This window comes from Cajanus cajan, chromosome 2 (genome assembly GCF_000230855.2).
Source record: "Cajanus cajan strain Asha chromosome 2, NIPB_CcT2T_4, whole genome shotgun sequence".
In the NCBI taxonomy this organism is placed as follows: Eukaryota; Viridiplantae; Streptophyta; class Magnoliopsida; order Fabales; family Fabaceae; genus Cajanus; species Cajanus cajan.
Genome location: NC_138518.1, coordinates 66720658 through 66782651, shown reverse-complemented (window position 1 = coordinate 66782651; position 61994 = coordinate 66720658). Strand labels below are relative to the sequence as shown.

The 61994-nt window shown below is 32.9% G+C and overlaps 4 protein-coding genes across 5 annotated transcripts; 2 read left to right on the top strand and 2 right to left on the bottom strand.

The window, feature by feature from the left end:
• Positions 1-5111: 5111 nt before the first annotated feature.
• On the bottom strand, positions 5112-7972 carry LOC145955327 (peptidyl-tRNA hydrolase, mitochondrial-like). The gene is made up of 3 exons (XM_083069989.1): positions 7670-7972; positions 7507-7583; positions 5112-6934 (listed from the first exon to the last, which is right to left on the bottom strand). Exons 1-3 carry the CDS (start codon positions 7677-7679, stop codon positions 6761-6763), a joined length of 261 nt encoding a protein of 86 aa, XP_082926115.1. The 5' UTR covers positions 7680-7972; the 3' UTR covers positions 5112-6760.
• Positions 7973-27049: 19077 nt separating this feature from the next.
• On the top strand, positions 27050-35757 carry EMB2734 (ARM repeat superfamily protein). Its single transcript, XM_020359920.3, has 20 exons — positions 27050-28468; positions 28678-28881; positions 29194-29298; positions 29411-29476; positions 29561-29725; positions 29984-30058; positions 30149-30303; positions 30623-30758; positions 30855-30924; positions 31045-31172; positions 31484-31540; positions 32401-32586; positions 32715-32807; positions 33304-33389; positions 33485-33551; positions 33648-33714; positions 33792-33928; positions 34080-34171; positions 34261-34327; positions 35084-35757. Exons 1-20 carry the CDS (start codon positions 27245-27247, stop codon positions 35246-35248), a joined length of 3345 nt encoding a protein of 1114 aa, XP_020215509.2. The 5' UTR covers positions 27050-27244; the 3' UTR covers positions 35249-35757.
• A 147-nt stretch (positions 35758-35904) lies between these two features.
• On the top strand, positions 35905-44970 carry LOC109799396 (ethylene-responsive transcription factor ERN3). The gene has a single exon (XM_083068761.1). It carries the CDS (start codon positions 41844-41846, stop codon positions 42579-42581), a length of 738 nt encoding a protein of 245 aa, XP_082924887.1. The 5' UTR covers positions 35905-41843; the 3' UTR covers positions 42582-44970.
• Positions 44971-46120: 1150 nt separating this feature from the next.
• LOC109799618 (tubulin alpha-5 chain) lies at positions 46121-48227 on the bottom strand. Of its 2 annotated transcripts, XM_083068760.1 has the most exons (4): positions 47741-48227; positions 46957-47665; positions 46574-46694; positions 46121-46488 (listed from the first exon to the last, which is right to left on the bottom strand). In XM_083068760.1, the coding sequence occupies exons 1-4, from the start codon at positions 48066-48068 to the stop codon at positions 46264-46266; spliced, it is 1383 nt and encodes a 460-aa protein (XP_082924886.1). In that variant the 5' UTR covers positions 48069-48227; the 3' UTR covers positions 46121-46263. The 2 variants fall into 2 exon arrangements, with proteins under 2 accessions (XP_082924886.1, XP_020215803.1); XM_020360214.3 differs by having other exon boundaries at positions 46121-46694; positions 47741-48218.
• Positions 48228-61994: the final 13767 nt, after the last annotated feature.

Genomic DNA, 61994 nt, shown 5'->3' with positions numbered 1-61994 from the left:
ATAATAATAATAATATTAATTTTGTAAAATTATTATTACTTATTTATTTATTTATTACTAAAAGGATTGCGATATTTTATGATTTTAATAATTACACATAAATAAATATTAAAAAATTAAGATAGTTATTTAAAGAAAATATAAAAAGATTTTTTTTATATTTAAGGATATAATGATTTACTAAAAAAGTGAATTCTAAAAGTGGTTATATATTCTAATATTTTTTTTATAATAGGTATAAATTATTATTTGTGTTAAAAAATCTATCACAATACATGGGAAGAATAATTATTACATGATTTAAATTTATGTTAGATAATTATTAAATAATCATAAAAAAAATTATTTTATTTTATTTTTAAAATACAATCATTCAAATTTGAAGAAAAAATTAATTGTATTTATTGAAACTGTAAATTTATTTATTATTTTCAACTACAAGTATATAAAAAGTGATCGTGATAAATTATATAGTACTCCCCAACCTTAAAAATTAACAACAACAAAAATCTTATATATTTTGAGCACAAATGCAAATTAATTTTAAGTCCTTTTATCTTATTTGATACTTTTATCTCTAAAATACTTTTTATTTAATTGATATTAATATTTTACTTTTAATGTTTTCTAAGTATTAAAATTAAATTTTAATAAAGGATAATATAATTTTTTTAAAATAAATTAATATTAGCTTATTTTCTTAATGAAAATACAAGTTAATTAAATTTATTTATAATTGAGTTTGAAAAAAAAAGTAATAGATATAAATTTGAATTCTATTATTGTCGTATTAATTTCTCATTAAAAAAAAAAGTAACTGATAATAGATAGACATAGTTGTTTGTCTAAAAATGTGTGACGCCTTTTTCTTTTATTCAATGATGTGGTCAGAGAAGCAAAACGTCACTCACTCGAATTTTAAAATGGTTGAAGATTTGATGTAATCTACGACAAAATATTGATGTTGAATAGAATGCGATCCGTTTCATAAAGTAAAACTAAACCCAAAGCCCAAAACAATTCTAACGGCGGCAGCTGAAGGAGGAACAAAAACTTATTTCCATACATTTTATCTCACTATTATAATTAAAAAATAATTTCTGCTTCCTTTTCACTTAAATAATTTTTAAACTATTAAAATTATATGCTACTTTTTTTTTTTATTTTATGAAAAGCAAGCTCCTGGTGGCAAATAAAAGTCCCAGGGAAAAAGATACAATATGTTATTGTTTAGTATATTATTTCTTAAATATTATTTTAAAAATTAATCCGTAAATGCTAATGTTTTCAAGATTACTTATATAATTTTATAAGTTTGTGTATTATTAATAATAGAGTTGAAATAGGATACACAAAGTATTAAATTTAAAATTTTATTGTCGTTATTAATTTTATATTTATTAAAAAAAATTTAAAACTATTTAAGAGATTAAATTAATGATTTATTTAAAAAAAAATGGATAGTACCTAATATTACAATATAACGCACGTTACATCTTTGCCAGTTGGAGATATAAATTATGAGTTTTTTTTAGGACAAAAAGTCAAAAACTACGAGTTAAAGTATATTTTTCATTATTTTTTATTGATTTTAATTATTTTTGTTGTTATGATCATTTTTTGTTGCCACAATTTCTGATAATAAAATATTAATTAATAACTTAAATGATCAAATTAAGGACGAAAATAATTTGTCTTGAAAAAAATCATTTACTTTATCATGTTTTATAAGATTTTTTTTTAAATAAGGAAGTATTTTTTAATTCAATTTATATCAAATATATTATAAAATTAAAATACAAAATAGTAAATATATGTAAATTTAATCAAGTAAAGATAAAAGGTAAAATATAATTTAGAGAAATATATCCGTTAATCATAATCATTTTCATGTAGTAACAGTGTAATATAACATTGATCTATATTAATTAAATTGTCCAAAATTTCAACTTTAGATTTAATTTTTATGTGTTGTGAGTATAATTTTCTTGAATTTGATATCTCTAAACATGGTAGATGTTTCATGTTATGCAAAATTTCTAGTAAAGTGTAAAGAATAACGATTTGTAGTTAAAACAAAACCTATTAAAACATGTACCGACACTCTATATCCAAATCAATGAATATAATAAATAAGTATATTTAATTACATATTTATAAGCATGAAATACCTTATATAACAATAATTAAACATTTATAATAAGTTATACTTATAGGTCAATGGGCATGTGACCCAACTTTTTTTTTTTTAACGAAAAGTTTATAATAGGACAAGATACAACTTCATATAAGATTAAAATTAACTACTAATCTCTTGAAAAAAATTTATTGAGATCATAGATCACTTACTACATTTTCAGCACAAATTTACATAGAGAAATATTTATAAAAAAAAATCAAATTCGATTTCAAATCTTAATTAGTTGATATGAAAAAAAAATGTCCAACTATGATAACTCAAAAAAGATTCAAAATATTAATCAATAAAAAATTATAATAGAAATATTTTTAAGATGATCATCGTTAAAAGTAAATAAACTTATTTGTGATTAATTAATTCAAGAGGAGGCTTGGTTTTAGAAGGGAAAAGAAGTAGTAGAGAATTAAAAGTAGTTATTAATTACATGTAGATCGATATATTATATCCCTCTTACTCTTGATTTGCTCCAAGCCTCCAACCTGTGTTTTAACCCAATGATAATTGTCAACTAGAAACTGCATATCTGAAGTTGTAACTTTGCAAAGTAGCAGGTTGTTATTAATTTATTTTACCAAACAACAGTTTAATAGTCATAAACACAACACTACAAGTGACATACAATTTGCTAAATTAAGTATTCTTTTTTCAGGGGGCTACATAAACCACTTTTATGAATACACTTTAGTACTTTAATCACAAATAGTAGAGACTATAGAAAAGAGTAAATGACCCACCATATCCTCTTGTTGGCACCACCATTTTTCAACTTTCATTTTGGTGCCACTTGCTATTAGTAAACCAACTTTTCAAACACTGATCCATGCCCTGCCCCCTATCGTGTATACTTGTGAAGCAAGAATTTTTGGGTCAATTGTGAATACAGTTGAACAAAAAGTATATCGTACCAATTAACAAGCAACAACATCACTGTAATCTCTCTAGGTCCACCATCTTTTTTCTCTTGACCAAACACTTTTTGAACATCATAAATTTTGACCAACCTCACAACCTGGCTTGGTATATATATATATATTTTGAACCCGTCAAATATTCAGAAAACTAACTTTTCAAAATTATGTATGTGTTTTTTGGGATTAAGTTTCCATGTTGTCTGAAAATTTCCACACGTATTCTGCAAACTTTTAATTTGTTCATTCATCTTAATACATTGTCTTGTTTTATACCTTGAAAATTATATTTTTCTCTCGTTTTTTTCAAGGTACATCTTAGTCCTGCCAGTCACCAAACCATATCTGTGCATATTAGTCGGTCCATGATACTTGTGAAACAAGTCGGTGACTTGGTCTTTTATGTTTTGGCACTTTTACGAAAAACTGAATCATATTTTAAATGAATGAGGAAGTATCCACGAAGTTGCATGAGATGTGTGTATGCATGTTTGACTTGTTTGGCAGGATCTGTGCCACAGCTAGAAATAAGGATCTAGATCACTGATGGTGATGCTGTTGCATAGTGAGATATACACGCATATAACTTCTTGTATTTTTCCCCCATTTGTTTGAGAGTGGAGTTGACAAGTGTTCAGTGCAAAACTGTAAGGTCAACCACTAATTAAACAAACTACTTACTGAACAAGTATTTTTCACATATAACGCGTGCCTCCGGGGGAATAATAGGGTGTTTTCAATGGTTGACATGTAAGTCAATTATGTAAAAAAAAATAATTAAATAAGTGATTTCATACTTATATTCTTTAATTAAGATTTTATGTAATGTTTGAGCGTATAATTGCAATTTAAAGTACTAATTTATTTTTATATGAACAAAATTATATATCCTATTCATTAAGACAAATATGTACAAGTCAACTAGTGATGCTATTGCTACTTGGCTAAATGCAAATTGCAACAGGGCTACCAGTTTATTTGTACTTAATTCTATATGTATGGAATTTGTGTGTGGGAGAGGAACAGAACATATGCATGTGATGATACAAAGGAAATTAAGGGCAAAAAGAGTTATATATTGTTTAAGCAAATTATCTACATAGATGCTTAAGATTTAATTTATTATACTTAACGTCACAAAGTGATACGATCAAGGAGAAAATAAGACATTAATTTAATTCAATAGCACGCCATGCATGCTTGCTTGATGATCATGTAAGTCATGCGTGGAGGCACATATAGCAAATTAAGGAGCAGGTTATATGATTTCGCAAACACCTACAGCTAAAAGAAGCAGAAACATGTCACACTGTCAGTGGTTGAATTAAATACATGTTGATCCAATTATATGTCCAATAATTCTCCACTGATATTTTTTGATCAGTATTCTCCAATGATATTTGTAACCATAATTAACGAATGGCCAAATCAAATCCCGAGTTACATATATAACCTGTTTGAGATCTTCACCGAATTAAAATCAAAGAAAAAAAAATGCCAATTCTAATGATGTTTCTAATAATTCAAGATAAAGCCATGTTTATAAACTGTTCATGTATTAACAAATTAAAGGTTTACAAAAAGTGTAGGGTGATCAACATAATTTCCTCGGTAGATTAATATCGCAGGCAGCATGTGATTCCATGGGTTTGCTTCTAGTAATGTGTTATTTGACCATAGTATAACATTAGTTTAATCCTATATTACAAAACGAGTTTATCATTGTTTGACATTAGTTTTATCTCGAAAAGGTTGTTAGAAAATGAGAAGGGGCTAGGATTTAGGAAGTGATTTCCATGAGAAGATAGGGTCAACTATGAATAAGGCAGAGACACCAAAAGAACAAGCTGGCATGCATGATTCATGCACAATTAAACCACCTACCAATTGTACCATCCATCCCCAATTTGGTATCGGATAACACTAGCCATTAATTAAACTTTCATGATTGCATGGGCTGGATCAACACACACACACACCTTCATAATACAATGACACGAGTTAGTACTTGTTTCAATCAACATTAATATTTTTCGTACTCCCATCGTCCCATAATGGATCCCATGTGACCATTTTCACACAAAACACCCCCTTTCGTTTCATTTGTTAGTTTAGTTTTACTACTTTTATAGTATTTTTGAAATAAAAATAGTGATATTTTTATATTTGTTAGTGAATACAAAAAACATTTTTTTTAAAATGAAACAGATCTGCGTAGTGTCTGGTTTGTGTGTGTGTCTAAAATGCCACATTATTTTTTTGATTTTGTAAGGAAAATGATGAACATAAAATTTCATAAAATCTTATGATGCATGTTATTGTTATGGCGTGTATTTTTTTTTTTCAAATACAAAATAAATGATAATGGGCATTGGGCACTCATTCATTTTTTTCTGTGACCGTAGACTCGTATTTCATCATAAATGAACGATTACTGCTGAGGAATCCCAAACATAAATGCATTAAATATGAAGTATGAATACTAGCAAAGCAACCTGCAAAAAGTACGAGGCATGCATATGGTACTACGGAAAATCAAATCTGTCAATTATTTTTTTTATTAGGTCCCTTTGGGACGTGGAGCACATGGAAATTTTCAACTCAACACATTGTGGAAAACCTGCTTCTGAATTTTCCAGCATGATGGTTGGATCTCAGAACAGCTGGCTGCTGTAAATCCTTTACTATCTGATAGGCCCATAACCTTGTGCTGCGTGCTAAACTGGAATGTGTGAAACCGGTTGCAACAATTCCAGGGACGCAAAGTTCAATTTCTTTGAGATTAAGCATGAGCTTATGGATATTCAGCTCGTGAAAACTTAACGTGAATAAACTCTATTTGTTATTTCATAAGGTAGTAAATTGAATTAGTTTAAACATGATATTTGCTATTTTAAATTATGAATTAGTTACGTACGGCATGACATCAAATCAAAACTAAAAACTACAAAATAAACTCAAGTTCAAGACAAAATATTCAGGCCTGAAATGGCCCCCAAAAAGTCAATAGAATCAGAAGATGTTAGTTACAGACAATTAAAAAATCGAGTAATATGAATGATGGTTTACCAACTAAATTATTTAACACCGGCCCAAGGCTTTAAAACTGACGTATGATGATGATAGAGGTTCAATCCTATAATTTATTTATTTATATTGTCCATTGTCCTTATCCAAGTACTTGTACTCCTAGCTAACCTCCATATCAAGCCACATAGCTAGAGAACATTAAGTATAATTTAAGTTCCTAATCTGTATTTTCTAGTCACTTCCAAGTCGAATATCTTGGCTTGAAATTTGAGGAATTATCCCCCTTTAGTCCAACTTTATATCACATTTCCCTATCTACTTCATGATTCATGCCATCTAGCGCATCTCCAATTACAATAAGCAATAACAATTTTCCCATGGGGAAAAGGTGTATATGCTACTTTGAAAGATGCCCCTTTCACCAAGTCTACATAATACACAATTTACCAATACTTAATATCCAAACTAAAACAAATCAAGATGGAAAAAAGTTGGTCAACAATCATTTAGAAGTCTTTATATATCTTTTGAATGTTTACAAAATTCAGCCAATTTCCTATGGCTAAGTTTTACACATGCATAACATGCTCGGGCAATAAATTGCAACCTAAAAAGCGAAGAACTAATCGTACTTGTAATGCAACTTGCCAGCATGGAATCCTAACAAACTGGTAAATTCTGCACTCTTTAAGTGCTTATACTTTTGTTCTTTGTTGAATCTTTTTGCACTCTCTGCCAAACCTTTAGATAGAAGGAACTTCAAGACATCAACCCCCTCTTGCAAAGCCTCATCAATCTGTCCAACAAGAAAACAAGAAGCAACACTGAGATGATGATCTTTATAACATCCCCATTTTCAATATAGTGCATTAGCACGATGTTAACACATGCTATAGCAATTGCCTATGGAGCCTGCTACACTATAGAAGTAGGGTAGTGTGCCTCATGGTAGTGTTGTACTGCCTCTACTCATATCTCATGGCATTAATAACTATGGTGCCATTGTAAAAATTTTGCCCTCAAAATTTCTGGATCAGTATATTCATATTTAGTCGTTGGAAAGCCACCCAAATAGAGAATATTAGCATGGTTTTATGACATTGAACTAACTTGGCGAGTAACTGCTACCATATTTGGCAATTGGCATTTGTCAGACATTGTGGCCACACATCATTCCCTCTTGGCATCACATCACCACAATAGCAACTCATTACTTTCCCATTATTTAAACTTCCAATAATAATTGGATTGAAGTTGCACTCAGTAGATAACATGAGGAGTGTCATTGTAATTTGAAGTTTTGAACCATGGAAACCAAATTGAAACTACACGAGGAACCAAAAGTGCATTAGTAAACCAAGAACTTACTCGTTGTCTAGCAATTACATTAAACTTTTGAAGCAAAAATGCTTTAGGATCCATTTGCCCAGGAGGACTCCCAATCCCTAACAATAAAGCAAATTGAAAATAAATATGACAGTAATACTAAAAACTAGGAGAAAAGTAAAAGATTTGCAACAAAAGTACCAACCAATTCTCATCCTAGGAAATTTTCTATTTCCTCTAAAGTGATAGATTACACTCTTTGGCCTGAAAAGTAAGGACAAAGTACAAGATGAGTAGCAATACTCGAGAAGCACTTGACAAGAAAAATCAGAGCTGAAAAGATTTCATAAACTCATTTTCCATCCCCGTTCATCCCTTAAACAATATTATTGAATTATAAACACCGGCTTCTTTACTTCAGCCTCTTCATAAAATTGATTTTCTTTTTTACCTAAAATAGTGAAGCATTGCAGATATGACAACAGATGCCAAATGAAAATGTAATGGATAATGGTGAAGCTATATATATCCACTATGAATAGATAAATAAAAACTATGAAGAAAGACTAGATGATTAGGTTTCTATACAAAGTACTAATGGAGTGTTCATTTACTGAAACATACCCATCCACTATTTAGAGCAGATACAAATCTCTAAGTAACAGGGTTCTTGATGTAAAATACTCTCTCGATGTATGCATTTTCCTATCATTGAGATTCCAAGTAACCACATTTGTTGTCAAGGGTAACTACTCATTGGTCCATGCATTAAAGCTTTCTTATTAAAACTCAAAATCATTTAAATTAGGAATAGAATTGAAACAATATAACATTGCAATAATTAGTTTTTTCAATAATTTCAATGGACAAAAAAAACATTTTCCAGAGTTTTAATAGGCAATTGGATAACAACAATAAATGTCGGGAGTTAAGACATACTGTTTCCAGATAAACTGGAACATGCCTTAAGAGAATATTAGATTATAATGTACTATAGTTAGTTAATTTTAGCTTTATTAGTTAGCCAGTTAATCAGTTTGTTACTCCTTTCATGTATAAATACCAATTTCTGACTTCTTAATACACAGATTGAGAATCATTCTTCTTAAGTTGATTTTTTCTTTCTTCTCCATACTTTCTCAAGTCTAATAGAGAATTTAGTTATGGGCATAAAACTTGCAGGAGGCTGGTGTGAAGAATGGAAGGTGAGAGACCAAAATACCTAGCAGTAAGATCCACTAACACCCCTATCTGTTAGAACCAGAACCAAAACTTTTCAGGATCAATTGTTATCCCTACATGCGTTAAATAACTAACTTTCATGATTAACTCAAAAGATGAGAATCCAAAAGGCTTTTTGACCATACTAGGGTTATTTTAAAAGTTTATTATGTAAATGGGGCTGTTTTGTAAGTATTTACGCCTTTGGGGTTATTTACAACAGTGTCGCTATAGGCCATAGCGACACCGTTGACACGTGGCATTTTTTTTTTTTTGGTTTTGGTTGGGCTGGAGTGAGCCACATAAGTGTCGCTATAGGCTTAACCAGCACAGATAATGGACTAACAAAAATGATATAGCCCATAGCGACACTCCGTAAAAAAAATTAAAAAAAAATGAAAATAATAGAAATGTAAAATAAAAATAATAAACTAAATTATTTATTATATATTTATAATAAAAAAAATTAAGTATTCTAAAAATGTAATTTATAAATTAAATTATATGTATTTTTTAAAGGAGGCGCTATGGGCCATAGCGACATAGTGTCGCTGGCCATAGCGACATAGTGTCGCTATGGCCCATAGCGCCATAGTGTCGCTATGGCCCATAGCGCCACACATTTTGTATTTTTTTTTTTACAATAATGACGTTTTATTTTTAATTTTGTGTTTTTTAATTTTTAATTAAAACTACAGAAACTAAATAATTTAAATAAAATTATATTATAATATGTTAAATTTTATAAAAATTGTGGAAAAAATAAGTAAATAAAATATAAAAACGAAAAAAAGAAAATATGTTTAACATTTCATTTTAAAAACTTAATTTTTATATTTTTAATTAAATAAATACAGAAATAAACAAATTTAATTAAATTTATATTTTAATTATTTTGTTTAATATAATTGAAAACATATTTTCAGTAATTTGCTAATAAATTTAATTAAAAATAATTAATTGTGTAGTTTAAAGAAAATTTATTATTTAAGTGTATTAATAATTTTTTTATATGTAAATTTTTAAAAAAAAAACTGGGCAAAAAATAAGTGAAGGGAAAAAATGTAGAAAAACACAAAAAAAAAATGAATTACAAAAAAAATAAAAAAAAACTGGTAGAATAAATCTGGAGAAAAAAATAACCCAATAACAAAAAAAAATAAAAATTTTGAAAAAAAAAACTGAAGTAGAAAAAAAACGAAAAACTAAAAAAAAAAAAAAAGCCTGATGTCGCTATGGGCTATAGCGACGACTTTAGGTAGAAAAAAAAAACGAAAATTTTGAAAAGAAAAAAAAAACTGGTGTCGCTATGGGCCATAGCGACTTTTTTTCGCTATGGCCCATAGCGACTTTGTGTACCAGCCATTTTTTTTTTCCAAAATTTTCGTTTTTTTTTGGGTTATTGGGTCTTTTTTTTCTTTAGATTTATTGTACTAGTTTTTTTTTCTAAAAATTATTTTGTAATTCATTTTTTTTGTGTTTTTTATTATTTCTATTTATATAAATAAATTCTGTCCATAGAAAAAAATTATTTTTTTCATTTTTTATTATACACTATACACAATTTTTAAATAAAATATATCTGTTAAAAATTATTATATACTCAACATTTCAGTAAATTATTTTACAAAAATTTATTTAATTCCAGTAAATTATTTTTTTTTAATTTTAACTTAATTTATTTTTTTAAAATTTTAATTTATATTATCAATTTCATATAAATTTATATTTAGGGTTTATGTAATTTCTTTATTTTATACATTTTTTTATCTATTTAAATATTTATAAAAGTGGCGCTATGGCCTATAGCGACACAGTGTCGCTATAGGTCATAGTGCCACTATTTTTGACGTTTTTTTTTAATTATTAAAGAAATTAATTTTTCCCACATTTTAATTTATTTTATGAATATCATAAAAATATATATTTATATATTTATCTTTTCTGTTTTTTCTTTATTTTATATATTTTTTTTCTATTTCTGTTTTTTATTTTTTAAACGGGTGCCTTTAAGTTTGACGTTTTAATTTTTTTAAATTATGAACTATATTATTTTTTTTATTCTTTTTTTTTACATTATCATATAAATTTTAATTACTATTTATAAACTTATTTTTTTATTAATTTCTTTATTTAATATATTTTTTCCTTTTTATGTTTTTTTAATTTAAAATATGGGGCGCTATGGGCTATAGCGACTTCAATCAAGTTGTTTAGTGTCGATATAGGCTGCAACGACTTTGTCAATATGGCTTTCATGGCTTCTCTGGAGTTACAAAAATGCCACGTGTCACTGGTGTCGCTATGGGTCATAGCGACACCGTTATAAACAACCCCAAAGGCGTAAATACTTTCAAAACAACCCCATTTACGTAATAAACTTTTCAAACAACCTCACTTTGGTCAAAAAGCCGAATCTAAAAAACAAAAAAACACAAGTTAAAATGTACTTCAGGAAAAAAAAAACCTTAATCTGAAGTGCAGGACAAAAAAAATGAAAAGATTTGGATAAGTTGCTAATGTTACTGAAAAACAAGTAGGTTTAAAAGAAAACAGGGATTGCAAAATGCTTGATTAGGCAACAACTAAATGGGTCAACCAAATATATAATTAACATGTTACAACAGTACAACCACAAGATACATTTCATTGTGAGAAAGAGAAACTAAACAAAATTGCATGATAGAATAAATGAAAAAGATGAACTATTCAGACTAAGATGTGAAACACAATCTGGAATATGTATGATAAGCCCATTATGCAAGTATATAGAAGGAGGGGTAAGAAGGTGAAGGAAAGGAAATTGGCTTGGGAATCAAGGCCTGATGGTATATGATAGAAGGAAAACCATGACACAAGAATAGAGATTGGAGAATAAGAGAGAGGGGGATAACAAAATGGACAAGTGGCAAGGAGAGAATGGAGGATGGGATGCCAGAAATTGGGAAGGAGAGAAAGTATGATTATTTAATGTAAGGGCGTGAGGTGAGAGAACTGTCTCCGACTTGATGGCGCTAGGCTCTGAGTTGTGTGGTGCCCAACATGATCAAGATAGAACTTTTTGCCAGAATTGGGGTCGAACATGGGTTTAGCCACACCAAGTGTGATTTTCCCAGGGGATATTTGATCTCATCAATGTTGGGCATGGATTGAAACGCATCGAGCATGGAGGAGACAAAAAGCTCCATGTCTTAATGGCTTGGGTGCAAAGTGGATTGCACCAGGCATGAGTTATTTGTGAAAACTTGTTGATTGATTTAGAAAATCTTGAACATGAACAGTTAAAGTGAACCTATTGCATGTTGTATGTTGACTAATGTTGTTAGTTTTATATTCATTAATTTATGATAATGCATATAGATGAATAATTATTGAACTATTGAGGGGTTAATGTTGAGAATGCTTTAGGCATTTAGGCATACTATGTTGATTAACTATGGAATGGTGAGGTGATGATGTTAAGAATGATTTAGGCATTTAGGTATACTATGTTGATTAACTATGGAATGGTGAGGTGATGATGTTAAGAATGCTCAAGGCATCTAAGCATCAGGGTGTGTTGTGTTGATCAACCTAGGATTAAAGGAGATGATATTTTTGAAAGTTGGATATCTTAGTATGAGGATATTGGTGTAGTGCTCTATGAGCTCAATTGTTGAAAACTCTTTTTGAATTGTTGACTCTACAAGTGGATAATTAAGTCTCCTATAGGACCTTAGTTGATTGTTGAGATTTCCGTTGAAGTGTTTTTGTTATAATTGTAATTTAGTTAGATTCAATCAACGGTCTCAAACACGGCAAGTATACCAGCCGTTCAAGTAGTAAAAAATATCGTATCCACAGGGATTAGAAGATAATATAAGCATTTATTGACTATTCGTGACTAAAGAATAATTCTAATTTGTAGTTTGTTATGTGAATGTGAATTAAAGATCATGACTACTGGAATAAAAATTATAAAAACATTTGGTTGTGAGTGGAAAAGGTTAGAAATGATATTGTGATATTGTGAGGTTGTGGGGTTAGATTTCACCAAACGTTAAACAAATGAATCCTTAATCTCTTGTTAAATTCATTGCTTAGTCAACCCATAAGTTTACTCAAACCTAATCCCTTAGAGAAAGAGCCTAGGTGCGGATATTGAATATCAATCCCTTGAGTACCCAATACCTACACCCGCATTACGGGCTAGGGTTTAAGACTACTAATGGGTCAAGCTCTATCCCTAGATACAATCTCCACTAGGCATATGTTCCAGAACTAATTTCAAAGGTATTTCCCAATACTCAATGGAACCTTAAATCATGCAAAGGGTGATCAATCCAAAGCAAGCATTAAGCAAAGAAACAAACACAACAATGAATGAAACAACATGTATATATATCATTGAAAACGTTAGGATTACACTAGAATTCGTTGGTTACATCTAACCCCACAAAAAATGGGTGGAACCACTCAAAATTGAGGGCAAAACAAAATAGAGATGAAGGGAGAAATGAAGAAACCGAAGGAAAGACCCACACACGAACAGCTCCAAGCTCCGGGAATCCCTTCCACAACTCCTAAAACTCGTCCAATGTGTGAATGGAGAGAAAGATCCCCGAAAATGGCTTCAAATACGAGCCTGGGAGATCAGATTAGGGTTCCGCGCCCGGCGCACAATTCTTCGAGCCCGGCGCAAGTTCTTCCAGAGAAGTCAAGCACTCTCTGTCTCAACACAAGCCCGGTGCAATTCCTTTTGCGCCCGGCTTAATTCCTTTTGCGCCCGGCGCAATATAACTGGCAGAGATGAAATACTCTGTTTTTGTCACGCCCAGCGCGGGTTATATTGAGCCCGGCTTAGAACCTTTTCTCTGCTCCTTAGCTTCTTAGGTTTCCAATCCTAAGAGTCTTCAACTTTCCACTCTTCCTCAATACCTGCACAAAAAATGAGGTGGATTAAGGTATTGTTAGATGAATTTGGGTTAGTTATATTTGCACATAAAATGAACCAAAAAGAGAACAATTATATTGCAATGGTTCAAAGGATGAGTGGAATTTGTTCAATAAGTCTCATCCAAGAAGAGGTAAAATTGAGACTTAACAACTCCCCCAAACTTATAACCTTGCTTGTCCTCAAGCAAAAGGTAATTAATCTAGTAGATAACAAGCAATGCAAGTGAGTCAAATTCTACATCCTAGTTCACTTATATTTTCTTTTCTCAAGCATGAACCTCAGATGGATTTCCAGGCACAATTATTGCAATAGAACATGACAAGGGGCAAACAAAGGTTTCAAAAGAGATCAAAGAGCTGAGAAGAGTAATGACTATCTGTGTATACATCCTCACTAAAAAAGTGTTTCTCTCTATGCACATTAGTGTATTAGGGTGAGTGTTTCTCTCATATCTACTACTCACGCCACATGATTCAACTTTGCTCTTCGTTTCCAAATGAAACCAGTGGTAAAACAAATGCAGACACTTATCACAAGGTCTTTATTAGGGAAATTCTGGGTCAAGCAGGGTCAAGCAGTAGCAGTTTTATGGTTTTTCAAGGATTGAAGGTGTTATAGCTTAAGAGAGCAAATAAGATTTTACAATGATGTCCCTCTCCATACCCCATTACAACAATTTGGCACATGCCCTTTACTTGATCCAAGCCATTAGCCTTTATGAGATGCATATCTACATTTTTGCATCTTAATATTTTTGTTTTTGTTTTGCTTTTTTTTTCTCTTTTTTTTTTTTTTTTTTGTAATGGCTGACCACATACTTTCTTCTTCCCAAAATTCCCCATTCTTCAACTCCCCCAAACTTATTTGATGTCATCAGTTTGCTCTCTTAACCAAAGCAAGGGTTATGGTTAATTTTTCATGGTTTGGGACTGTCGTAACCGGGATCACGACGGGATGACGCTAACATTTTTATATTCAATGGAGCCGCCACCAATATTTTATTTTAAGGGAAAAACATTGGAAAACCCTTTAAAGGATAATCTTTAAAATTAAAGTTGGGTTCGGGAGTCGATTACGTGTAGGGAAGGTATTAGCACCCTACAACGCCTGTAAAACAGTACCTTTAATTAATTGCGCAACATTATATAAATTTATAAATATTTAATTTATTCCTCAAAAAAAACGTATGTGAGATATATTTTCTTTAATCTGAGATGCCTCCTTTTTTATTTTTATTAGAAAATTATAGGGATTTGGGTTAGCAAATGGCTAATTAATAAACCCTTCCAATAACATGAAAGATAGAATTGCTATTCAATCCATGTTATTGACTTTTATTTGTTGATACTAAATTATGCTTAAAGTGTAGGACAATGAATAAGTATTATATTAACTTTTATGATTTACATGATATTAAAGGGTAGAAGTTCTACTCAATTAATATCATTAACCATAAAAATAAATGTACATAAGAAAAATTATGTTTATATTTTTATTTAAAGAAATAAATTTTGCACAAGGATCCAAGTTAGCAAATGGCTAATCAATAAATCCCTTCAATAACGATAAAAATAGAAATGCTATTTAATTAACGTTATTGGTTGCAACAGATCTTTACTCTTTAGAAAGAAATTTCATATATGAGAGTTTAAGCTAGCAAATGACTAGTCATTAAACCCCAGGACCTAATAATGTAAAAGATAAAAATGTTATTCAATTAACATTATTATTGGTCGTATATTAAATATTTTTTTTTAAATAATAATCTTAAAGGCAACAAATCGTATTCACTATATACAAACAATAAGCAAAAATAAATAAACAAACAAACAAAAATAAAATAATAATAATAATAAATAAATAAATAAAAGAAAAAAAAGAAGTTAAGAAAAGAACGATACCAAATGAATTGAATCTTCGAATATGATGATCAAGAAGGTGCTTTTTGGCTACCTTTCACACTACAGAGGTGTCTCACAGATCTTAAGAAATACAAAAGAGAGGGGGAAGAGAGAGAGAAAAAATTTCGAGCTCTGAAGAGTACTGGACGAAATTTTTCGGGTCGAAATGAGCCTCAGCTGTCTATTTATAGACTTCGGGAAGGGGTCCAGAACGGCCCGTTCCAAAATCGGAACGGCCGTTCTGGACATGGCCGTTGTGTGAAAAATTCGTATACTGGAACGGCCCGTTCTGAAATCAGAACGGCCCGTTCCAGTATTGAGAATAACACCCAATTTTTTTAGACCGGAACAGCCTTGGAACGCCCCGTTCCAGATGCAGGAACGGCCCGTTCCGTTTTAGGAACGGCCGTTCCAATATTGGAACGACCCGTTCCAATTTCGGAACAGCCCGTTCCAAGTTAGGGTTTTTGGCCTTTTTGGAGCCTTAGAACGGCCCGTTCTAGACCTTAGAACGGCCCGTTCTGGACCTTGGAACGGCCCGTTCCGATTCTGGAACGGCCCGTTCCGGGCCCAAAAAATACTTAATTTGTGCTTTTGGGCCCTCTAAAGTCCTGTCTTCTTGTCGGCATGTTTCGGGAGCTCCTTCCCTTCATAGTAGATGTCTATTTCATCACTTTTGTGAGTCCGGATAAAATTGATTATTCACAGGGACAAGTGGAAGGTGTGGTGTTTAGGCTTAGAAAGGTATGGGTCAAGTGAAGAGTGGAGATGGCTTTTTGGCTTAGATGGTTACAAAATAGAGGAGTATGAATGCCTTGATCATATAAGTGCACAACATAAGCAAACCACCAGGGAAACTCAAGCAAAGTCTATCATGCAACTTAAGCGTAGTTCACTCATAAGTGTTTTAGGCTCAAACCTCACCCGGCTATGCATCCACAAATTATCAAACTCAGCTCAGTTCTATGATCAACATTGAAACCCGTATGCAACTAGTCATGAACTAAAGATCTAATGTGACTTGAAAATGTCTAAGGTACACACACCATAAACATCAAGCAAACTATAATCCAGAATCGATCACAAGCAGAACAAGTATCAACAAGATTAAAAACCATGCGAAGGCAAACTATTCACAAAAGAACCAACAAAGTAATCACCAAAAAAGAACTAAATATAAAAACAGTTAAAATACTGAAATTAAAAGACAAAAAATAATTTGCAATAGACAAAGGTAAACTAAGGTAGGCTCCCTATACTTCCCTCTATGGGGTCTGGTCATCATCATCTTTAGGGGCTGCTCCACCATCAACGGCTTCGTCTGCATCAGCAGCTCCACTCCCCCAAACTTAGCCTGGTCCCCATGCCAACCAGTATATGCCTGAAAGTCCTAAAAACCAAGAGTGGTCGCGGAGTATAAGCATGAAAAAGAATGGTGAGCACAAAAATGTATACATAGTGATGACCAAGCAACTATAACACAATGGAGAATATCCTTAGACCAAAATTAAGCACAAAATGCATGTACACGGAAATGGACTAAGACAATGCAACACAAACAGAACACAAAGAAACATGAATGAAAAATAGTTAAATACAAGGTATCAGGAATGTTTTGCACCGGGCGCAGAACAGATGCGCCGGGCTTCATATCAGTAAAACTCAACGAGGTCCAAAATCTGATATCGCGCCGGGCATGCGTTAAACGCGCCCGGCGTGGTGGTTCCAGAGACCAAAAATTGAGTACTAGGCCGGGCGCAAAAGAGTCACGCCGGGCGCGTAGTCACTTTAAAAGGTCAATTTGCCCAGGTTTTAAATTAGGATCAGGCCTTATTTCCACCTAGACACAGAATTGCCTCATTCCTCACATTCCAAAAAAAATGTACCCTATATTTACCCATTCAAACATGATTCTAACAACTAACACATAACACAAACAACATATACCACAAAACATATAACACAGACACAACACATAATACAAAACAACACTTATAACACAGAACAACATGCAACAAAAATCTAAAACACAGTTCAGATCTCTGGGTTGCCTCCCAGGAAGCGCTTGTTTACTGTCCCGAGCCTGACGATGACCAACTTGAAGTGCTCTACTCTCCTTCTCCTCCTGTTGCTCTTGTTCCTCCTTGCTTTGTGCTCAATCTGAGGATTGCTCAGCAACTGCTCAGAGGAATTGGTCAATCTAGTTCACAGTACCTTGCATACAAGAGAAAGCAGAGGACTATAGCGCACAGGTTAGTTTCAGCAATTCATTGCCAGCACACAAATAAAAATAACAATAAAAACAAAGAATAAGTCAAAAATAGCTACAAATATTAAATCGCCATTCTAATCCCCCGCAACGGCGCCAAAAACTTGTTGAGATTTCCGTTGAAGTGCTTTTGTTATAATTGTAATTTAGTTTGATTCAATCAACGGTCTCAAACACGGCAAGTATAACGGTCGTTCAAGTAGTAAAAAATATCGTATCCACAGGGATTAGAAGATAATATAAGCATTTATTGACTATTCGTGACTAAAGAATAATTCCAATTTGTAGTTTGTCATGTGAATGTGAATTAAAGATCATGACTACTGGAATAAAAATTATAAAAACATTTGGTTGTGAGTGGAAAAGGTTAGAAATGATATTGTGATATTGTGAGGTTGTGGGGTTAGATTTCACCAAACGTTAAACTAATGAATCCTTAATCTCTTGTTAAATTCATTGCTTAGTCAACCCATAAGTTTACTCAAACCTAATCCCTTAGAGAAAGAGCCTAGGTGCGGATATTGAATATCAATCCCTTGAGTACCCAATACCTACACCCGCATTACGGGCTAGGGTTTAAGACTACTAATGGGTCAAGCTCTATCCCTAAATACAATCTCCACTAGGCATATGTTCCAGAACTAATTTCAAAGGTATTTCCCAATACTCAATGGAACCTTAAATCATGCAAAGGGTGATCAATCCAAAGCAAGCATTAAGCAAAGAAACAAACACAACAATGAATGAAACAACATGTATATATATCATTGAAAACGTTAGGATTACACTAGAATTCGTTGGTTACATCTAACCCCACAAAAAATGGGTGGAACCACTCAAAATTGAGGGCAAAACAAAATAGAGATGAAGGGAGAAATGAAGAAACCGAAGGAAAGACCCACACACGAACAGCTCCAAGCTCCGGGAATCCCTTCAACAGCTCCTAAAACTTGTCCAATGTGTGAATGGAGAGAAAGATCCCCGAAAATGGCTTCAAATACGAGCCTGGGAGATCAGATTAGGGTTCCGCGCCCGGCGCACAATTCTTCGAGCCCGGCGCAAGTTCTTACAGAGAAGTCAAGCACTCTCTGTCTCAACACAAGCCCGGCGCAATTCCTTTTGCGCCCGGCTTAATTCCTTTTGCGCCTGGCTCAATTCCTTTTGCGCCCGGCGCAATATAACTGGCAGAGATGAAATACTCTATTTTTGTCACGCCCAGCGCGGGTTATATTGAGCCCGGCTTAGAACCTCTTATCTGCTCCTTAGCTTCTTAAGTTTCCAATCCTAAGAGTCTTCAACTTTCCACTCTTCCTCAATACCTGCACAAAAAATGAGGTGGATTAAGGTATTGTTAGATGAATTTGGGTTAGTTATATCTGCACACAAAATGAACCAAAAAGAGAACAATTATATTGCAATGGTTCAAAGGATGAGTGGAATTTGTTCAATAAGTCTCATCCAAGAAGAGGTAAAATTGAGACTTAACATTGATGCAATAAATGGGTCAGGTTAAGGCATATCGACTATAAGTGACTATAATATAAGGATCAAATCGAGCTATACTAATTACAAGTGACCAGTGTTGATTCGTATGTGAGCAAGGTTGAGACATACATGTATAAAGTGACTAACCGAGTAAAGTATAAGTTCAGGGGCTTAATCCCTAACTAAGTACTGAAAGGACATAGTATTTGAAGGGTAGTCGATAAACTAGTTACATAGGAGGACTTAGTTATGCAAGCTAATATCGTGGTAGGCTCACATCCAATTAAATTTTATACCCTGATAGGAATATTAGACTTCCTAGTTTAAGTGGTGACATCTAAGAAATAATGTTGTTAGAGATTGATATCTCAATTGATTCTTGATCTAGCATGTGTAAAAAGATTATGTTGGTTTGATAGGATAAAGTCACTTAAACTGCTCATCTTTGTTATAGGAGATTTCCATAGGTTGCATGATGAGGCATATAGTTGAGGTGTTATACGTATGATGTGGTAATTGAGGTGTTATTCATATGTTGGGTTTCTTATTGTTGAAATGGCATGGTTGCTAGTGCATGTTGTTAAATTATTTACCTTTGTAAGATTGCTGAATGTCATGTTGAGGTGTTATATGTATCACTGTGTAGGCCATGAGGTGATATGTTACATGTCCGTGATTAGTATAGTTGTCTTTATTCCTATACTTGTTATATGGTCATTCTTTTGAATACTAGCTTACCCTTGCATGTTTTCTTGTAGTTGGAATATGATGATCATGTTTACATGGAAGCAGGACAAGATTAGGTTGGATGCATTTGGAGAGTGAGAGTCATGCAAATGACAGTGTAGCTTAATACTTTTGCATGTGTTGTAGTGTTACTTGACTTGCAACATAGGTTAATACATTTTAGTTTTTGGATTACTATATATACATAAACTTGTATGGTATTTCAATATTTGGTGAAAATAGTAGTACATGTATCTATGTATTATTACCTGTACATCTAAAAATTGCATGCATGTTAACCTTAGGTAAAAACTTGTATGTTTTTCGTTGTTAGTAGTTGATTCGTTAAATATAAAAACCATGGGGTTCGTTACACCCCCTCTTAATAAAAAAAAGATAAAAAAAGACCAATGCATTATTTACTAATTGATAATAGGCTTGTTAAAAAAAATAGCACATATCATGCTTGTGCTAAAAAGTTGAACATGCATAAGTTTACAATCCAATAGACCTATACCTAATGTTTATGCATCAAAAAATATTTGACTATATACCTGAAAAAATTATAGTGTGTTCGGACAAGAGATTTCAAGTGAGGAAAGTAATTTAAGTAAGGATTTTAAAATTTTCATGAGAAAATATTATAGCTTAGTAATACTTTAGTGATGAATATATTTGCTAGTTATCAAATTAGAAGAAACTTTTAGTAGAGATTGTATTTTTAGTAGACTTTTGATTTTGATTTCTTTTTATGTATGTGTGATACTTTGGAATTCAATAAACAAGATGTCATAAAACACTCTTGCAATTATTGATATTTAAAATACTTATTTTATTTTGTGAGCCTCAAAATTGATATTAATAGTTATTGTAATAAATTTCAATAAATTTCAAGAGGTTTGTTCATATTAGTAAAAATTAGTTAACAATAATGTTAAAATTATTTTTCACGTTAAGTTAAAAAAAATATTTTATTTAAATAATATAACTTATAAATGAATTTTTATTTATTTTAAAATGAAATATTTTATAAATAAAAATGATTTAAATGTTTTATTCAAATATAAATTTTATAAATAAAGAATTTATTTATTTAATTAAAATAGAAAATTTAAGAGATGAAAAACTCTAATTACCTTATTCAAACATGAAAATTTTGAAAATGAAGAATTTTAATGTTATTACCCAAACACAATAATATAAAAATGACAAAATTTCAATTAAAACAATTAAAATTCTTGAAATTTTAAATTTCCTAAAATTCTAAAATCTTTTATCCAAACACACCCTAATGAAATTTTCTTTCAAAAAACAACCATTGAATTGTTGAATAATAGTTTATAAGACATAGACTTTCTTTTTAGCTATGTTCTTTTTGCTCCGATTCTTTGCGAGTATTTTAATGTTCACTCCTTCCATGAAAGATTTAACTGACACTTGAAAAATTGGTTGTTTCCTAATGTTAAAATAGTTTTTAAAAACTAAAAAACAAAATTAAAACAAACAGGCCTTAATTCCCTGTTTCCAAAAGTCATTAAAAACAACATTTTTATATTACAAAATAAATAATTAAATTAAAAACGGATCTTTTAACTTTAGTTTGGGAAAGTAAGATACCCATAACAACATTTTTTACACTATTAATCAATAAAAAATCATCTTATATATAACTTGAAAATAATTATTGTAAAAATTAATAAATTTATCATTTATAATTAAATGATAATACAAACAGTATCGATATTATTAGTTCATCTAAATTATATTCTAAATCAATTATGAATTGTTATTTTCTAAAATGAAATGTTGGAATTTTATAACTAGAACATATTTTTTAAAATTTGGGTTAGTTCTAGTTTGATTTCGTTGTGATGGGCCTTGTTTGAAAAGACAAACAAATTGAGCCTTGTTTGAAAAGCCCATGTCCACCTTTATTGTAATGGGCCTTATTTCTTTTACCCTTGAAACTGACAAATTGGGCTATACATTTTTGCGGGTCTATCTATTCTTTTTTAGAGTTAATTACCTATATACTATTAGTATAAAATTTTTTTACACTAACAATCAATTATATCTTTTAATTATGTCATGTCACTATAATGACATGACACAATTAAAAAATATGATTAGTTGTCAGTATAAAAAAACTTTACACGTGTATAAGTGATTAACTTTTCTTTTTATACGCCTTGACAACAGTTAGGCAAAGGATAACAGAAATCGTATTAGTTTATGAGTTAATCACCTATACACTGTCAGTGTAAATTTTTTTTACACCGGTAACCAATCATATTTTCTAATAGTGTCATGTCAGTTGCTTATTTAATAAAATAAAAATAAAATAAAATAATTTAAAAGATTTGATTGATTTGCTTATTTATTTATTATTATTCATTTTTTCCTTCTTTTGATTATTCTTTCATTTTAGAAAAGAAAAATACAAAAAATCATATTGGCCTGAAAAGGATAACATAAATGGACGGCAAAACAATTAACAAGTCAATAATTCGACTTTAAGCTGTACCAGTTTGGACCCAAAAATAATTAAAATTAATTGATTCTTAAGCATACTTTAATTTCGTATGTGCGTGCGTTCGTAGTTTGGTTTGAGAACACCTTGTCTTATAAAATAAATAAATAAAAGACCATGCGACCCGAAATAAAAGGGGGAAAAAGAAGGCGAGGAGAAAAGACTTGTGACCCAAAACCTCAATTATTACACACAATAATTATTGTGATTCACAATCTCTTGGAACAAATTATGCTGATGAAAAGGTTGCAACTTGCAAGTTGTAGCATGTATTGAACTACAACTCTCATGCTTGTTTGTATAGATACGTCTTCCAGTTTGTTATTTTTTACTGTCAATTCTCTTAAAAGTTAACAATAAGATGATAATCATTCAAATTGTTTAAGGAAAAAATATTCGTTTGATATTCTAAAATTTATAGTATCTAGAAATTTCTTACAGTAATTATAGTATCCAGAAAAACACAATCTCAATATTTTCCGATAATTTTTTAAGTGTTGCTTTATAAATCTTAAGTGGAGGTGGAGGGAAATGGGGGTGAGGGTGGGCTCCCCCTTTCCTTTTGTTTTTTCTTTAAGTATGTAAATTATATTTTATAATTTATAATTAAAAAATTAAATTCTAATTTCGATAAAAGTGATTGATAAAACAATTAAGTAAATCAAGTATACACATGTAAAAATATAAAAAAATAAAAAAATTTATTTTGACTGAAATATTCTCATAAAATATCATATATCATAAGTTATAACACTTTAGTATAAATGCTATTATCATTACTAATTTATTAGTAAGGAAAGAGAAAGTATTTTTTTTAAATATAAAAATAAATAATAAAGTTGGTGATTATTACAAGATTGAGAAATTTTTTTTATTATAACATGAAAGATTTTCTTAAAAAAGATAAAACTATTATATTTTATTCATAATTTATTTGCATGCACAATATAGAATGTAATAAAACTCATGGAAACTAGCATAAGATTCAATTTTTTTGGCATTGCGATCATTGAATTTATTTGTCTAGGTGTAAAATTAACATTATAGTTGGGTAATTCATTAAGCTTTTGAATGTAATTTTGCAAAAGCATTCTGAATTCAGATAATTTTTTGCTCTTATTTTGAAGGTTTGTGCCAACTCTTTGACAGTTTGATTCAAAAACATCTTAGTATAACCTAACTCATGCACCCAAGATATGCCTTCTAAGAGTGCTTATGCTTCACATTTGTGTGGCTTGAGTAAAAACAAATAAGATCATGTCATAACTTGTATAAAAACTTTCGTGTGGTCTCTCTTACACAAGTGAGAAATTTTTTACTATAACATGAATTTTTTTTTTTGTTGAAAGAGATAAAACTATTGTATTTTATTCATAATTTGTTTAAATGTACAATATGAGATGTAATAAAATTCATGGAGACCAACATAAGATTCAATTATCCTGGCTAGATTGTGAATTACTGAATTTGTTTGGCTAAATGTAAAACTAACATTACAGTTGCATAATTCATTGAGCTTCTGAATGTAATTTTGCAAAAGTATTGTGAACTCGAGTAAATTTTTGCTCATATTTTGAAGGCTTGTGACAACTCTTTGGTAGCACGATTCAAAAACACCTCAGTATAACCCAACTCACGCACCAAAGATATGCCTTCCAATAATGCATATGCTTCACATTTGTGTGGCTCGAGTAAAAACAAATATGACCATGTCCTAACTTGTATAAAAGCTCTCGTGTGGTCTCATAGACAAGGACATATACCAAAGGTACTAGAAGTTTTGAAAAATGTCATGTCGACATTGCATTTTAGGAAGCTTTAGTTTAGTAATTTATAATGAGTGATAGAACGAGTTTGTATGTTGTTTTGCATGGAGATTTTAGTAGCTTTGGCCTATATCCAACCGGCCAACTAGTCCTTCGCTCTAAATATGATATTATTTTCTTCCCATTTGTTGTTTTCCCATAGTAGCATGTTTTTGCTACATCAAAGGCTTCATAATATCTTAGCGAAGAAAGTTGCATGTTTTTCATTTAGGGATTCCAATGCTAAACGCAAGCTCCTTTAAGATGTATGTGTTAGATATTAGAAAAGCAAAGGTATAAAGCAATCCACTATTCTACTCATGATTATGTGTGGTTACAACCAAGGAAAACATGTAAAGCATTCTCCAATTGATTTTCTCGTACAACATAAGTTGCAGGGCACTGTGCCCCTTGGTTTTAGAGCTTGCTCCTTGTAAGCAGGTAGTCCCGATAGAGTCACCACAAAATTAACTTGACTTTTGGAGGGATGTGCATGGTCCAAATGAGTTTTTAGTTTCCTTTTCTTTTAAGTGGTTTAACTGTATAATTTAGTTAATATACCTAAGGTATGTCGATCTTACAAAATAATGGCCATCTTTGCTCCACTTTTAGATTTTATAATCATCCTCCCTAGGTTAATAAGTGGAGTACGTAGTATGGTGTCTATAACATTTGGGTCATAGATAATGTTTATTGTAGGGGTATTCCAACATTTGTTTAATTGTTCCATGCCCATAGAAAGCCTCATGTAGGGATATTTTTACCATTCTCTATTCGCCATTTTCTTCCTTTTTTCATAAGGTGTTGTGTGTTGCAAATGCTCTGTTAGGTGTAATTCTAATTATGGTCTAAGAGTGCATCCAAAAAATTAATGTTAAAGTAATATTTGGCTCTTATAAGTTGATTCACTATGGTGTGTGGTTTTTATATCATACACCAGACTTGTTGCCAATAAGAGAGCCAGGTTGAAGGTGTTTATACTTTGAAGAGCCAACCCCTATTCTATTTTTTAATGGTAAGTTTATCCCAACGTTCCTATTTGATACCACGTCCATTACCATTGGTTGATCCCCACCAAAAAGAATTCAACATTGACTTTTGTTCTTCCCTTAGTGTCAACAAAACTAGAAACACTCTCATTACATTATCAATTATGAATTTGTTTTCGACAAAGGCTGCTTGCACCTAAGAAATGCACTTCTCCATAAAATGTTTGAGGTAGTTTGCCAAGACTTTTGAGAATAATTTGTAGGCCACATTGCATATGCAATGGGTCAGAGATCTCTCTCTAAAATATCACATTTTAGAATAAGAGCAATGTTGGTGGTGTTCAAGGAGTATGGAATCCTCCCAAATTCCTTTCATGTTAAGCACACATTATAAATGTCTTTCCCAAAATCCTCTCAAAAGTGTTTGAAGAATCTTAGGTTGGAACCATCAAGCCCCAAAGATTTGTAACTATGCATTTGTGATATGGTGACTTGGAATTCTTCTTGAAAAAGGAGTAGTAATTTTTTATTGTCTTCATCAGATATGTGCACTTCCAAGGCATTGGTTATCGATATTGAATTAATAAGAGTATTCAAGAATATTTGGTTGAAATAGTTTGTGGCTATATTCCCAAACTTGTTGGATAGGATATTATATTATTATACATGTTATCTCGTAATTGTTTAATAAGATAATGTTTACAATGAGTTGATGTCAATACATGAAAAAATCGTTTGTTAGCATCTTTGTTGCATAACTAGTTTTGTTTGGCTCTTTATTGCCAATCGAGATCTTCTAGTAAAAGCTTTGTGTTTAGTTATTGTTGCAATGCTAAGTACCTATTTCTTTCCCATCATCCCTTGCAGTTTCATGCATTAGCCATTTTATCGTTAATGTCATTAATATATTGTCGTGCTTGTAATTGCCTTTTTCGACCACAACCTTTAAGTTTGTGCCCGCATTGTTGTGACACATCCTCTAATCTCATGTTTCGTGAACTCTATCCACTTTTGACTACTTCATTTATACTTGACTCATCAAACATGTGCTTTCAAATTGAGATTGGCGCATACATACATGAAAGAAGTTAGTTATTAAAATTTCTTATTTCTTCTTAAGAAATTGAAAAGTGTAATAATCCAATAAAATATGGAGACTAACACAATTAAAAAGAAGAGTACTTCTTTATACAACTTTATAGATTATAGTCATTTGAGTAATAAAGACACATATCATAATTTGATTAGATAAGTAAAAAACTATAAAATCCTGTAAAACTAAGAAGCACCACATAAATTACCTAAAAAGAAAATATTTGAAGACAATGAGGATTATTTAATTTGGCTAATTGTGTAAATATTATGTGAAATTAGAAATGTATTGGTGAGAATAAATAAGAATATTGTGTATATTTAATCAAAAGAATAATGAACATGAATCACATTCTAAATTATATATTTCCATTGTTTAGTAACTAAAAAGAAAGAAGAATAGACGCATTTAAAATTGATCCCCCATATGACACACATAAATTTAGTAAATATAAGCAAGAATGGGAGAAAAAGAAGAAAAGGAGAGGAAGACTAATGATGAGTGATGACCTAAAAAACAAAACACAGCTAATAAAAATCATGTGGTTGCCCTAATTAGCCCCACTGCTGTGCACGGTAACCTAACCCTTTTCACACTTATAATACGAGCAATAAACCACAACGCTCACGAACAACACTACACTCGCTCGCTCCCTCGCTCCAAAACCCAAACCCGCAACGCAACCATATAAAACGACGCACACACACACACCCCGAGAGAGAGAGAGAGAAGAGTGGCGACCTCATAATCCAATCATCAATCAAAACCAAAACCAAAACCAAAAACCCTAACCGCGCGTCGCTCATCTCCTCCTCGCCGCCATCGATGGATCCCGCGGTGCAGCAATCGCAGGTGGCGGCCGTTCTCGGCGCCGATCTCTCGCAGTTCGAGACGCTGATCTCGCACCTGATGTCCTCCTCCAACGAGCAGCGCTCCCACGCCGAGGCGCTCTTCAACCTCTGCAAGCAGACCGATCCCGATAACCTCTCCCTCAAGCTCGCGCACATCCTCCACTCCTCGCCGCAGCAGGAGGCGCGCGCCATGTCCGCCATCCTCCTCCGCAAGCAGCTCACTCGCGACGACTCCTACCTCTGGCCGCGCCTCTCCCCTCACACGCAGTCCTCCCTCAAATCGCTCCTCCTCTCCTCGATTCAAACCGAAAACACCAAATCCATCTCCAAGAAGCTCTGCGACACCATCTCCGAACTCGCCTCCGGTATCCTCCCGGACAACGCCTGGCCTGAACTCCTCCCTTTCATGTTCCAGTGCGTCTCCTCCGATTCCCCTAAGCTTCAGGAATCTGCCTTCTTAATCTTCGCGCAGTTATCTCAGTACATCGGCGATTCCCTCACTCCTCATATCAAGCACCTCCACGACATCTTCCTCCAGTGCCTCACCAATCCCTCCGTTAACCCCGACGTCCGAATTGCCGCTCTCAACGCCGTTATCAATTTCATCCAGTGCCTCTCCGGCTCTGCCGATCGCGACCGCTTCCAGGATTTACTCCCTGCGATGATGCGGACTCTCACCGAGGCGCTCAATTCCGGCCAGGAGGCCACCGCTCAGGAGGCTCTGGAGCTTCTCATCGAGCTCGCCGGCACCGAGCCGCGGTTTCTGCGGCGGCAGCTCGTGGATGTCGTTGGCGCCATGCTGCAGATTGCAGAGGCGGAGTCTCTTGAGGAAGGGACTCGGCATTTGGCGATTGAGTTTGTTATTACCCTCGCCGAGGCGAGGGAGCGCGCCCCTGGGATGATGAGGAAGTTGCCGCAGTTTATTAGTAGGTTGTTTGCCATTCTCATGAAGATGCTTCTTGATGTTGAGGATGATCCTGCGTGGCACAGCGCGGAGACTGAGGATGAGGATGCTGGTGAAACCAGTAATTACAGCGTGGGACAAGAGTGTTTGGATAGGTTATCTATTTCTTTGGGTGGAAACACTATTGTTCCTGTTGCTTCTGAACAGTTGCCTGCATACTTGGCTGCTCCGGAGTGGCAGAAGCGCCATGCTGCCCTAATTGCACTTGCGCAAATAGCCGAGGGCTGCTCCAAGGTATTGATTGGAGATTTCTACTTAGTGTTTTGCTTTTATGAGTAAATGAGAATTAGAATGTCTGTGTTAGTTTGTTATACTTTTAGTGATTGTGAATTGTGATGGATTGGTCCCTGTTGTGCAATGACTTGTGTGTCCATGTTGTGAGGGTTTCTTTTTCTTGCATGCTGCTTGTGGTTTTGATTTGTACCAACTTTTAATTGCTGCAGGTCATGATTAAAAATTTGGAGCAAGTGGTGGCTATGGTACTGAACTCCTTCCCCGACCAACATCCACGGGTAAGGTGGGCAGCCATTAATGCAATTGGGCAACTGTCTACTGATTTGGGTCCGGACTTGCAAGTTAAATATCATCAAGGAGTGTTGCCAGCACTAGCCAGTGCCATGGATGATTTTCAGAACCCTCGTGTACAGGTTAGATGCCCTTTTATTGAAGTGACTTTATTCTGTGTTTGCGTAACCATTGAATACAAGTTTGTAATGAAAGTTTTGTAATTCTTTTAATTATCTCATTAATAACTATGATTATTTAAAATTATATATGCAGATGGTTACTGCAATGTTACTTTTACAAATAAGAAGCATCGGGATATAAGATAGTATTAAGTGTGTGACTATCATTTGTTTTTTTATTCTTTATAGTCGTTATGATTTATCTGTGAAGTCATGCTATTTTCATTAAATTAGCTTTCTGGTGTAATTATTCTCAAAATATTGTCTACACAGGCACATGCTGCTTCAGCAGTTCTCAACTTCAGTGAGAACTGCACACCTGATATCTTAACGCCGTACTTGGATGGAATAGTTAGCAAACTACTTGTTCTTCTTCAGGTATATTTATAGAGTATTGTTATCAAGAACTGTTGTTAAGGTCTTTTTGTTGAATTATCTTATGATTCAATTTTTCCTGCACTTAATTTTGGATATTATGCACATGTTTCAGAATGGTAAGCAGATGGTGCAAGAAGGTGCCTTAACTGCTTTGGCATCAGTTGCTGATTCTTCTCAGGTATTTTGTGAACTTCTTTCATCAACCAACATTTATAATTTATTTTATTTTGATCACTCATTTCATTACTATGGTCTTTCTTAGGAGCACTTCCAAAAATATTATGATGCTGTAATGCCATATCTGAAGGCTATATTGGTTAATGCAACCGACAAATCTAACCGTATGCTTCGCGCTAAGTCCATGGAGTGTATAAGTTTAGTTGGAATGGCTGTTGGGAAGGAGAAGTTTAGGGCTGATGCTAAGCAGGTAGGTTTTTCTTGTTATTTTGTTTTCATACTTCTTCAAAATCTTTGTTGAAATTTTGTTTTACATGAATGTATGGTTGGTTTTACGTATTTACTTTTTATACCATTTTATCATCATTCGGAACAATAGTTGTTCTAGAATGGGGAAATAGAAAGTTAACTGCCTCTGCATCTCAGTTGAGCATTCTCTCTCTCTCTCTCTCTGGTCAGCTAGATATCTTAAGATTTTAATATTCTATTTATGCTGGTTCTTTAAAAGGTTATGGAGGTTCTGATGTCCCTTCAAGTATCTCAAATGGAGACCGATGATCCAACTACAAGTTACATGCTACAGGTGTGTCTTTTTTTTCAATATATTATTTATAGCATATGAATAAAGTGTCAATTGGTCTATGTTTAGTCTGATGAATTTAATTTGTTACAGGCATGGGCTAGACTATGCAAATGTCTGGGACAAGATTTTCTTCCTTACATGGAGTTTGTCATGCCTCCACTGCTTCAATCTGCTGCACTTAAGCCTGATGTAACCATTACATCAGCAGATTCAGACAATGATATTGACGATTCTGATGATGAAAGGTCTCAGTTTTATTCCTCTAAGCAAAATTTTAAACAAATTTCAAATTATCATCTTGATCTCGAGGGTTCACTTATGGTTTAAGTCATAGGAGTTAAGGCATCTTTATTATTTTACTAATCTTTATATTATGACACACCATCCTAAAAAAAAAAACTAATGTTCACACTCTTCCTCCATGTGCTCTTGCACACACAAAATCCTAATGCACACTCTTATTTACTGAGTAAGATTTTATTCTTCTGGCAAATCAGAAGCACACATCAATACCATTACTCTTAGGCTGGAAAAATTCAACGAAGTTTTATTTTTCCATTGTAGTATGGAGACTATTACTCTTGGGGACAAGCGAATTGGAATCAAGACTAGTGTTCTTGAGGAAAAAGCTACAGCATGTAACATGCTTTGTTGCTATGCTGATGAGCTGAAGGAAGGATTCTTTCCATGGATTGATCAGGTTGGACTTACGTCTTCATCCCTCTACACAACAATGGTTCTTTACGTGTTTCTTTACATATTTTTCCATGTTAATAATAATTTGAATGTAATGCAGGTTGCTGCAACTTTAGTTCCGCTCCTTAAATTTTATTTCCATGAAGAGGTTAGAAAAGCAGCAGTTTCAGGTATAAAAAGTTATTGTGCCTGTGCATCTTTTTGGTCAATGATTTTTCATTGCACAGTTAATGTGCATTATATCATTACCCTAATTGTTTTAATGTGTATCATTTCCAATATTGCTACAGCAATGCCGGAGCTATTACGATCTGCAAAATTAGCTATAGAGAAGGGTCTATCTCTAGGTCGGGATGTATCTTATTTAAAATTTTTGACTGACACTATCATCCCAGCACTGGTGGAAGCATTGCACAAGGTAAATTGTTATTCCAGTTCGTACATCCTTAGTTGTGTTATTGTGGAAGTTTTATGTCTGGTTCTTACAAGTGAATATTTGTCTTTTGATTTGAAACTGTCGTAAAAATATTTTAAGCTCTATATATTCAGAAAAACAAAAGCAATCCTTTGCAAGTGCAGCACATAAATTTTTGTTAGCTCAGGGGACTCAGTCCTGGCATGAGTTTGAGGACCAAGATTAGTCTAGGTGATATCTATTATTGTTGTCTGACTCAATGGTGCCCCTTGGCAGTTCTTTGCTAAGAATTTTCTGTTTCTGTATGCTTGCAGGAGCCTGACACAGAGATTTGTGCAAGCATGTTGGATTCATTAAATGAATGCTTACAGGTATGGATCATGAATTTATTTTTGTCGTATTTGCCTTTTTATTGAATGAATTTCTATTCTGTATTATTCAGAGCCGTGACTGTTGAATATACGTTGACATAGTTGATGTTGTAACTTATAATTGTAAATTGATGCTTCTCATTATTAATTGAATCCTGAAATTAGAATTCTATGAAGACCCTCACTGGCACATCCATTATTTATTTTTCTTACTGATGCCATGCCTGAAAATGTTTGTTGTCAATTGGCAAATAAAAACAAAATTTTACAGATTGGTTACCTCCTTTTTCATGTTTGTTTGGTTGAAGGATTTAAATTTTATTAAGTTGGCTTAGTTATGGAATTTTGTCTTTTGCACTGAACAGAGCTGTCTACCTCATTAATGTTCATGTTAGGTGCATTTCACTTTTTACTTAATGTGGATGTAGATTTTGTAATATTTGTTTCATAAAAAATGAGATATCATGCAAAATTTGCCTTTCTTTTCTTCAATCTCACTAGGAGTCCTTGGTAAGGAGAGCTGATTAGATGTAGGTTAGTCTTATTACTAGAGATAAAGTGAGAGAAAGAAAAAATATATTTATCTATAAGCATGATTCACAATAGAATATTATGGTGCCATTCGATCCATGTACCCAATCCCAGCTGGTGAGAGAAAGCTTGTTTGTTTATTTTCTTCAATTTCATGTGCGTTGCATGCTTTTGTTTATTGTGCACGAGTGTTGAGTTGTTTCCTGAGATGCTTGGATAATGATCGACACTTTTGTTGTGTCTGTTTTTTTTAATCTTTCATTATCTTGCCTATAGTGCATTGTTAATATGTTTTGGATGTGTTCTGAACTTATTGTTTCTTCTTTTAGATCTCTGGGATGCTTTTGGATGAGAGCCAGGTCAGATCCATTGTTGACGAGATAAAACAGGTGATCACAGCTAGTTCAAGTAGAAAACGAGAGAGGGCAGAGAGAACCCAAGCTGAAGATTTTGATGCTGAAGAGGGGGAACTGATTAAAGAGGAAAATGAACAAGAGGAAGAAGTTTTTGACCAAGTTAGTTTTTTAATCTAATCTAAAATAATATAAAAAATCATAAGTACTTGACTACTATATTTGTGTTTTTGAGTTTATGCTGATCAGTTTCCTAGTCTTCCTTCTAATGTATTTATACATTGTCTCAGGTGGGTGAGATATTGGGAACTTTAATCAAAACTTTCAAAGCCAACTTCTTGCCTTTCTTTGATGAACTGTCATCATATCTGACACCTATGTGGGTATGTTCTTTGAGAAATCTAGCAACTCTATTGTCAATTAGATTTTCTATTTTCATTTATTCATTCAGCTGGCCTTCAAGCCTTATATTTTTTTTAATTAGGTTATCATGTTAAAGTTGTCTGTGAAGGTTCTAGTTCAATTCAAAAATGAATCTTTAATTTTTCTGAGATTGAGAATTGAGCAGTAGTTGCAATACAACATCAGGCATAGATGAAGAGTTGAACATGGACACAACATATTCATTTTCATTCTCCAGTTTACATTAGCTTGAAATAGCCCCCTCCCCCCATGAAATGATACATTTTACCATGATTAGCTTGTCAGATAGACATTAACCATTTTTGGTTCCTCAATTTGAATGGTCTATTTTGTTATGTTAAGCAGATATCTTACAGGTTTTGTGCCTGCCCTGCTGATTAAGTTTAATTCCAGTTTTCAAAGAACAAAAACATAAATGTCATTGTTTTGACTTTTTGCTTAATGTTTTGGATATAGGGGAGGGACAAGACTCCCGAAGAGAGAAGGATTGCAATTTGTATTTTTGATGATGTTGCAGAGCAGTGTCGTGAAGCTGCTATTAAGTAAGCACTGTTTGCTAGGTTACCATTTTAGTTTGCAGTGATAATTATGAAGACATATGTCATCAACTTCATTCTTTCATATGCCAATTGAGCAGGTATTATGATACCTTTCTCCCATTCCTGTTGGAGGCTTGTAATGACGAGACTCCTGATGTCAGACAGGTCAGCACTAAACACTGTTGGTTAACATTTTGAATACCATTTTATTGTTTTAGCTGTTTGTTTGTTGATGTTGGTATTTCTTTTTTATTTCTTCAGGCAGCTGTGTATGGCCTTGGTGTTTGTGCAGAGTTTGGTGGATCTGTGTTCAAACCTCTGGTTGGAGGTACTGCTTGACACATTACTTAATAAACTTGGAAAATGCTGTATTATATTGAGTAACAAGTTGTTCACTTACTGCAGAGGCTCTTTCGAGATTAAATGCTGTGATCCAGCATCCTAATGCTCTTCAACCAGATAACGTAATGGCATATGACAATGCTGTTTCCGCTCTGGGAAAAATTTGCCAATTTCATCGTGACAGTATTGATTCTGCCCAGGTCATTACATATTTCCCTGTTTGTAACCTGCTTTTAGGCCTTTGGTTCTTGATTATGTCTGTCATTATTATGATCAATTCTTTCTGAGGCCGACCTTTTTTTTTTGGTTGAGATGATAATTAATAAGTTTGTTATTCTTTTATGTTTTCAGGTAGTTCCTGCGTGGCTAAACTGTTTGCCAATAAAAGGTGATTTGATCGAGGCCAAAGTTGTTCATGATCAACTATGTTCAATGGCGGAAAGGTTAGGGGCCTAACTCTGCTTTTTTCAATCTTTGTATCTGCTCATGCATATCTTTTTCACTATTATAATTTTCCTTTATTTATTTGCAGGTCTGACAGGGAGCTGTTGGGCCCAAATAATCAATACCTTCCAAAAATAGTTTCAGTGTTTGCTGAGGTTAATTTTTTGTTGCGACTTTGCCAATTTGCAATCTGTGTTTGGTTTTCCTAAAATTAATGGTTTTTTACTAAATATATTTTGGTCCATCAGAAACATGAGTAGACTTTTTGTTTTTGATTAAAGGATTTAAATAGAAAGCAAAGCTATATACAAGAGTAGGGACAATAAAATTACTTCCCTAATAGTGGGATGTCAATCTAGCAAATTCCCTTCAATGAAGTGCGTGCTTCACATAGGCCATTAAACTTTTTGTTCCGTAGCATGTCCAAGGTTCAAAATTTTCTAATGAAAATTTTGTAATACGCTGTCATGGGATGAAACATAAATGTTTGGGAAATGTCAAGGAACTAGTGGAAATGTGTAAAGATTTATAAATTATTTTCATGAAGAATAAATACTGGAAAGCTTTTGTGAAAGAATTATTTATCTGTAATTGTATTTGTCAACTCACATGTCGGATTCTTTGATTATCCCCTTCCATAATTTAGTGGATATCATACAATCATTTCAATAGTTCATTTGAGGAGCTACTGTTTGTTGTGTTTATACTGACTATGTCCATGTATACATAGTTAATTGACAATTTTTTGCCTCATGCATTAGTCCCATTAATACTTTAGCGTGTATAAAATAAACAGAGTCTTCTATTCCAGCAAACAAAGGATGCGAATATATATTTTTTGGTAATATATATCATTATGTTGGATTTTGTTGATATTGTTTCTCTTTAATGGGACCCATTTTATGTGACAGGTTTTATGTGCTGGTAAAGACCTTGCGACTGAGCAAACAGCTGGCCGTATGATTAATTTACTGAGACAGCTCCAGCAAACTTTACCACCTTCTACACTTGCTTCTACATGGTCATCTTTGCAGCCGCAGCAACAGCTTGCACTGCAATCTATCCTTTCTTCGTAGTTTTCATTACTTTGCTGCATTACAATCCGTCATTTCTTCATAGCATCTGGGTTGGCAGTCGGTGTCTTGCTCTTTTTGGGAACAAGGTTTTTCCAGTTTGGTGATCTCTATATTTGTTACCCATTCTTTTTGCCATAAGATGGTTTCCATCATTCATTCATGCATGGTTTTATAGCAACATGGCTTCAGTTTTGAGAATGCAGAGTCAATTGTGATTGGAAAGGGAACTTTTTGTAGAATGTGTAAATTATGAGTGTTAATAGTGCGATTGAGTCCAAAAAGGAGGTTAGGCTATTGTGGCGTGGGAGCTTCTCGTGCTATTCCTCTTATTGTTTTTTTCTTACCATATTGCGTGAGAATATAGGGTTGTCTATGGGGCAATTCTTGCAGTTTTGGCCTATTGTATTGTTTTTTTTTTTTTTGCTTTCTTCCACCAGACAGTATGAAGTGTACCATATGAAATTCTAATGCTATTTATTCATTAAGGTTGCAGACAATTGTTTTTTTTATCCATAATTTGTTCTCATTTTAGGGGAGGGAAAATATGATTTGTATGTATGGGATGCCCTTAATCTCGGTCTTCCAACATTTTTGTATAGCCGCGTTTGTAAGATTTGGATCCTCGTGTAAAGAAATTGATGAAGCAAAAGGTGTGGGTCTATCCACCCGTGATTTCAAACTAATTTTTTAGTTGCTTTAATTCAGCATCAAGGGTTTCTTTATCGCATGAAAGTATCCAAACCCGTGATAGTGGGCTTTGATTGATGCTATCAGAACGGGGAAAGTTAAGCCAAGATGGTCGGGGACATTAGCATTGATAATTCAGTTGGGCATTTAAAAGGGAGCATTATCGCTTGGAAGTAAAGTAACATGTTTGTATACATTGGAAGTTACGTTGATGAGTCATGGGAAGAAAAGTTAATTACGTATTTGATTTGTGTAGTCTTAGTTTGGTCGCTATTGTTTATCGGCCATAGGACATAAATACAAGATAGACTACATTTATACAGCTGGGTTAAATATTTGGAGGGAGTCTCATCTAGCTATTTGTGACAGGAATCCTAATGGGGCATTAGTAAGAAGGTTTATTTTATTTCAACACTTTCTAGTATATTAACTGTTATTGTTTTTACTTCTCTTTTTTTTTTCTTCTTATATTAAGAAATTATACAAATACAACCCTGTTTCGGTCAGTACAGAAGTTAAACATCTTTATAAAGTGTAATGAGACTACGGACCAATGAGAGAGAGAAAGCTCGCTTATTACGTTGCTCATACATGAAACATGTAATAATCGTGTCAGCTTATATATATAAATTTTTCTTCATATATAATATTTTCTACTGTTTCATCCTCACATTTCGTAGCATAATAAGGAAGACTAATAGGTAATGTCAAATGTGTACGCACTCTTCCAACCTTCATTCTTTTGCAAATTTACTCCTAGGGCTTACGATTTATTCAATCACACTTGTTATGGTTGATTATTAGATGAAAACAGATGTCAAGATGTACCTAACTTTTTGCGCTGTATATTACTTTTTAAATAATTTTTGTATACACATATAGGTAGGGATGCTCATAGTTATGGATAATTTGTGCACTCAAACCAACTCAACCATTTCTGATTAAATTTCTTTATGTTCGGGTAGAACCTTTTCATGTATAAGTTACGTAATAAATTTTGTTTTTTTTTTAATTCGTGAACCCAAAGCACTAATGTAACTTATTTTAAATTTATTATTTATATATATCTTTTAAAATAACAGTACATATGACAAAACACTCTTGAGTAGTAAATACGAGGAAAATAATTTAGAAAACTGATTGAGTTAACGACTTTTTTAAAAAAGAAAAAGAGCATAATATGTAAATAAAATATAGAAACTTGATTAACTTCGAATTCCACGAAAATCAAAATCTCATCTACAAAAAAAAATGGATTATATAAAGATCGAGATTAATAAACATCTCACTTCTTACAAATACATGTCCTTTTTTTTTACAAAAGAGAGAATTGATAGTTAATGATCAATCTTTAAACTGTTTATTGATATACACTATACAGTAACTTCAGAGTCATTACTTGTTGGCTTATTATTACTCATTGAATGCATAGAAGCATCAACATCATTCTAGAGACAAGAAGAAGTGATATCAGATACTGATAATCATCATAGGTTAATTACAAACACTGGTATGTGAAATTCTGTGTAGTGGGATAAACATAAGCATAATTAGTGGCAAGAGCAGTGGTATGAGAAACAACTTGAAGAGTTGATCTATATTGAAAATGTGTTTTTATATGTTGTCAAAGTAGTTTTGATTTTTAGTTTGAATAAGTTAATTAATTATTTGATAAAAATATGTTATTGTGTTGTTTAGAGTTACATTATTTCCTTGTTTTGTTGCTTTTCTTTATCTTAACACTAAAACCAACAATTGGTATCAAGAGTCTTTCTTCTTAAGGGATGACTTAGATTGTGAACCTATCATATAAACTCCAAAAAAACTAGAATGAATATGCAAACTAAAAACTTAGTTGTTGCACCTCCGGTTTTCAATGGAGAAAATTACCAAATTTGAGAACTTAAGATGCAATCCTGTTTAGAAGTTATAGATCTTTAGGAAGTTGTGTCAAACAACCCTACAATTTGTCAAATTAAAATTCATAAAGAATAAAAGCAAAGGAAAGCAAAGATCAAAGCGTGTTCATTCAATGTTGTATCACAAAGGTTTTTCACTAAAATCATGGTGATGAAGTCAACTAAAAAGATATGGGATTTTCTCAAAAAGGAATATGAAGAAGATGAGAGGGTCAAAGGGATGAAAGCTCTCAACTTGATCAAGGAGTTTGAAATGCAAATCGAGTTAGATTGTTTGGCCCAAAGTTTGAATACTCTATAATTATCCAAAAAATTCTATTTACAGTTCCTGAAAGATTTGAGTCCACAATCTTTTCTTTAGAGACTTCTAAAGATTTGACAATTATTTTCTTGGTAGAAGTGTTGAGTGCTTTACAAGTTCAAGAGCAAAGAAGACTCATGAGACAAGAAAGCACAATTGAAGGATCTTTGTAGGCAAAATTGTAGATCAATCAAAGAACAAAATAAAAGAAGAAAAGGAGTGAAGATCATGAAGAAAGTTCAGAAGATAGATCAAGATATCTACCATGTCGACACTAGGGAAAGAAAGGTTATCCTCCATTTAGATGTTGGAGAAGACTTGATGCTAAGTGTAGTGAGTGTAATCAAATTGGGCATGAAATTTTTATATGCAAAAACAAGAATCAACCACATGGTGAAAAGGCAAAGGCTGCCAAATCAAGAGGAGGAGGATGACTTGTTTGTTGCCACATGTTTTTCTAGCATGGAATCAAATTAGAAATTGGCTTATTGACAGTACTTGCACTAATCACATGACAAACAATAAAAATCTATCCAAGGAACTAAGCAATGCAAGCACATCAAAGGTTCGGGTTGGAAATCACAAGTACATTATTGTGAATGGAAAAGGAACAGTAGCAATCTCAACCTACTCAAATACAAAATTCATTTTTGATGCATTGTATGTTCCTGAAAATAATCAAAATTTGTTGAGTGCTGGACATCTAGTTGAGAAAGGTTATAAAGTGTTTTTTGAAAACAAAAGTTACTTGATTAAAGATGAAACTGACAAAGATATTTTCAAAGCAAAAATGAGAGGTAAAAGTTTTGCTTTAAATGTATTGGAGGAGGAGCTACTGCAAATTGTTTTTCCAGTAAAAGAGAATACCATTGGATTATGGAACAACAAGCAAGGTGCTAAAGAAGAATAAGTTAGTTTTGAAATACCAGTTCCCAAGTCCTAGAGTGGTAACGTTGAAGAAAAATTGGTAACAACAAAGGAATAAATTCAGTTGGCTAAAGAGGAAGCAAGTAACTAAAGGCAAAAGTATGATATCACCATCAAAGAATGCTTTAGAGAAAGTAACAATTATGCAGGAGTGCACAAACAAGCAGGTGTAGTTAAGGGAAAATGCTTTAAGAAATTTTTTTTCTAAAACTTTAGCTAGAAAAGAAGATGAAATAAAGGAGAAAATTGCAAAAATTGAGCATGGTGAGAGATGTTTAAAAATTCTTAATTTAGATTTGAAGGCTGCTAAATCAAAGATATGAGATGATACAAAAATATTGTCAACAAGGTTTGAAATTAAAAAGTTGACTAAAAAATTGAAAGTTGAAAGTTCTAAGGCTCAATCATATGAGAAGGAAGCAATATTATTTCGATATAACTCTTCAACAACGAAAAATTGGAGTGCTAATGACTTCACAAAGTCATTCTAAATCAATGAGTTAAATTTTGAAGGATAAAGATAGGAGGTTGCAGCCTCCAAGGCAAAGAGGAATGTTGAAAATGTGTTTTTAAATGTTGTCAAAGTAGTTTTGATTTTTAGTTTGAACAAGTCAATTAGTTATATGATAAAAATATTTTATTTGTGTTGTTAGTAGATCAATTAGTTTAAGTTATTATCAAAAACTCACAAAATCATGAAGTATGATTTTTTATTCGGTTATTTCAATATATTTAAATATAAGTCATATTCAATAAAATAAGGTACGTTTTACATTAAAAAATTTAGTTACATTATTTCGTTACTCTATTTTTTTTTCCCTATCCTAAGAATAAAACCAACAAGAGAAGTCATGCTTGAAATAACATGACTCAATAGTATAACTTGTGCGATGACAATGAGTGGGTCACATTTATGTGTCTTGAATTAAATTTGTCTTTACTCTTTTGATATGGGTAACCTCTACTTATTATCAACTAAACAAAATTAACATATTCCATTTTACTAGCTAATATTCCCTCTCACTCTCTCCCCACATATTGTCAATAGTAATGATTTTTCTTCGACTAAAGATAATGCACTTTCATACACAAATTGTATAATTTATTTATAAAGAGAAATTACAATGACAATAATAAAGTTTGAACTTAAAACATTATACATATTATATAACCTTTCAACATGATCCTAGTGGTTCAACAAATTTCATAACTATATTGTTAATTAAAAAATAAAAATTGTAACTACTCTTTAAAAATAGCAATTAAGATTTTAATAATTACATTATCTATTATACTTGTATATATTTTTCTTATATTATAACTAATTATTTTTTAATCAATGAATGCAATTGCACTTTATTCTTTATATTGCATTTCTTATTTTAAAGGAATTAAATAAAGCCTTGATTTTCTGCACATGATTGCCAAATTTGAAGAATTTTTTTTTTTGGCTTTGTATTCATTATTTAAAAATGTGATTATTTATTAAATACTTATTATTTATTTGTTTTTCCTATGAGGAAATGGCTCATTGGCTTTGTATGAATTATTTTTTCTTAACTTTTTCATTCAACTTAAATTTTAATGCGTTGTGGGTTTGAGCAGCTTAAGCTACAAAAATGCTATTTCCAAATTTATGTCTTATCCGGTTGTACACCCATTAACCAAAATCAAAATTTTGACAGCACCTTTCTAATAATCATTACGACAGCTTTTGATGCTCCAACTCCAACCAGTAATGAGACATCATATGTGACCACCAATTGGCTTGCGCGGGACAGGATCATATACACAAAATCCCACTATTCAAGATTCAATTAAACACAGCTTCGTGGAGGTTCCACTTCAAATACTCGTTACTGTTCAGTGTTCACTCTGTTTTTTATCACAAAAAAAAAAAAAAAAAAAAAACTCTGCTGGATGAAAACTCATGATTAAGGAGAACTCACAAAATGGATAGCATTTCATTCATTCATAAAAATTATGATGACGGAAAAGGAAGACAAAATGTAATATTTGAGTTTTATATTTTAAGTCCCAAAAAACATCGATTTTTTTAGTCTGATCAAATTATGTCTTAAATACAGGTTTAATCCAATAAACCAAGTAAATGCTCGAAAAAACTGAACTTATTTAGGTTTGGGCATTATTTATGTAGCCCAAAAGTTGAATTTTTCTTTTGGCCTATTTTAATATAGCTCAACAACCAGCATAGGATTCGCATAACTCGTTTTGTCAAACCCTCTAAATTAAGGAAAATGTTTTGTAAGAAGTGAAGAAACGGAAAAACATTGAGACAAAACAAAAATTGAAAACTTGTGAGAGGCTCTGCAATAGAGTGTGACATGTCACATTCCACGACTGTGAAATGTAAGTGGTGTGATTTTAAAGGTTTACAAAACGTACAATTACCTTTTCTGTTGTTTCTATAAAATAAGCCCACATGTACAAAAATCTATAGGATCAACTCTCAAGAGAGAGCATATTAAAATTGAGGCCTGAAAGACAACATTTTATGTAAGTGGTGATCACGAATTAGGCTTTGTCCAATTTGGTTGACCAAGGTACGAGGATTTGAGTGATTTGCACGAGGGCATGACGTGAGAACAACCACTACAACTACAAGCCAAATACATTTTGAGCCAAGATTTCAGATATTAGAAAAAAGAAACAAGAACCAAAATACGAGCTTTCCACTAACTGAAATTTAACCTATGATATTTTTCTAAGCCTCACATCACATCTATCTATATATATCTTTATGTTATGCCTAAACTTGCAAATTGCACTTGTATCAATGGTTATGGAATATCAAGACCAAAAGGCCAAGGAAGGAAGATTCTATGAGAAACTCAAGATCAAGAACAAGCCAAAGTTTGTTGGAGTGAGACAAAGGGCTTCAGGGAAATGGGCAGCAGAAATCAAAGACACATCAAAGAAGATTAGGATGTGGCTTGGAACTTATCAAACTGCTGAAGAAGCTGCTCGAGCCTATGATGAAGCTGCATGCCTCCTTCGAGGTTCAAACACTCGCACCAACTTTTCTACTCATGAATATGCCAATGCTACAAACTCTCCTATATATCTCAAACTCAGAAACCTCCTTGATCGAAAAGCCATGCCAAATCAAGTTCAAATTCAAAACAATTCCCCTATGATAAGTGCCACTTTCCAAGGTGCACCTAGTGGTAGTACTAGTACCATGAATAACATCATGGTCATGGAAGATAACTTTGCTAGTAGTAGTGAAGGTAAGTCTTTGCTTTTGCTTCAGAATCAAGTCTCTGATGATAACATGTGTGGATTTGATATGAATATGTTCAACTGTTCAATGGGAATCACATCAAATATGTCGCACTTTGATTATTCATGGCCATTAGCCCAACAAAGGAGTAACGAATTACCAATAGCAAAAGATGGTTTGAATGAGTGGCATGTGGAGGATACATATGAATATGATGTCAATTATCCTCTGTCACACTTTTTTTGCTTCACTTGATAATTGATATCTGTGTTTTTCTCTCTTCTTTATACACGTGAGAATGAGGGTTCTGAAAAATTAATCATGCTTTCTAGTTGCACAGACTTGGCTGTACTCAGTATATTCTTTAGTTTGTATAATATTTATTTATTACCTTGTTTTCATGTCATTTTCCCTGAGAGGGTAAATCAAGACAAGAGTAATGAATTTTTACACTCACCAGTCACCACTCTTTCACCAATAAGTATGAAGATTTTTGGTATCATGGTACAAGTTGTAGCTCTGCCCCGAATGGAACAATTATGTTCATCTACTCAAAGTAAACTCATTGGACATACTGCAAGCAAGAATGTATGGTGATCACACACAGAGCCAGGCTTAAAGAAGGGGAAAACTTCTTTTCCATTTCTTTCCCACTCCTTTTCTTTAGTTACTATGATTTTGGAAAAATAAATGATATGAAAATGATACACATGTATTTAATAAATATTAAATTTTATATAAATTATTCATAATTATAACGGAGTACATATTTAGAAAATTTATTTACTTAAAAAATAAACATTTTATAATTCAAGTTGATATATGCATTAACCATACATTTTTAATGTTACTCAATTATCATATATGATAACGGTGCTAACAATCATTGGAAAAGAATTTATTTTTGTTAAAAAAAATAGATGAAGAATGTTATATTGTTTGATTAAGACAAAAAAAATAATAAAATAAATAAAAATAAATGTGTCTATCTATGAGTGTGCCTGTTTATGTTTGTGTGTGATAGAATGAAAAAATATTTATTAATTTCTCATAATTCAATATATCAATTCTTTATAATTAAGTTTGCACTATTAGTAACTGTTAATAAATAAGTTTAGATCAATTTACAATATAAGGATATCAATTCCTTTTGTGTTAAATTCTTAAATCAATTTATAATCGACTAAATATAAAAAGAACAAAATGTAAACCGTATATAGCCTTTAAGATTAAACAATATATTATAAATATAAAAAAAAACATTAAAAGGAAAAACCAATGATACTCAAATATTTTATCTGAAAAAAAAATTATCTGTGATAAAAAAAATGAAAGAAAATTATTTTTTGTCTTAAAATAGAAAATTTTCATTAATTATATTTACAAGACTAAAGAAAGAATAGAATATTTATTTTAAAAAAAGATAAATAATACTAAGATATTATCATTTTCACAATAAAATTGCCTTAATAAAATTAATAATTCTAGTACAAATACTAAAGAAAATACTAAAAAAATAATAATACTAAGATATTTTTTCACATATTTTCATCCTCACAAGTCAACCCGTCTCAACTGTACATAAGAAAATGCGCACGCATTCGTTTAACCTTCATTTTTTTTCACAACTGTACCTCTAGGCTTTATCATTTATCGTATCAAATCCCTCTCCAAAATCATTATGGTTGTGCATAATTAGATGAACATGGATGTTAAGCTGTAACAATTTTTTTGTGTGTTATGTAACACCTTTAAAATAATTTCTGTACACAGGTGCATCATTTCCATGGTTCACTAAGTGCAATATCTGTATTGGTTGGTGTTCAATCATGTATAAAATAATGTTTAATTATTAGCGCTTCACTTATAGAGGATAAGTATTGGACCTCCTCGAGAGTCTTCGAAAGTAGTTATTTTAGAACAGGTGATTGTACCCACTAAAAATGCTTCGATATTTAAGTTATTGAGTGTTCAGAACTATATGTAATTTCTCAGATTGATCTGTCTTCTGAAGATGAAAAGTAAAAATATAAATAGAAGAAGATATGTTGTTAAAGAAAACAAATTTTTTTTCTTATTTTATCCTCAGAAGATATGTTAATGAAAAAATAAAATAAAATAAAATAAAATAGAAAGTATATTTATTTTTAAGAAAGTGGACACTAAAAAGTAATATGCGAACATAATAGATGAATAAATAAACAAATGCTTTGTTTAGAAACCAAGGCTTGACTAGGGTCCCTAATCGCAACTAATTAAAATCCAGCGGCTTATGATCAAGATGAACAAAGACTACATCCATGTCGATGAGGTGTCTGGAATGGTTCCAGTTACTCAGTGAAAAAGAAGTTTGAAATTCGAGTCTTTGGTGGAGCTAAACATAACCCCACTTCCCTCGGGGATAGGACCCACGATTACTAAGCATGATTGAGCATGGTCCCACGGCTTTTTTTTTTTTTGAATAATTCATCATACCATAATAATTTTGTTCAAGGATCAAATAACCGTTCCAAATGCATATTGACTTGCAGAACATCTGCAGTAATTCTCTCTTTAATTTTTATGCCGTGGAATGGGGCGTTGGGGGCCCCTTGAGCTTGACCTTTTATATATCGTCAATAATATCAACTCTCAACTTTTTAACTCTACCGACAACTTCATGCTATTTACAAAATTGAGTTTAGATTATCTTGATGTGATTTTATGTTAATCTTAGTTAAAATTTAATTTTAAAAGAAGTGATTCATATATATATATATATGTATACTGTTATCACTCAATATAAATTTTTCAATCAAAATTAGTCTGCTTCAGTAACATGGTTTTGCGATCTTACAGTTTGAGAAAGACATTTGAGGGATGTTTCAAACAGAAAAATATCAAACCAACCACATTAACGAGTATTAAGCATAGTTCTTTAGTTCCCAACAATGTTTATTACTTGTTTCGACTAAGGAGGCGTCTAGGGCTCTTCTCCTAAGTCCAGTCTCCAAGCCAGATCATTTAAGAGTGTAAAGTATAAGTTATTCTATTAAGTCTAGGATTTGGTGTTTTATACCTATTCCTTGTGAATCTCATAATCCCGTCGGTTTCGTGATTCTTATAATGCATGCTAGGCTAAAGTTCTCATGTGTAAGTCCCCAGTAAAACTATATCGAAAATCAACCGTCTATGGGTGGTAACCCAAACGTATCTATGAGTGATAACCCAAACTCGTCCCTCGGTCCCCACAATATTCCATCTCGGTATTTCATTCGGTCAAATGTCAGCATAATCCCAGGACGGTACACTACTAAACCACCTTTACTAAACACAGATTCTAATCAAACCCATGTATTAGGTATTGGAGAAGTAAACAAAAATATCAAAGCTTAACTTTCTAATGCAATTTCCCACATTTAGGCCAAACCAAAGGCAGATTCGTACTTTCCATTTCAGGCCTCCGTTAAAAGCTTTAAGTCCATTCTAAAAGTTATGGTTCCCTCAATACGACATTATGAATTTGTAATTTGATACATCAGTATTCGGACTTCCTATTTTTTAGCAATATTTTTTTTCAGATAGATTTGCTTGCAGTAAATTTTATTTGATCCTCGCCCGACTCGACAAGCTTTGGCACTTGCATCAAACTTTTTCTAACTATACAGCAATTATAATAAACTTAGAATGAATGCACAACAAACGAAGGGCACAAAAATCTTACCACATCAATGCCCAAAATGAAGCGAGTGGCAAAAGGACATACCAAGGATGCGTTTAGCACGGTTAATATTGAGATAATGAAAACATAAATCTGGTAGAAATTGCGGGCATAAACATAAGAAAATCAACTTTTGAAATGGACAATTCTGAATGCATCACTGAGGCCGCAAACCACAGATCCTAAACCAACAAGTAGAACCATAATAACGATGACTTCACAGTTTGAATAATGGAACTATATCACACAGAAATAAAAACAAAAAAGGACGAACAATACGGGTGCAGGGCAATGTAACGAAGCATATACCCTTTTACTCAAAAAACAATTACAGTGACAACAAGATCTTCCATCATCAATAATCCTCTCCCTCCTCCTCATCTTCCGCTCCTTCAGCCCCAACCTCCTCATAATCCTTCTCAAGAGCAGCAAGATCTTCACGAGCCTCAGAGAACTCCCCTTCTTCCATACCCTCACCCACATACCAGTGCACAAAAGCCCTCTTGGCATACATCAGATCAAACTTGTGGTCAATACGAGAGAACACCTCAGCAACCGCAGTGTTGTTGCTGATCATGCAAACAGCCCGCTGCACCTTAGCAAGGTCACCCCCAGGAACCACAGAAGGAGGCTGGTAGTTGATCCCGCACTTAAATCCAGTTGGACACCTATCAGAACACCAAACACCCACTTCATTCACAATCTTGAGCATGCATAGAGATGAACATTTACAAAAACTGACTTTGAAGTAACATGCTTTATGATTCTAAAAGTAAACAGTAAACAAAATTCTTGACCAAATGAGATCTCCAACAACATGAAACCAAACATGCAGTAGTAGTGTCTTTGATTCGACATCCTAAATGTGGGTTCATATTATCAAGTGCGATGCGAGTAAGAGTAAACACAAGAGAAAGAGAGAAAACATACCAATCAACAAACTGAACAGTCCTTTTGGTCTTGATGGTGGCAACGGCAGCATTGACATCCTTGGGAACAACATCCCCACGGTACATCAAGCAGCAAGCCATGTACTTGCCATGTCTGGGATCACACTTGGCCATCATGCTAGCAGGCTCGAATACAGCATTGGTGATCTCGGGCACGGACAACTGCTCATGGTAGGCCTTGGCAGCAGAGATAACCGGCGCGTAGGAGGAAAGCATGAAATGGATGCGGGGGTAGGGGACAAGGTTGGTCTGAAACTCAGTGATGTCGACATTGATGGCACCGTCGAATCTGAGGGAGGTGGTAAGGGAGGAAATGATCTGGGAGATGAGGCGGTTGAGGTTGGTGTAGGTGGGTCTCTCGATGTCGAGGGATCTCCGGCAGATGTCGTAGATGGCTTCGTTGTCGAGGAGGACGGCAACGTCGGTGTGTTCGAGGAGGGAGTGGGTGGAGAGGACGCTGTTGTAGGGTTCCACCACGGCGGTTGAGACCTGAGGGGAAGGGTAAATGGTGAAGCCCAGTTTGGATTTTTTACCGTAATCCACGGAGAGACGCTCGAGCAGGAGGGAGCCGAGGCCGGAACCGGTGCCACCGCCGACGGCGTTGAAGACGAGGAAGCCCTGGAGGCCGGTGCAGTTGTCAGCGAGCTTGCGGACGCGATCAAGGCACAGATCTACGATCTCCTTGCCGACTGGAAATGGAAATTAGGGTTAGGGTTAGGTTATTGGAAAAAGAAAGGGGAATGTAGAGAGAGGGGGGAGGTAACCTGTGTAATGGCCTCGGGCGAAGTTGTTGGCGGCGTCTTCCTTGCCGGAGATGAGTTGCTCGGGGTGGAAGAGTTGGCGGTAGGTGCCGGCGCGGACCTCGTCGATGACGGTGGGTTCGAGATCGACAAAGACGGCGCGTGGGACGTGCTTGCCGGATCCGGTCTCGCTGAAGAAGGTGTTGAAGGCGTCGTGGGCTACACCGAAGGAGGAGTCAGATGGCATCATGCCGTCGGGCTGGATGCCATGTTCGAGGCAGTAGAGTTCCCAGCAGGAGTTTCCGACCTGGATCCCTGCCTGACCTATGTGAATGCTGATGATTTCTCTCATGTTGGAAGCGGAGGAGGGTTTGATAGAGAGAATAGAGAACACAAGTCACAACACACAACACACAACACTCTCAACTCTCTTCTTACTATCACACTCAATAGAGCCTTCAAAATGAGATTTGATAAATGTTTAGAATCCGGCCCTCTATCCACCTTTGCCGCCAGCCTATCAGACCCCACTACGATCCATTTCGCATCTCACATCCTCACTTACTCTTTTCTTTTTTTTAAATATCAATTATTATTATTATTATTAAAATTAATTTGTTTTCTTTTGGTAATTTACTAATTACAATTGCAAACTTATTCAAATAAATAAATAAATAAATAATATAAAATATATATTTATAAAAATGTCAATAAAAAAATGTGTTACAAATATTTTAAGACACGCAATAATTCTAACTCTAAACTTCCAAACATAAACAAATATAAAAAATAGAATCAAAAATTATTATTATTGTAATATTATTATATTTTATTTCATTATTTTATAACATGTTATAAATTGATGTTAATTTAAATTGTTTCAATTATTAGTTTAACAGGTTAATTCATAAGGTTGCAAACCAACCCAACTCATTTAGCCTATAAGGTTTAGTGGATCGAGTTAAAATAGCATGATTATATTTAGGTTAATTCTTTTTAAGGCTCAATCTGACCTTATTTTCAAGTTGGTCAGGTTAAGCCATTGGGATCCTATTAGGTTAAGTACATTGCATATCCTCTCGGAGTTTCATGTTATCCCTAATTATATCTTTATTATTGTCATTCAACACTATCGATATCATTAACTTGTTGTTATCATTGTTATTATTGTCATTGTTATCATCATCATCATATTAAGATCATAATAATTTATTATTAATAATTAATATCAAAAAAATATTGTCATAAACATAACATTATTTTATTTATATTGTTCATTGTTCATCAAATAATGTAAAAAACAAAAATTTGTTTACTAACTTTAGTATTTTATCTTGTATTATTTTCATTGTTACATGCATTAATGTGTGTCAAACATATCCTCTTACACAAAAGTATATGTATTGTTATTATCAAATACATATACAAAACTATATACATTATTGAGGTAAAATTTTAATTTTGATTAAATAAATATACATATAGTAAGAGTGGAAAAGGCTCATATATTTATTTAGGGTTCTCACTTGAACTTTATAAATAAATAAAAAAACCTAAAAAGACTAAATTTTAAGCTTTTTCCAAATAAGAATGATAGAATAACAACCGTGTTTTTTTATTTATTTTCTAAATTATTTAGCATTTTAATCATGAGAACATTTAACTTTTTGTATAATTTTTTAGTCCAAATAATATATATATATATATATAACATTTATATATAATTTACTGCAACAATTTTTTACTTAAAATAAGATAATTTAATGCTTAATTACTGATTCTTATAATTGCAAGTGCAACTTCTTGAACATACTAGAATGAGAAAGATTCAGAAGTTGTATAAGTGTGAGACTATACAATTGAAAATAATTTAAAAGAAATTAATTAGTATTACTTATATATAAAGATGTATAAACTTTTTAATAGTTTATTACTAAAAAAACTTAACCATACTTAACTTTAAGCTATTTAGGGATAGGTTGACATTCTGAAAAGTTTTATATGATTTTAAAAACTTAACTTGAAAAAAGAATCTTACATTGTATTTATTATGCCTATTGAGTTGGTGAAGTGTAAATCAACAAATATCACTTTATTCCAATGAAGTAGAGAAGAAATTATAGAATATAATTTTTTAGTTAAACATCTTTTTCGTCCTCTTAAGTATGTAAATATTCATCTTTTGTTCTCTAATTTTAGAATATTTATTTTTTGTTCTTCATTTTTTAAAATGTGTCAAAATTTACCCCTTAATTAACACCATTAACCCAATTTAACAGTTATCCTGATCAACAAAATAAAAAGATGTTAAAGAAAATATTACATATTCTCCCTAGACTGGTCAACTTAATCTCTATTCAAAATATTTTTTATCAATTAAAAACTCTTAAAAAATAAATTTCTAATTTTTTCTAACAATTAAATAAAAAAACCACAACAACATATAATTTAGTAAAACAACCAAAATTTTAAATCCTCAGAATTGAAATTCCAAAAAATCCTCCGAATACTTAAATTTTTTAAAATGTTAAATATGTAAGTTGACCAATGTGAATGTTTTAAGTGTTTGGAAAAAATTTTAGAAGATAATTTTGGAATGTATAACATTACTCAAACAACAATAAATAAAAAAAACCACAAATATCACAGTATTGCACTTCATTTCAATCATATCAACACTATGTATATTTTAAAAATGATATATTGGCAAAAAAAAATATAATTAATATTTTCACATATAATAAAAATATTTGTAGTTTTATAGTATAACTTCAATTAGTACATCTCACTTATAACAAATATGTAAAAGTATTTTAAAATTAGATTAAAAAAATGAGGATATAATATAATAACTAATATTATCAAATTTTAAAAATAAACGAATGAACGTATTTTTTTTATATTATAAGTTTGAAATTCTTATATCATATGAGAGTGTTTTTAATAATTATTTATAGATAAGATAAAATAAAATAGGGACGATGGTTATACTAATCAACTATTTGTATTCGTTTATGTTAGAAAAAGAATACAGATATTAATATTTTATATACTTATAATTTATTAATATGATTCTATTGTCACATATTTTGTATTCATAAGAAATATATAAAGTATTTAAAATTAAGTAAAATAAAGACATAGTTATATTAGTTTGAAATTGAAAAGAAAAAAATTCCCTCTAAAGGTGAATTTAAAAAAAAAAAATTGGAATTTGTCCGTATTATATATCCGTTGATATGATATAAGAAATGGAAGTTGTATCGGTGGAGCAGGACGGCCATGTGCTGCCACCCACTACCCAATTATTAGCAGACAACGAAACGCACCACACACTTTCACTTCCAATTATCTTTATTTCTTCAATTCCAACACCAACGCCTCTCACTAATTCAAACAGTTTCAATTTTCCACGCTTATTTTAACCAACACTTTTAATTTATCCAAATACTGAACAAATAAATATTTTCATTGGTTTGACTCATAAAAAATGTGTTAGCCAAAAAATAAAAGATATGTAATACAGTAACATTTTTTATTTCTTCACAAGTAAGCCTAAAAAATAAAAATAGATGTGGACATCTGAAATTTATTTATATTTGATAAAAAAAATATTAATCTCGATCAATTAAATTATTTTCTGTATTAAAACCGTAAACATTTTATTTTTATTTTTTTATTTCAAAGATGTTGCTACAATGAAATGTTGAAACTTTCTACCGATTATAGTAATACTCTAAAATCCTTTATAATTTTAATTTCTTAAATAAATTAAATTAAATTAAGATAAAATAATTAGTTTGTAAGTCGATGCAATGCACAAAATTTATTTTATAAAAATAGTTAATTATTTTTTATCCATATAAATTAGACAACAATAAAGATAAAATGTAAGACATTGTGTATAATATATTACTTAAACTTTTTTTTATTAGGCCGATTCTGATATTTTAATTAATCATTCTTTTAAATCACACTTTATTTGTAACTATTAGTAAACTTAAGTTAGCAATATCGATTGAATTAAGTAGTTTGTGATTGACTTACGTTACTTAACCATCATATTTATTTACTCGATGTCCCTCAAGTCTCCAGAGTGAGAAATTATGATACAGAGGATATAGATGGGCCATTGAATGAAGTTGAGAGTGGATCAAGTGAAGAGAACAATCCAAATGCAAGGCCCAAAAGGAGGATTATAAGACCAGCAGATTGGAACGATTATGTTCACTGAGAGAAGAGTTTATTATTTCTATTTTATTTTGTCCTGTTATGAGATTATGTTTTGTAGAAGGATTTGGAATCTTTTCTGTTAGGATTTCACGTGACTTTACCATATTATGCGGAAGTTCGTTAGTGCATGCAAGAAAATTATAAATCATTGTAAGGAACCATTTTGAGATATGAAAAAAGAATTCAGTATCCTTAAAATTTCCCTTCTGGAGGGCTGGTACCTCGAATACCAGATTTCTAATTTTCTTACCCTATCATTTGGTGCTTTCAATGACGACTCCTCCTCCCTCTTCCTTGGACCTTTTGATCGACCAAGTCTCAAAACTCACAGCTCGCATTGACGATCTCTCTTCCGAAGTTGCATCCATCAAACACCAACCCCATCCTCCTTTCCATTCTTCTTTCTCTAAGGCGGCTCCCAAAATCCGATTAAGTTGTCCACGTTTTGATGGGTCTAATGCATTGGACTGGATCTTTGCAGTCACACGTTTTTTTGAGTACCACCAAACCCCGGAATCAGAACGATTGCAAATCCTCTCCTTCTACATGGAAGGCCCGGCTCTTAGCTGGTTTTAGTGGATGGAACGTAACAACATGCTTCGTTCTTGGAAGGAATTTTTGCAATCTTTAGAAACCCGTTTTTCCCCATCACGCTTTCAGAACGTCAAAGGCCGTCTCTGTAAGTTATTTCAAACTGGTTCGGTGCTTCAATATTTGAATGAATTTGAGGGTCTTGCTAATCGCGTCACTGACGTGCCCCCATCATTTCTTCTCGAGTGTTTTATTTCCGGGCTTTGTTCCGATATTCAACGCGAGGTGCTCGCTTTTCAGCCGGTCCCCTTTTCCGAGGCGGCGGAGTTGGCCAAGCTTCACGAAGAAAATTTTAATTCAATGACACCCTCACAACGGAGTCCATCAATACCGATTAGTCGATCCTCTCCGACGCCTCAACGCCCTGCTTTGTTACCCACGCTAGTTACACCGACAATTCCGTTCAAACGTCTTTCAGCTTCGGAGATGCAGATTCGCCGTGATAAGGGTCTTTGCTAAAATTGCGACGAGAAATACAGCCCAGGTCATCACTGTAAGTCTCGTTTCTTCCTTCTCGTGCACGATGGTGAGGAGATCACTACTCCATAAATTTTGCTTCCAGACTCTCCTGCTTCTGATGCTTCTGATTCTGCTCAGCTAAGCTTGAATGCTTTGTCGGGTCATTTTAACCCGAAAATGTTTCGGGTTACAGGGAAAATTCTAGAACATCCGATCCGGGTGCTTCTCGATAGCGGGAGCTCTCATAATTTCCTTCAGTCCAAACGGGCTCGTGAATTGGGCCTTCCTTGTAGCCCCACCAAGCCTCTCTCAGTCATGGTTGGAAATGGACACGCATTGACTTGCTCTCAGGTTTGCAATCAGGTGCCTCTTTTAATTCAAGATCAGGCCTTTTTGGTGGATTTTCATTTAATTGATCTATGTGGGCCTGAGGCCGTTTTGGGTGTGCAATGGCTTCAAAGTTTGGACCCTGTTTTAACTGATTACGAGAAACTTACGATGCAATTTATGTGGTCAGGTAAAATGGTAAAATTGATGGGGGACTCTCATAATGAACCCTTACCCATTTCTATTCACCATCTTCGTCGTTTATCCAAGTGGGGGAACATCTCTGAGTGTTTTCATCTAACCATAATGCCTACTTTAGTTGCTTCTGCAGAATTTTTTTCTATTACAGATAATACCCACCCCGATGTTTCTTCGCTATTGACTCGCTTTCAAGCTTTATTTGAGGAACCCAAGTCCTTACCTCCTCAAAGACCAACAGACCACACTATCCCTCTTTTACCCAATTCGCCACCAGTCAAAGTTTGACCCTATCGCTATCCTTACGCTCAAAAGCAGGAAATTGAAGCTCAAGTTGCTCGCATGCTTGCCACTGGGGAAATTTGTCCTAGCACTAGTGCTTTCTCTTCCCCTGTTCTTCTCGTCAAGAAGAAAGACAACACGTGGAGGTTATGCGTGGATTATCGCGCTTTGAATGCAATCACTGTTCCTGATAGCTTCCCAATACCCACGATTGATGAATTGTTAGATGAACTCAGAGCTGCAATTTGGTTCTCTAAACTGGACTTACTGCAAGGTTATCATCAGATTCGAATGAAACCTGAAGACATCCATAAAACAACTTTTCGCACACATGATGGACACTTTGAGTTCAGAGTTTTACCGTTCGGGTTGTCTAATTCCCCAGCAACATTTCAAGCCACCATGAATGCATTATTCCGGCCCCATTTGCGTAAATTTATCATCGTCTTCTTTGATGATATTCTCATCTACAGTAATTCTTGGACTGATCACTTAATGCATTTACATATCACTTTTGAATTACTTTTAGCTAACCATTTCTACTTGAAATGCCCAAATGTTCTTTTGCTTTACAACAGGTGGAGTATTTGGGACATGTGGTTAGTGCTTGGTCGGTTGGACCTGATAATTCCAAAATTGAAGCAATGTTGAATTGGCCACCACCTACTTCTGTCAAAGCATTGAAAGAATTCTTGAGCTTAACAGGATTTTATCAAAAATTCATTAGTGGCTATGCTTCTGTGGCGTCTCCTCTCACGGATTTGCTCCACAAAGATGCCTTTCATTGGTCCCTAGAAGCACAAGCAGCATTTGTGAAACTCAAATAGGCTATGTCAACAGCTCCGGTACTTGTTCTTCCCAATTTTTCCAAGCCTTTTGTGGTCCAATCAGATGCGTCTGGCACAGCTATGGGGGCTGTCCTCTCTCAAGACCAACGGCCAATTGCATTTTTCAGCAAAAAGTTTTGTCCTCTTATGATGCAAGCTTCCACTTATTTGAGAGAATTACACGCAATCACAGCTGCCATCAAGAAGTGGCGTCAATACCTTTTGGGACATTTCTTTATTATTCAGACAGATCACAAACCCCTCAAAGATCTATTGACTCAAACTGTGCAGACTCCGGAACAACAATTTTACATGAGTAAACTCGTTGGCTATAATTATACAATCCAGTATCGTCCTGGACGTTCAAATGTAGCTGCAGATGCACTATCTCGCATCACTGAGGAGGTTGTTGCTGCTCAACACTATGTTCTCACTGTTCCCCATTTCCAATTTTTGGAGGAGTTGCGTTCAACACTACAACTTGATCCAAATTTTTCCAAACTAAAGCAAGATATCAACCAGGATGCAACATCATTTTCAGATTACACAATTCATGATGGGTTGATTTTCTACAAAGACAAGATTTGGATGCCAACTACTTCACCTTTTTGTGAGACTCTTCTAACGGAATTTCATTCCACACCCTTGGGTGGGCATTTCGGACTGGTCAAGACACTCCACTGGTTGCAAGAAAATTTCTTCTGGCCCTCAATGACCAAAGATGTGAAGACCTTCATACGCAAATGCGTTATTTGTCAACAAATTAAATATGTGCCTCAGAAACCGGGTGGTCTGCTTCAACCAATTCCTCCACCAACTCGTGTTTGGGAAGATTTGGCCATGGATTTCATCACTGGCCTTCCCCCATCCCGTGGTTATACAACTATTTATGTTATTGTAGATCGTTTCTCCAAGGCTGCTCATTTTGCAACACTTTCCACCCAGTTTTCAGCTTATCAAGTGGCTCACCTCTTCCTTAATTTGGTTGGCAAACTCCATGGCATGCCCAAAAGTATAATTTCTGACCGTGATCCTTTATTTCTGAGCAAGTTTTGGCAGGAACTATTCAAAGCAAATGGCACGCAACTTCGTATGTCTTCAGCATACCACCCGGAGTCTGATGGACAATCTGAGGTGCTCAATCGTACTCTAGAGCAGTATTTACGAGCCTTCTATCATGATCAAACTTCACAGTGGAGCCTGTACATTCCTTGGGCCGAGTGGTGTTATAATACTGCTATTCATTCCGCTACTGGATTCACTCCATTTGAGATTGTTTATGGCCGCCCCCCTCCATCCTTACCTGGATATTTGTTAGGCCAATCTAATTTGAAAGCTGTCGATCTTATGCTTAGTTCACGTGATGAGGTTTTGACTACTTTACGCCGTAATTTGCAAAAATCTCAGGCACGCATGAAGTTGTTGGCGGATGCTCATCGTCGAGATGTCCAATATGAAGGAGCTTGGGTCTATGTCAAACTTCGACCATATCGTCAAACTTCAGTCGCTGGGAGGACCCCTCAAAAGCTTGCTAAGCGTTATTTTGGTCCCTTTCAGATCCTAAACCATATTGGCCAAGTGGCATACCGTTTAGCACTGCTCGACACCTCTAAAATACATCCTGTCTTTCACTGTTCTGTCTTAAAGCCTCATGTTGGTCCCCCACCTCTAAAGACAGGAACACTTCTTGTGGGCACTCATAACAATGGTCCTTTGCTTATCCCATTGGTCATCTTGGACCACCGTGAAAACACTTTAATTGATCCTCCGGGAATTGAAGTTTTGGTGCAGTGGCAGGGCCTATCTCTAGAGGAAGCTACTTGGGAACCATGGGCTGATATCAAACAAACTTTCAACCTTGAGGACAAGGTTTTACTCCATGGGGCGAGGAATGATACAGAGGATATAGATGGGCCATTGAATGAAGTTGAGAGTGGACCAAGTGAAGAGAACAATCCAAATGCAAGGCCCAAAAGGAGGATTATAAGACCAGCAGATTGGAACGATTATGTTCACTGAGAGAAGAGTTTATTATTTCTATTTTATTTTGTCCTGTTATGAGATTATGTTTTGTAGAAGGATTTGGAATCTTTTCTGTTAGGATTTCACGTGACTTTTCCGTATTATGCGGAAGTCCGTTAGTGCATGCAAGAAAATTATAAATCATTGTAAGGAACCATTTTGAGATATGAAAAAAGAATTCAGTATCCTTAAAATTTCCCTTCTGGAGGACTGGTACCTCGAATACCAGATTTCTAATTTTCTTACCCTATCAGATTACTCATTATGTTTAATGGAGAGAATACTCTTTGATAATAAAAAAAACATTAAAATATATAATGAATTATACAATTAATATTTATCAACATATAATTAGGTAACTAAATTGAAAAGGTAATTAATGGAATAATACAATGCAATTTCAGAAAGCTGATATAGTTGAAACAACAAATATTTTTAAATATTAAATCTCTCGATTGTTACGTGTCTCGATTTTTTTGAGATATAGAATTTATAAAATAAAAAATGAGAGAAATGTTTATTATTTATAAAATATGTTTATCTTTAAAGAATAAAGAAAACATAAACTAGAGTATAAATGGGATAATAAATTAAAACAAAACATTCGATGAAAAAATGCCAAACTGTATATAGTATAGAGAATAAAGTGTTTCAAAGCCAATTTAATTATAAGAAATTAGTATAAGGCAAATGTGAAAAGATGGAGCATAAACCGATAAAAAGTTTGGAATGATAGGCTTCATTTACAGCACCATATGAAAATCCAATGTTTGGTACTGTTGTAAGCCATTATTAAGCTTGAGACATAGGTGTATGAGGCATGTACTGTCTTGATTACATGACAAATTAGGTATACACATATGACATATTTATGACTTACGAGTCATGACAGAAGTGTATTAAAATTTAAAATCCAAGATCGTAAAACCTACAGTTGCATAATTCTTCGTTGGCACCCACGTGGCTAGATACTAATTCGCATGTGCACAATATGTGGGTTTCGTTTGTTAATTACCACCCCATGACAACGAATGTACCTTCGGATGAACTTTATTTATAAAAATAAATAAATAAAAACGAATTGAGTATTTTAATAAATTTAAATAAATAAATTTACGTTCATTAGTATTTGAAGAAATTAGATATTTTTAATAAAAGTTAATTATATAAATTAATTTTTAACTATCAAGAAAAACTCTTTTTTTATATATATTTTTCTATAAATATTTATAGAAAGTTTTTTGTAAATATTAAAACCTAAGTAGTATGTCATGAGACGAATTTTCCATCCAAAGCATGGGATTTGTGGGTCCAAATATATTGATTATGTTGGTGATAATGGCGAGTGAAATATTGATGACCTCCATCGTTTTCTTCCATCACATATTTTGCGTTTTATTTTAGATGAATGGCCTCCTAGACCTAGTTTGGTGAATGAATGGGAGGTTTTGAGTGAAAGGGGCCTCAGCGTGTGGATAGTGAGTGATCTTTGTGTTATGTGTGGTACCCACACAGAAGATGATAGTGTCCTTTAGTTTGTCTCATCTAGTCGACTTTATATGGCAGGCTTGGGGTTAGCTCCTTTTGTCGCGGAGATGTGAAGGATTGGATAGCTGGAATACCTTATTTGGCATCACCTTGCATTGTAGCTCATTTTTCAAGTCAAGTTTGGAAATAACAAACAAGATTGAATTATTAGCTATGGAATTCAGGGGAGTATAGAGTATAGACTGTTGCAGGTGGTAGATTGTTATACTCATTGGAAGCCCCTTGATCCAACTATGAGGGTGTTCTCTGTGGTGAACATGGGCATTGGATCCAAGGGTTCTATAAGAAGTTGGGGACTTGCTCCTCCAATTCTGCTGAGATTTGGGCCATTCTAATTGCCCTGGAAAATGCTTGGTCTTTTGGTTGTAGAAAGGTTCTGGTTGAGTTGAAACCGATTCTCGAGTTGCTTTTGCTGTTTTTAACCATGGTATTATGGCAAATCATTTCTTGTTCGACTTCACTTTAGTCTTGTGGTGCGTGAAGCAAATTGTTTGGCAGATTTTATGGTTAGGACTGACGATGTAATGATTTTTATGGTTGGTTGCTCGTTTTGGCAAGATGTTGCTGCCAGGGCGGATCTTAATGGTGACAGGGGGAGGTACGGCTCCCCCAAACTTTTCTAAATTATATATATATATATTAATATTATATTTATATATTATTATATCATTAGTTATAATAAATAAAAAATTTAAGTTAAAAAATAGAAATTTTATTATTTTTTTAACTAATAAAAAAAGGCTTAAATATGTTTTTAGTCCCTTAAATTTAAGACAAATTTGTTTTTGGTCTCTCAAATTTAAAACTGCTATTTTTACTCCCTGTAATTTTCAAAAATCTTGTTTTAGTCTTTTAGGTCACCAATAACATATTTGAAAGTGACTAATTAAGACAGATATACAATATTAATCAAATTAATGTGATATTTTCACTAATAGAAATGTCAATAGGTAGATTTTAAGCAATAATGTTTGATAAATTTCTTAACAAAATTTGAATATAAGGTTTAAAATAAGATTTTTTAAAATTACAGGACTAAAAACAACAATTTTAAATTTGAGGGACCAAAAACAAATTTACCCTAAATTTGAGGGACTAAAAATATATTTAAACCAATAAAAAAATTAATTTATAATTTTATATATATAAAAAAATAATCTGGCACCCCTAAAACTTTTTTTCAAGTTCCGCCACTGGTTGCTGCATCCTTATAGTTGTATTTGTTGTCGCCTTGGTAATAATAATGAAAAATTATATATTCTTTTAAAGAATAAAATTGTTTATATTTATTTGTGATATTAAAATTTTAAGAAGAAACTAATTACTATATTATTAATTATATTTTCTATAATAACACTGTACTATATTTAAGAATATTTCTTATATTGAGTTAACTCGTAAACTCATACATTTTATCTATTTAACCTACAAAATAAAATATATTTTTTCTTGTCTTTATTACAAAGCACTTTAGAAAGAAATAGTAGTCTTTTTTATAAAGTATTTTATATTTGTTTATATAAAATAGTTTTATTTTTCATCTTCTATTTCTATTAAAAATTGTGAACTCACCTCTTAACTCTCCAATTACCATCTATTGTCAAATTTATTGGTATTGGTTTGTGACAATTTAATAATGCGTAACAAGGTTAAAATCGGTACATCATAATTATGTTTTATAAAACTAATAAAATTAACTAAAATAACTATTTATATTGGTCTATAGTGTATGAGTCTGTTATAAGTATTTTATATTAGATATTGGAGGGAGTAGAGCATATTTGTGACTTATCAACGCAAGTCTAAAAAAAAAATTCTAACTCATGAGATAAGTCAATAGTTATGTATTAGTTTCAAAACTTTTAACTATATAAATCAAATTTATCAAAATATTTCAAAATGTAATTATTTAGAATAAAGTGGCACATCTAGTTACACAAGTATTGCAACATTGTATATTTTATTAATTATTGTTAATTTTATTGAATTACTGTGTTGTTATGAAATATTGTTTATTTGTTGAAAAATTCTAAAAATTAGGAATTCTTTATTAGTTTTTACTTGTTTAGGTGTTTCTTTGGGCAGAGGGTCAATTTAACATGTAAGGGAGAGGATATATAAGGTTTCTTTTAAAATTTAAGCTTCATAAGTTCATTTCTTGAAGAAATTTAGAGAGAAGTTAGATAGAGGAACTTTGGATCCTGACTTTCTTCCTTCTTCTTTCTAGCCTCCCTAGAGTCATAGAAGATTGTAGTAGAGTTATTAAGTAGAGATTCAAGCTTGGAGTGCTTGGAATTTGAATCCCATGGAGTTGGTATGGAGTTTTTAAAGCTTGGTTTCTTCTTCCTTTTCTTCCTGTAATTCTGGTGGATTTTGAGATAAGAAAAAAGCTAAAACTTAGTTCTTTGTTGATCTTTGAGCTTTTGTGTATGAAATAGTTGTTGAATGATTGCATTTATGTTGATGAGTTGCATGATTTTGAAATTTGGTTGTTTAGCTTTTGGGTTCCTGGTTTTGAAGATAAGAACTTAATGATTTTGAGAATATAATATTGCATGTTGTAATTCTATTGGATTTTAGGTGCCTATATTGTGTATGTATGAATTGGTGTGACGCATATTGTTTGAATCTTCAAATGGTCTTGAGCCAAATTGTGATTCCACCAAGTATAGAAATCACCGTCGTGTTGGGCCCAACTTTAAGGTGTTGAGCGTGACACACATTAAAGACTCTACCTTACTAATATCGGATGTAAGATTGGTGACATCGAGCGTGAGTAGAAGGAAACTCTTTGACTTGGTCATGAGTTACTATACATGTTTATATACTTGTATAGTTGTTATATTATTTTTGTTGTTGGGTAATCTCATATATATATATATATATATATATATGTATATATATATATATGTGTATGTATATATATTATGGCATGCTTGTCTAGATACAGTATGTATGCTAATCTTAGGTAGTTTCATTTTTACTTTCCGCTGTTAGTAATTAGATCATTAAGTGTAAGAATTATGACCAATCATTACAACTATACCTTCTTAAGTTGCTAACTAACTTTTTTATCTTTTAGCTCATCAATTGACTTTTTATGGGATATCGATTGACCAATCGATCTTCAATTCCAACTACAAGATTTGCACATTTGTAGAGTTCTAATTTGATAATAAAAATAAGGAATGTGAATATTTTGATTGGACTAAAGAAAAAATTACATTTAAAAAAAGGACAAAACTTTTGAATATAAAAGGGAAGTTTAAATGATAGAAGGTTAGAGTTTTGGCTTGCTCATTGAATATTTCAATGATAGAACTTTCTTTCTGTATGATTAAATGATAACCAAATGATCTTAAAGAAGAAAAAAAGACCTATTAATTTTACTTAAGTAATTTTCTTAACTCATTTACTTAATTTTTGATCATCAAAGATATTTATCAAGTATTTTTTTTCATACATATTTTAACACGTATTTTAGAAGGTAGTGTCTTTTTTCCTTTTTTTCTAAAAAAAATTCATAAATTTGAGAATCCGTTGTATTTCATTCTTGAACATGATATAATGGTTGGGTCAAATTAAAATAAAATAAAAACCTCCAAACGGGCCAAATTCAACCAATACGTTCCATAATCAAGTCAAAGTTTAATAAGGCCCAAATGGCCAAATCCAATTATGCCCATTCAATAAACAGAGCACATCCATGTCTACTAGCATTCTTAAGGTGCCTGAAAATAAATAGTTTATAAATTGCTCATTTTTGTTTCCCTCTAATTAATTTCCATAAC

Bases quoted from the DNA above. Each gene is read 5' to 3' on its own strand.
- LOC109799396 (XM_083068761.1), top strand. From the start codon at position 41,844: ATGTTATGCCTAAACTTGCAAATTGCACTTGTATCAATGGTTATGGAA.
- EMB2734 (XM_020359920.3), top strand. From the start codon at position 27,245: ATGGATCCCGCGGTGCAGCAATCGCAGGTGGCGGCCGTTCTCGGCGCC. The intron at 30,759-30,854 runs GTTGGACTTACG...AATGTAATGCAG, and splicing joins TCTTTCCATGGATTGATCAG to GTTGCTGCAACTTTAGTTCC. The intron at 33,715-33,791 runs GTACTGCTTGAC...CACTTACTGCAG, and splicing joins GTTCAAACCTCTGGTTGGAG to AGGCTCTTTCGAGATTAAAT.
- LOC109799618 (XM_083068760.1), bottom strand. From the start codon at position 48,068: ATGAGAGAAATCATCAGCATTCACATAGGTCAGGCAGGGATCCAGGTC. The intron at 47,666-47,740 runs GTTACCTCCCCC...TTCCATTTCCAG, and splicing joins CGCCCGAGGCCATTACACAG to TCGGCAAGGAGATCGTAGAT. The intron at 46,695-46,956 runs GTATGTTTTCTC...GTGTTCTGATAG, and splicing joins ACTGTTCAGTTTGTTGATTG to GTGTCCAACTGGATTTAAGT.
- LOC145955327 (XM_083069989.1), bottom strand. The intron at 6,935-7,506 runs GTAAGTTCTTGG...CTTGTTGGACAG, and splicing joins ATGTAATTGCTAGACAACGA to ATTGATGAGGCTTTGCAAGA.